We start from the raw sequence: 72,089 nt of genomic DNA, 5'->3' as shown, positions 1-72,089 counted from the left end.
GCTCTGCTGAATAAAGACATGAGCTACCTCAGGCCTTTGCTACTTCTGAATGCTAAAATTTTTATCAAAGGGAAAGACTGGTACCCATTCCTGTACTTCCTATATACAAGTTTGTCATGCAAACATTTGCATTTTATATTCAACTCTCTCTACAGTGACTTAGAGACCACTCATGTATTGCTCTACTTTTCATAACATGTAACATGTGCCTGGGATTGTCAATTTACCCAGAGAAGAGCCTCATTTTGGTTCATAGTTTCACAGGTTTCACAACATGCTTTTAGGCCTATGATGAGATATTAGAATCTCAAGGAATTTTCCTGAGTAAAGTCTTGAATGATTAGCTATTAACAACTGGAAGATGATTCCTCACTAAGGATATCTCTTAACATTTACACTCAGTACTCCAAACTAGGGACCAAGTCTTTAGTACATGGGTCTTTGCATGATGAGAGAGTCTACCATTAAAATTCTCATCCTGAAAGTGGGATAGCAGCCAGTAACTGCTGTCAAAACAGTGGTGGCAGCTTACCATTTCTGAACAAAACACCCAGTGAGTGCTAGCATCAGGGATGGGATCAGGGCAACTCTAATCTTGGTGTAGACTTGGGGGTTCTCCAGAGCCATCTGCATTATCTGCTTTGAATGTTAAAAGCCCAGGTGGTAAGTCTGCAGGACCCAAACAGTGGTGAGTTTCTAGACAATGAAGGGGCATGTGAACTCAACAAGATCTCTTGACATGACATTTCCATTCAAGAAAAGATGGGTCAGCAACACAGTGTACATATTTACCTCCCACTCTTCATCTGTGGAATTTCGTTGATACAGAGATTTAGTTGAGTGATCTGAGTGATATTATTACAATGTTTACAAAAGGAGCAGAGATCACTGTGACATTTTGGAGAAGAAAAGATTTTAGAAATTAGTTAAGGAATGTAAGGAAGATCACATTCATCACTGTCTTCAGGACACACGTTATTTTTATATGCAGAAGACAGCAGGAAGTCCAAGGTTAGGATCAACCCAATATATAGTAAAAGGCAGATGGACAGGTGCAAGGGTGACTTTATGAATTCCATAGAATTAGAAATGGAGCCAAATAGAAGGAAGGCTAAAGCATATTTCAGGTAAAACCGATGAGAAGAAATTCACATCTTTAGTATTCTGCAATGAGTATATTCTGCGATTTACGTTCAGATTAAAAAACAAAAACAAAAACTAGAATGATCAAAAGAACAACCCTAAAAATATCAAAATTTCCTTTCCACATATTCACGAGCATTCCCCAAAATGACTTGGTGGTAAATGTGATTCAGTATGTATTATACATAGACAAGATTTGAGTTGTCCATGTAACTGACTCCTAAATGTTCGTTTCTTATCTTAAAATTATAGTATTACAAAATCACAGTTTATTTTTAATTCCCCAGGTCTCATCAGAACTTCTTTTAGAAAGTTAACAACTTTAAAATAATTTTCTCAATATGCTAAAGGAGCTCATCTTTCTGAATCCATTCATTTTTTTGAAAAGCACATTATTATATGATCCAAACTTGCAGCAATTTGTACAAAGTTTCTAACACAACGTTATCTGTAAATGTGGGAACTTCTTAAATTCTTAACCATAAAACTATGAAGTAACATTATGAACTACATGCTTTATTCTGCATTTTATCAAAGTTTAAAACATGACAGCACACAGTAAATGTTGCAGACAGAAGGCATTACATGTGACACACCATAATGACAGAAAGAACAAGAAGGTTCTAGAAAGATTGATATTGAGCAAAGAGGCAACTACCCTCCTTCTGGCTAAGGGGTACAAAGAAGGTGAAAGACATGAGAGCCACCACCTAAGAGGGCTGCAGAACAAACATTCATAGTCCTCTGGAGAGAGTCTGGTTTCAGTTAGAGAGACAGGGAAGAAAACTAGCTAAGGATACAAAGGATTCTGAGTAACTGTGATTTCCAAAAACAAATCAAGGAAGTTCAAAAATTATGTAAGGGTGAAGTATGGTCCTGAGGAAGAAGGCTTACATATTTCCTGGAGTCTGTGAGATAAGGGATGATGTCACGGGCTCTGGTAGTAACAGAAATGCCATAATAGGACTAATTTCAATAGCCTTGAGAGATACAGTGAGGATGAAGCTTTAGTATGAGGAAGGGAGCTTGAGAAGAGAGGTTGGTGGTTATCTCACCAATCCAAAGATATACAGAGCTCTCCTTTACTGTGACTGAAAAATATATGAGGTCAGACTAAGGAACTTCTTGTTTTTATGTAGCTGTCCTTTTGAGTAAAAGCCCCAAATAAACCTGGTTTACTTTGGGATCAAGAACTCTGCTTTGACCACATAACAGTTATGAGAGCTAGAGACAAACAATATTCTTCATTAATAATTTTAGGAAGTACTGATAAATCTAATGCCATCTAGATCTTCAGAGTTTGAGGGCTTGAGAAAGCCAGGATGCAGTGTGTGACAGCTTCTAGGAAAAACTGTTTGATTTTGGGTTGAAAATGAGAAACGAAATTCCTTTAATGAAATGTGAAGAAATGGATTGTATTTCATGATCTCTTGAGGCACGGAAGCCTTTCTGTATCTTATGTGATCTGAGAAGACTGGATGAGGGTTAAAATAGTCCAGGCTTGTGATCACCAGAGTATTGATGGGCAGGAAGAAGACACATATGGTCAGCTCTGCAAGGAACTTTCAAGCATCAAAAGCAGAGCAAGCAAGTCTTCAGAGTAGCTTTGACATAAATTATCCCCTCTAACTTTTCAGACTAGATTTTAAATGTGTCTTTATAAATTTGCATATATAGTCTGTGAACAAATGGGATGTTTCATGTTTGAAATTAAATGAGAAGTAAGTTTTTTAAAAATAGATTAACTCTAAGGATTATCTTTGTTGTTCATGCACTTTGTAAATGTGAGGCAGGGCACACACACACACACACACACACACACACACACACACACACACACACAATCTAATTGCATGAAAATTCCAAAAATTGGACTTGGAAGAAATATAAAAGAAGTTGAAATGAATGCCCTCATGTCTCTCTTCTCTACATGATTTCTGAAGAGAGGGGCAGGTGGGGAAAAAAAAGTACAGATGGAGCCAAAACAGAGCACCTCTTATGCATAAAACCTGGGAGGAGGGTATAGCAAGTGTCTGAGAGCCACATGATTTCCGGTTGTTTCCCTCCAAAGTTCTGATGGCTTATTAGCCAGGAAGGGTAGTGCTGGCAAAATTTATCTGGTCACCAGACGATCTCTGGGGGAAGCCAATGACTTTCTTCTCGAAGGAAGAAAGAGAAGTGCTTCTGTTTTTCCCCAATAAAACGATCAAGATGTCATTGCTCCCAGATCAACTTCCAGAATCTAGGTTGTGGTCCATTAAAATGTGACTTCATTTGCTACTTTTAGAGGAGTCAAATATATCAAAACTCTGTGGCCAGAAAGAAACATTTCCTTAAATCTCATGATTCTGCTCTCTGTAGTATTGATTGAGGTCATGTACTGACCTTCTGGGAGACAGATTAATGAAGTCTCAAATAGATTTATTCACATGCCTTGTTTTGGAAGGGACTTTTGGAAGTTTGGGGTTCATTTCCACGTAGCTCCTGAGTCTTCATTATAGTACAATCAACAAGAAGGTAACTGGAAATCGAATACAGAGACTCAAGATTCCAAATACATAAGGCACAAATACTAGTCTTTAAGCATGGGACCAGAGAAGGGCATGATAGGGTGTGACTGTATTCTGTTTTCCAAAGCAGTGAAAGAGCTGAGAAAGGTTCACAGGAAGGAGGTATGTTGCATTTTGCATGTGATTTGTTCCCTGAAGGTTCTTGAACAGAAGGCTTGGTACCCAGGTGGTAGAGTCTTTGAAGAGGTGGAGACTAGAGGGAGTTCACGGGGCTGTATTGCTCCTGGATAGATCAAGTCTCTTTCAGGAGTGGTCCAACCATTCTGTGACTGGAGGATCAGGTTCTCAGATAATGACCTTTAGAATGGACAATAGAATTCCTCCGAATCCCTTCTATCCATATCACCCACTAAGAACTCAAATTGTCCTGCAATTGTGATGCTGTCTGTCACAAGCACCCCACCAGAGCACCTGAGTGGATCGCATAGCTGATACTGTGCTTTTGAACCTCTATGACTGAGAGCTAATGGAAAAACTTTCCAATTCACCCAGCTTCACACGTTTAGTTATAGCAGAGAAGATGGATAGAGACAAAAAACATACCCTATACTTCAAGAGAGGCATGCCCAAGAGCTACGGCATTCTTTACAGCCCCATAGTTATTACTTTCCACGACAACAGGACAATCAGGATAAGTTACAGGTGGTCATCATCTGAATTAGGTCCAGGCATAGATGAGGCCTTTTGGTTTCTTCATCATGGGGCCTCTGTGTCTGAGCAGCTGTGAGCTGTTTGTCTACCATCCTGCAGTAGGGAGACAGTGCTAAGAGCAGCAATAGAAACTCCAGTTCAAAAGTTTAGGGAATTAAAACACAACAGTAGCTAGGTACTAGTAATTCTGAAGTCTCAGGTTTGTAGCTGGAAGTTTTCCTGTGTACCTCCATGTTCTGCAGCTGCTCGAACCCAATTCAACACACAGAGGCTTATATTACTTACGAACTGTATGGTCTATGGCAGGCCTCTTGCTAGCTAGCTCTTATATCTTAGATTAACCCATTTCTATAAAGCTGCCTAGTGTGGTTACAGTCTGAGATGGGAATCCAGAGAGAGAGAGAGAAAGACAGAGAGAGAGACAGAGACAGAGAGAAGAGAGAGAGAGAGAGAGAGAGAGAGAGAGATACAGAGAGACAGAGACAGAGAGACACAGAGAGAGAACCTACTACCTGCCAGGAGAAGAAATAAAAAAAGCTGAAAGCTAAAGTCCAGCCACATGCTCTGGCTTGAGCCACTTCGGGCCTGAGCCAAGGGTCTGTAAACCCACAAGCAGTCTAGCTGCTTGCAGTTCTGGCCTCTTGCAGCTCTGGCCACGAGAGCTAGAGATCTGGCCACAAATTGCTCCAGCTGACTGTAGCCAGATTGCTTGTATCTCTGGCCTAGCCAGGGCCTGTAACCCCTGGACTGTAAGGCCATCAATGGTTTTTTAATGAATTCTTGCCACGTGGGTGCCAACTGTAGATGAATTTCTAAACAGTCTTATTAAGTAAGAAACACAGAGCCAAATACAGAGGTGAAAGCCATAGAGATCAGAGATCAGCTGACCTTAGCTCACCATGCTGCCATAAGTTCCCAAGAGAGCTACTTCCTGTCTAACCTGCGCCTTTATTGTCTTGCTGTTCTGCCCTCTCATTGACTCTTAGCCCAGCTACCTCTCTTTTTTGTCACTGCCTGTCTGTACAGGCCTCTAGGTCTCGATGGTTGGTACTGGGATTAAAGATGTGTATCACCACACTTGGCTGTTCCCTAGTGTGTCCTTGAACACACAGAGACTCTGCTTGCCATGTGAACATGTTAAGAGAGTGTGCTACCACTGTCTGATTTTGTGTATGGCTGGCTATGTCCTCTGATCTCCAGGCAAACTTTATTAACATACAAATAAAATACCACCACATTTCAGCACAAATAGAATATCACCACAAGAAATAACCCAAACCCATACTTTTTCTTATAATAACAATATTTTTAGGGAAATCTGAAATGTGGACATTTACTATGAACTAAGTTTTAGTTTGCAGTCTCAAAGACCCTTAAAAGTTTCATTCTCTGGGTCTTTGTACTGGACTTTAAGATCTTTGTCAAGTTGTATTGTTTCCATATGTGGGGAGGCTACATTATTTTAGTTCTGCTACTTCTGTTTTTTTTTTTTTTTTTAATTATTATAGAATCATTTTCACTTTGTCCAAGCCAGCTAAGGCTGCTATAACAAATTGCCATGCTTTGATCGTATTAAACAGCAAATGTCCTCTTTCCACAATTCTGAAGCCTCAGAAGTTTGAGATCCTGGTGATGGAAGACCTGGGATCCAGCGAGGGCCTGATGCCTTCTTGATGCATTCTTGTGTTCTCACTTAGTGAAGGGACAGGAGAAGAACCAGCTCAGGAAGGACAGAGACACTCATGAGGGCTCTACCTTCATAATATGTTCATTTCAAAATACCACCATACCAAAATTTGGGGGAATAGACCTTATCATAGTCATTTGGAGGAATACAAGCATTTAGTCCATACAAATCTTAAAACCTCCTGTCAACTCTATAGAAATGTTCCTCAGCTAACTTAATCAGTGCAAGCTATTGTTTCTGTTGCTCATATGCTGAGCCAACTAGAGAGAAAAAGTCACTCTTCTGTGCAGTTCAGAATCCTCCCCTACACTTTGAAATTCTGTAATGTTCATGAAATATTTTACTGAAGACACAAGTGTCATAAGCCCACCCGTAAGAGCTATATCAACTAGATTCTCTCTCTAGCAATATTTCCATTCTTAACGGAGATAATCTGTAATGAAAATTCTAGAGTGGACATTTCCTGGGTTCTGAATACCACAGTTCTATGGTGACCCAATAGTGAAGCACTTCTCCAGAACTGTGAGGCACTTAAGTCATTTTTAACTATGATGTGTCAATACTATTGAAGTGAGAACAATGAAAATTGAAAGGAACAGGAAAGGATAAGGTGGGATCCATGCATGTAAGGTGGAACTTCCATGTCCCAACTCCAGAGTTGGTGATGTAACACATTTCACAGCAGAGAACATGCAATTTTCATGAACACTGGGGCTCAGATTCATAGAAAGCATCTTTGCCTCTTTGCTGAAGTCTCATCCATTGGAAAATGGTGGGTTGTGAGCATATCTAAGTGTCTAGCAGTGGGCATTTACAACAGTCTGTGTAGACTCAGATGAAAGAACAGAGGAGTGGTGTGTAAGGTTGTTCCTCACACTGTCTTGAGAATTGGAAAAGAGAAGGAAACCAGTTTGCAAGGATAAATTCTGGTCCTTAAGACCTACTTCAATGCTGCCCCTGGAATTTATTCAAAGGAATAAAGAAATTGGATTGCAAAGAAAAAGAAATAAAGAGCAACTTTGCTTGTTCATTGTCCTTTAATAATACATGCAGATGAGTTTTGATAAAAATTGATCCATATTTGTCCTTTTAATCTTTAACATGTATTTAAAACTAACCTTACTGGCAGAAGTTTAAATAACATTGTTACAAGAGAGAAGCTTTAAAGGAAGTTAGCTAGCCTTCTAATAGTTCTGAAGATTTGTTGGCCCATGTTTTAAAACTTGGAAAACAAATTTAGAGTAAAATGGACAATTCAAAGTAATTATGTTTGAAGGTGTTTTTAAAGACTATGCTAAGTGGCTACTGAGTTTAAATACTTCACACCAATAAAATGGAACAAATATAAATACACATTTTAATCTTAGTAAAATGTGATTAGTTTGTTTTATGAAGTTGCAAAGATGGAATTTCATGAAATTGTCCATTAAGTAATGACTAGATTAATTAAAATAATGAAGTATTATTATAAAGCCAGATGTTCAATGCATAAGAATCAAAAGCACTGAAAAACACAAACAAGGGTTTACTTTGTGGTAGATGGGTTATTTTAACCAATAGCCTGGAGAATAACACAGGGTAGATTCTTTAGCTTATATCTCACAATGACATTAATTCTAAGTATTTTGCATATTTATTGTGAAGATGAAACAAAACACCAGAAGAAAAACTGGAAAAAGTCGTTTCTGTTAATAATGAAAATGCTTACTGAGAATGTCTCACAAGGCAACCACCAGCACAGCCTGAAATGCTGATGAACAGAAATCACAGTGTCCAGGTCAGAGACAGGCAGATGGAGGCAACAAGGGAGTACATCATCGACACGTACAAATGCCAGTGGGCACAACTTGTTCCAAGTGAAAGACTCTAAAAATAGTATCTGCAGAGGTCAACTTTCAGGTACATAAACACACAGGGGAGGCATTTATAGGTCATTATTTTCATGAAAAACCATCTCAGGTCTACGCTTCTGTTGGCCCCATACCACCTCCAGCTTCTGCCCCCAGAACAAGCTTCTTCCCCCTCTCTTACCACATCAAAAGAGAGCTGAGACAATTGCTTTGATCCATTGTTCTCAGGAAGTAATTGGGTCACATATGAACGAATTTGTCAGCGAACCATAGTGTACTTTTCTAAAAAAACAGTGGTGATAAACTCAGTGAATGTTTTCAAAGAACTGAAAGTGTTTTTACTGTTGCTTTTTAAAAGCTTTATGTGTGTGTGTGTGTGTGTGTGTGTGTGTGTGTGTGTGTGTGTTTAACTGGGGTTCTCTGCATGATATTTGCTAGGGGGTGACTTATAAGCAAATTAGCCATTGACATTGAACGAAATGACACCTTCTTTCCCAGCAACCATTAATTGCCAGTAGTTACTCAGGAAGATGTGTGGCATCATTATCTTTTCCCTCATCTATTATGAAATGATGACAGGCCCATATTGTGCTTATCTTGTGCAGGTAATACCAGTTTCTATAAGTGCATCAGTGAAATGGCTATGTCACGTCCAAAAGAGAGCTTTCACAGGAACCCATTCCATTTCCCTGTGTAAGATGAGTCCTTCCAGAATCACTATCTACCTGTTACAGAACAGAACCCAGGAGGAATTCCTTATCATACTATAGATGGCCCACAGGATAGATTCCACTGGAGAACTTTGAGTACCCTTCTACCCATCAGAGATGCCTGTTGATAGACTGTACATGACAGTGCCTGTGTAATTGCCCAAGAAGATGCTGACTGAAAAGTTAAGTGTCTGGTCATGAATTTCTTCTTTTCTTAAGGGTAGACCTGGGGAGGTCATTTCCCTATAGGATACCAAGCTTAGGTTTTGATCTTAAAGGCTAGGAAAAGTGTGTGTGTAGGGAACTGTTCATTTCGGCTAGGTTCTTCCCACTGGTAGGTACATGGGTCATTTCCACAAAGTCATGCTTCTTGTATACCAGCTGTCTTACATCACCTTTTGCTCTCTTTGGGCATGGTTGCTGTGTCAGAGTACCTGACAGGAATGACTTAAGGTGGGGAGGGACTTATATTGGCTCAGTTTAGAGGCTTAAATCGTATTGTGGAGAATACATTCTGGCTGCAGCAGGCAATTTTGTGAATTGGGGGATTGTGGCAGGATTTGTAGACGCTTTGGTGAATTGGGATATCAGGGAGGCTGGGCAATAAATAGGTCTCAGCTGTGTTCTTCAAAGAGTTATTCCTGTGACTAACCTGTGTTCGTTATGCTCTGTGACTCCATGCCTGAAAGTTCTACAAAATCCCCAAATAGCTCCACAGTTAGAGATGAAGTGTTCAATCAAATGATCCAGTCCGGGACATGTTACATGCAAACTAAAATATTTCATCCCTACCACCATAGGCTGATTGTCATTTCATAATGAAAAAAAAAATATATTCAGCCCAATTTAAGAGTGCCCATATTCTCAACAGCCCCAGTGCTGCTCAGAAGTTTAAAACACAGTCTTCTAAGATTCAAGGTAGAGTCTTAGCTGTGAGCTTCTGTAAAATCAAAGCTACAAAAAAAGCAACAACAACAACAAACTGATTTAATAAGTGCAAATAACAGAAAAACCAAAAGAAACCACAGAGAATAGGATGAGTAACAGCAGAAAGGTTTAGACATTTAAGTATACTTAGGTTGACAGAAACTTGCACAGACATGAAACTTGGAGTCACCTCCCCATGGTTGAGTGGACAGAGTGGGCAGCATGGGAACAGTTCAGATGTTATAGAGAAGCTGGTAAACATTCAGCATACCTCATTATTTGTGAGGGGTTTGACAATTTCCTCTCCTCCTCTCAGGATTCATTTTTTGAGGACCAGAGCCTCCCGAGGATTCCTATTGTTTTGTTCTGTTTACCTCTGCCATGCTGTAACTATCCTGAATCCCCACACCCCTGCATCCCATCTCTAGCTTTCCATCCTTGTCTGAAGACCATAGCTTCTTGAATGGTGTGAGGTCATCCATTTTTCAGCGATGTATCTTTGGTATCAATTTAGTGTTGGGAGGGCATTTATTCATTGATGACTGAGTCTCTTAATGATGATAATTATTAGCAGAAGACAGGGAATCTTAAACAAGATCACAGGGAAGAGTAGTGAGAAGCTGGAGGGTACGTCAGTTCACAAAATATCTGCTGTGTGAACATGTGGTCCTGAGTTGCGATCAATAGCACCCATGTACAAAGCTAGAAATGGCGGCAAGTCTTCAGAATCCTGGTCCTGTGAGGCAAAGTTGGGGTATCTTGGAAGTTTCCTGGCAAGCTAATCTTGCCAAATAGGTGAGCTCCAAGATCAATGAGATACCCTGTGTCTCAAGGTAATTTGTAAAGCTTAAGCAACTGAGGAAAATATGTGATGTTGCTCCAGGGCCTTGATATGCATGCACATGCACACCCCCCCACCACACGTCACACGTATGTGTGTCCAAGTGCAAATACAAATACACATTAAACGAAATTGAAGTGAGAACTTTCTATAATTGTTCCCAGGGTTCTGGATGGCAAACAGAACAATAAACAATGTATTTCTTCTGACTGTAAGCCAAGGTTAGAATACAGTTAAAATGTTGCTGTGGTAACTATTGTTTCTTATTATACAGAACTAAAACCCAAAACATTATAACTCTAATAAGTAAGTGGATGAGACTCATCAATATTGTTCAAATAATGAGTATTTTATTAAGCTTCCTAAGTAAGGGTGGGGGAATTGGAGGGAGACATGATAACATTTAATTGTGTATGTGTCAAAATGCCAAAAACAAAGAAAATCACTTAAATAGATGTTCTTTGAGCTATCTGTAGTAAAATATAATTTCTGAAGTAGTTTGATTTTGAGGAATCCCTTTGACCGAAATAAAGCCCGGGTTAGCAATTGTCTTTTTAGATAAGCAATAACTAAATGAACACAACTCTCCTCTCCAATGCTTTGCTCACATGTGTAGGAGCAGAGGCTGACTGTGGACAGTGGAAAGCACCAGGGCAGCTGCAATCAGCTCGGGAGTGGCCTTTTGCCAGCTCTTTACCTTGGGACGTGACTACACAGCAGTCCTCTGGCTCTTTCCTCCCAGGGACCAGCAGGAATAGGAAGCACATACACCAAACCACCAGAGTGGCAACTATAACCACAGCTCACCAGACCTCACAGTCTACCGCGAGGAATTTGCTTCAACTTTCCACATTTCAATAGACATGAAACCGAGAGAACTGTGTCACCTCTACTATATTTTCAGTGTGCTCACATGAAAATATAAGGGTCTAATTTTCATTTGGACGTTCGTTTGGCATCAGAAATATTTCAGTGTTAATGGAAGCATGACCAGGGACTGAAGTCAGGCACCAAAGCAAGGTCGCTGTGGAAAATTTTGAAGAACTTATCAGTATGAGAACACTAGCCAAAAGTGAGCAAAGAAGAAATATCTGGGGAGGATTTAGACTAGAAAGATTTAGAATGAAGTTTGTATTGCTAATGAGAGAACCTAGTGAGTATGTGTAATAGATAAGAAGGAAAATCTAGGTACAATATCGGAAATATTGTCAAGAGAGAAATCTTTAACCATTCATTAAGAAGCCGAGTATGTATTTACATATAATATTTTTAACCTGAACAATGTGTAACAATTTTCAGTATTTTTAAGCCATACACAATAACAAAAATCAATTGCAACAGCATTTTGTAATGTTTCAAAAATATGGCATGCAATTGCATTTAGTGGTGAAATATTGTAGGTGTCTTTTGCCTACACAGCTAGCCCATAGTACAATGTATTTCTTCTGCAGATTTGAGTGTGTGTTCGCCATTAATTTCTAGTCACACTTTTCCCTGTTATGCTGCCGATTGGTATATTAAAAATTAATTAAATAAATTATTGAATTGAGGATGTGTAAAGTGTCTAGTTTCATTTTTAGGTTATTAATTTCTTCTCGTATTTGAAGTCAATTTATGAGATTGAAGGACAAAAACTGGAAAAGAAATCCCTGTGAAGCTATTCTACTAACAGGTTCTTCGTCTAAATACATAGCACTTGGAAAATTGACAACTTAAAATTCTGGAGTTGTAGTAAATATTAGCACGCTTTCTAATCCTTAACGAAGAAAGACACCACAGTGAAAGCGACTTTGCTAGCATTCTGTGTGGCTGAAGGGCTGACTAGCTGAGAATTAATGCTGAGTTAATTTTCTGTCTCTAATGGAGGAGTTAAAGAACATTTCCCAGTTGGAACATGTACTGCTTCAACCTGACCTCCTCTCCTCCTCCTTCTTCTTCTCTCCCCCTACCCCTTGCCCCCCTCCCCCCAACAGGGTTTCTCTGTGTAGTTTTGGTGTCTGTCCTGGATCTCACTCTGTAGACCAGCCTGGCCTTGAACTCCCAGAGATCCGCCTGCCTCTGCCTCCTGAGTGCTGGGATTAAAGATGTTTGCACCACCACCGCCCAGCTTACACATGTCAATCTTAGTTGTGAAGAAGCATTCTTATACACAGCTCTGCTAATACGCCAATCACATTGGCCTAATTTACGTCCACAGTAAATTACACATCTAGAGAAAACCTGAAGACAATGAATTTAAAGATGTTATTATCTAATTTTCATAATAAATTTTACCTTGGCAATGACTCCAAATTGCCAAAATATGGGTTTAAAAGAAAAATAATGCTTTCACGTTTAAATATTGAAGAATGTAAAAACCCATTACAGTTCTATGCAGCTGAATTTAGGTTTTCATATGGATCAGATGGAAATAGACTTGTATTTGTCATAACCATCACTATTTTATAAACTTATTTTTGCCAAGAGTGAAAATTCAGTTATTTGTCTGGTGAAACATATTTTTATTCTTTTAAATAAATAATACTTATGAAAAAGTAAACAACATGCAAAAGTAACATCCATGTGTGATTTTTCTTATTGAACTGAGTAGATAAATCCAAGTGAGTTTGCCCAATTCTTTCAATTAGCTTTAATAAATACATGATTCTCATAATTTTGGTTAATGCTGAATAAAATTGACATACACCATACATTTTACATTTATCTTCTAAAATAAGTGAATTAAAAATATAGACCTGGAAATATAGGCACTAAATAGATGATGATACAATGTTGTTCTATACACATGCTCACCATGGCAATTCACACATTTGCAGTGTATTTCCACGCTTGATGGCAGAGGTGGACAGTGGATACTGACATCATCAACTGATTCTTTTTTTCACTACAAACTGTAAATGAGATGTAAAGAGTTATGTCAAATAAAATCATGAAAAGAGGGAATATCGTGTGGCATTCCCTTTAGGCATACGGCAGTTGTCTTTCCTTTGGCATTACAAGTCATGGTCATGGGAAATCAGCCCTGCTAGGGATGCTCAGTTACCACATTTAGGCATAAAAAGGACAGTATCAGTTTCAGAGGGAACTGACTACATATTCATTAGACCATGTTGTTTTAAAAGATTCCCATTAGCTCTCCCAGCAACCTACATCTTAGGCCAGCCCACTTGTGGTTGAAAGCCTTAGGCAAGACTCTAGGGAGAGCATCGCAGTTGGTTAACCCCCAAGGGTTCAGTGAGCGGCTTTCGAACTTGGACGCATTTCATCCTCAACTCTGAAAATAAGATGATGTAAAGTGTACCCTTCTTGACAATGGGCCAAAAATAACCTGGCAAATACAAAAGTAGTACATTATATTATTGTTTAAAGGCTGTTATCATTCAGGGCAAAAACTGAACAGCAAATCACAGAGTCATATTTTCACATGTGTTTAAAAAAAGACAAGATGGCCAAGAAATGGGTCATTCGGTACAACAGATTTTTTTTTTTTTTGAGAGAGAGAGAGAGAGAGAGAGAGAGAGAGAGAGAGAGAGAGAGAGAGAGTTGAGAGCAGGGCAGATATGTTTCACTGGTATTTCTTCTTCCTTTTACATTTCTGGTGTTTTTGGCTCCCTTCATTCCCTCTCTTGTCTTCTGAGCTACTGTCTGTGTCGCTGGCTTGCCTCTCCCTCTTTCGTGGGTTCCTCTGATAAACGTCAGGCTCACTTGGTTGCTGGGGAGTCCACTCATAGGAGCTGGGTCCAGCCTCAAGGCTTAAGGAGTGAGCTCCAGATGCACTGTTGGGGAGTGACGCTGTCATGTCATAGAAAGGAGGCTGCAACATTGGACAGTGTGTGTGCCAGTGCTGCAAAGAGAAGACACGCGTGAACACACACACAAAATGCAGAGGGGAAGGTACCAACTCACAGGCACTGGCAGACGCAATAGTGGGCCAAGCTGGACCTGGATACAGGGACTGTATTGTACAGGGGTTGTGGGCATTGCTTCATCTGGGTAACATGAAGCAGAAAGATTCAAGGTGCAACATAGTTTACTGCCACATTGATTAGCAGTGTCCAGAAGAAATAGTATGCAAAAATACATAGGTAACCTGTAAACACAATATAAAAGGAAAAATAAATAGATAAAACTATATTTATCCCAATACATATTCAGACTATTGTCATTTAACACCTTCACCAGTTAAGGAGTTTTTTTTGTTTTTTGTTTTGTTTTTTTTTTCCAGAGCTGGAATATTGTGCCCAGGACCTTGCTCTTGCTACGCAGGCACTTACCACCGAGGTACATCCCCAGGGAGATATTTTGCTTTTATTTTCTGGGGAGTAGGGGGGGGGTCCTTCTCAAATACTTAGTTTATCCTATTTGGAAGCTAAATCGTCATTGAAGTTATTTGATTTGATGTAGAGTTACATAAAATTTCTAACAGAAAAATTTATAACTACCATGTTCCATTTTCTTAAAATGTACATAGAAACTTCCCAATAAGTGGTACACGCACTGATTTTAAATTTGAATGAAAATTAAAAGCTTCTTAGGTGCAAATGAAGCCGAGAGTTTCCACGTTGTAAAAGGACATAGTTGTCACTTTGTAGGTAAAGAAATGCTGCTTGGGTTTTAACAAACTAGCTGAAATTTCCGACTGTTCTAATCAGAGGAGAGGATTAGCATGAGCCAATCTTCCCATGCAAGCTCAGCTGGACCAAGAGATAAAAGATCCTGGGAGACTTTAGAACCAGGTGAGGCTTCCTTGCTGATATGTATCTAGCCATAATTTAGGGAAGTTTTCTCCAGAAGTGAAAGCATCATTTTCCAGAAAATTCCCTGACTGCTTACTAATTGAAAATGGATGTTAAATCACACACACACACACACACACACACACACACACACACACACACACACAGTATTCATAACAGCCTCTGAATAAAAACAAACAAACAGAAACAAAACAAAGTCTCACACCTGTCACTAATAAACCTATGGTTTGTGGAGTAATATCCCGGAACTTAAATTATTTTACTTATTAAACACAGCGTTGTGAGGAAAATATTCTAGAATCCAAAACCACAATTAAGATTTCTAGGCCACAGCCAAACTGTGGAGACCTTTAAACCACAGCTCCTTCAAGTAACTGAGAACTTTCAAGGGGCTTTTTAGACAAAAATACTTAAATGTGATTGACGGCCACACATACGAACATCACACACTGTGAGAACATCTCCGTTCCTAAGAACGTCTTCGGCAATGGTCACTTCCTGGGGATGTGCCATTCAAGGGTTGCTTGGTTACTGCTGTCATCGCGATCACCTGCCTGCTACAGCTGAGCACTGAGGTCTTCTGCACAGGATTTCTCATGACCCTGTCTGAGCATGCGCTGGGCTATAGTCTGCACTGATGCCAGGTTCGGATTTCAACACCAAACGTCAAGGACTAAGTTGGATACTGAAACAAATGCATTTCACACGTACCGTTTTCTGAAAGAAAAAATATTCTTGAGGTACAGCAGCATTCGCAATTGGGAAAAAGTGCATGGGAAACGAGGATCTGCCCAGCATTTCATCGTTCCTTTGGAAAGAAGAGAAACAAAAACATCTTAAATTTCCAAGGTACAAAGGTCATTTTCTCATGAAAAAAAAAAAAAAATGACAGCCTTATGTAAGTAGAAGAGAAGAATTCTCTGGTAACCTTTGAGAATAAATGCTTGGAACATACACAAATAATGTATTATTTCACTGATGATGTAATGACATAGTATTACATTAATTTCTTAGTTATAAAGTACCTGAATCTACAATATTTAGAATCACATCTGGCTTTCTATAAGGAACACCTTAGATTATGTTATATTTGATAAAAGGAAACACTCTGATATGAACATAACAAAGCAAATGCCTTGCACTCACTAAGAGAACATCAGTTCTCTATACATAGAAAAGCAATGTGGAATTTTTATCACTTTAATTTTAAAGCTATCTTTACAATTTAAGTAAAATGTTAAGTGCCTAGACTGCTGCTTTGATATACTTGTTGATGTCTGATAAATTAAGATAATAAAGTCCATATTTATTAAAAAAACATGCATCTGATTACCTGAAGCTGTGTGAGTTTATCTTAACACAGCTCTCAAAACTTTGGCTAGCTGGTTCAGAAGAGCGAGAACTACCTTTAATGAGACAGAATTAAAGAAAATAAAATAGAAAAGAAACATTATTTCATGACACAATTATTTGGAGTTTGAACATTCTAGCATTAGGTCAAAAAGTCATCCAAAACCCCAAATCTGGTGGTTCTGAATGATAGCTCAGCATTTGAGAGACTGAGGCAGAAGGATCCAGAGTTTTAGGTTAGTTTGAGATGTATATAGTGAGACGCTGTTTAATAAAAACCAAAGACAAATATAAAGCCCTACCTTTTTAGCATTCAAAATTCTGTCCTAGTTAGGGCATATGCACATAAAACTTGTATCTAGATTTACAATTATAGATTTTATACAGGATTATAAATGACTGAATGAAAACTGAACTGTATCCAAAAGCCATGGACAGATATGAAGATTATTATACAGGCATGGGACTATGTGAGATATGCAATGTTTTATTGCATATTACTATAAACTAAAAATGGCACACTATTCACTGACACTTGCTCATAAAATATAAGAGTTCCTTAAGCATTATGTACAAAAGCCAATTCAACATAACACACCCAAGCTTATTCTACCAATTGGTAGAGGTGTGTGTGTGTGTGTGTGTTGGGGGGCAGCAAAGAGAAAGGCAGAGACCACTTTCCTTTTGCAAAAGGACATGGTTTTTGTTACTCTTGATTTTAGTAGATCAATGGTAACAGAAATACACCAATAAGTCCTGAGGAGGCCCTAGAGTTACTTAGATGGCCTCTATCAGTTTTTTCTAAGCCTGCAACATTCTCTTTCCTTCTCATTTATAGATGGCTAGTTTACGGTGTGTGTAACAGATGTCATTAACTTTAAATTCAGGCCCTAGCAATGTTCATAGAACAGTTTCCCAAGAAAGACTAATTTGGAAGGACTTTCTTTGAGAAATAATAGGTACTTGAGCAGTGTCAACAAGGTAAAACAGCCTTGCTATATAAAATTTAGTTATTTGTTTTTAATTCATGTAGATTTTGAAGTTGCTGGCAACCTTTATAGTTACTTCTTGGTTGGTTCTGAAATAGAATTTAAAAAGTTTTAATATTGAGGAGATAAGTTTGGTTTGGTAATATGGTAGGCAATATCAATTAATTATACATTAAGCATTAGATATGTATCCCCCCCCCAAAAAAAAAACCCAATAGTGATGCCAGAGACACTTTTTATTGTCCTATACTATATAGAAAACAAAATGATTAGGCCCCTGAGAATAGGCCCAACAAGAAAGCACATTCTGAAGATTGATGGGTGACAGAACTTACCAGATACTGCAAAAAATTAATAGGCATGATTGAGACACTTTTTTATTGTCCTACATCAGATGTTCTCAACCTGTGGGTCAAGACCCCTTTGAGAGGTTACATATCAGATATCCTGGATATCAGATATTTACATTACAAGTCATAACAGGAGCAACACTACAGTTATGAAACAGTAATGAAATAATTTTATACTTGGGGGGTCATCACAAATTGAGGAACTGTATTCAAGGGTCACAGCATTTGGATGGTTGAGAATCACTGTCCTATACTATATAGAAAACAAAATGATTAAGCCCCAGAGCACTGCAACAACAAAACACACTTTGAAGATTGGTCAGAGACAGAACTTACCAAACCGATATTGCACATTAATTGGTCTTCCATACAAACGAATTCCATTCAGCAAAGCTATGGCATAAGACACAGATTCAGGATGCTTGAAGCAGACAAAACCAAAGGACTTCGGCTTTCCATCTCTATCTTTGCAAAGAGTCACTTTAGTTAGTGGCCCAGCCTGTAAGAAACTAAAATTATTTTCTCATAAATCCAAAGATTTTGTTTTTACACTAAGATAAATTAAATAAATTCAAGTTTGACTACAATAAAGAACAGTCACAAATAGCTCCACATATAATGCATCTTCCCAATAAACAACCAGCTACTTACTTATGCAACCTTTGTACCTTATCAAAACATTTATGAAAAGGAACTTACAGGGAATAGTTAAAATATTACAAAGAAAGAAAAACTATCTTTATTTTTGGCTTTACAAATCAACTTAGAGAATATTTGAACATCAGATTAAGATAGGACTACGTCTATCTTAAAGTAAATTGTAATGAGAAAAATCATGTTGGTTGAGTTGGTTGCTGTCAAAATGTACAGCAACATGACAAGGTGGACTCATTTTTTTTTTATAAGAAACTGCCAAAGGTCTAGGGTGTTGGCTCAGCTGGTAAACGTGCTGCCACTTAAGTGTGAAGACTTGAGTTTGAGTCAGCAGAATGTAAATGCACAAGCTAGAGGACAAGCCAGCCTGGGGTTTACAACAGAAAACATGTCTCAAACAAAGGAGAAACTTAAGGAACAACTTAAGTGTTCTCTGACCGCCACATTCATGGACATGAATGCTTGTAAACACATACACATGTGTGTGCGCTCACATGTACACATACCTGCACATACTACAGTGTTTCTAAGAGAAACTAAATCTATTGTGCATTTTGATTTAGTAACACTGCTTCATAAATATGCTCAAAGGAAATCTATCTGATTATGTTTAAGATCTGGTAGAATAGGTAAGCTATTCATAAGAGTGAACAATTTGAAAAGTAGCAACTAGAAATATTATTCCATGGTGAATTCTTAAAACAACACAAAGTACCACAAATTTTAAGTTTCAGGATGTGTAGCTACATAAACTGTAGTGGGTAATACAAAGTAAAGAAACAAAGCTAACTATTAGAGAACAGTGTTAATCACACCTGAGGAAAAACAATTATATCAATTAATTTCCTCCATCATTGGAGGATATGTTCACAAGACCGGAGAGGACTTAGAGCTGTATACTTTAATAATTATTTTTCTCTGCAGAGTTGGGTAAACGTACACATAGTTGCCTTTTATCCATAAGAAGGTACTGCCATGCTTACATGGCTGTAACCTGGATTTCAGTCTTTCTTCTCTGAATGCCTTCCCCGGGGATTATTAGCTCATGCTTCCTCTCTCTGAACTGGAGGAAGTTAGGGAACCGATTTCCCCCTGGCTGCCTCTCTAGGTAGACAGCTTCCTGAGATGCTGTGTCGTGGAACTTCACATGCAATGCATCTGAAACCGCAATCAATCTTTCTCCTACTCTAAATCCCTAATATTTCCTGGTTAAAAGAACAAAGATATATTTGAATTTAAAAAGGATATTGAGAAATTTGAAATAGATGATAAAATATTCATAAAGGAATTATTCTGTGTTCTAGTTTCTATTTTCCTCTACTAATATTACAGTACGCAGGAGCATACGAAGACAAGATTTACTTATAAACCTAAGCCCAAACTCCTTATTTCCTGAGTGCTGGCAGCTGAGCCTAGAAGCTTGTGAATGCAAGGCAAATGCTAATCACTGACCCACGTTCCCAGTTCCACTGTAATATTTTTAAAGGTAAAATTTAACTGGCTTTCTGAAATCAGTAAGTACATGACTTTCTTTTAAAGTCAGAAGGAGACATTTTCAGGGCAGCTGAAATGGGGTTTTGCTCCTTGCTCCTGTTTCTGATGTTACGTCTTTCAAATGATTCATTTTGCCCAGATTCTCCATGGGCAAAGTGAAAACATAGGTTTACTGCTCGACCCATTAAACGGGGTCGAAATTTTAATCAAAGGGGAAAAGGAAGTCATAAAAGAAGTAAGGAGCTCCTCTATATTGCCTTTTCTATGCACTCAACTGCTGCGGACCTAGTTCTTCCTGACTAGATAGCTCAGGTGCTAGAGGATTCGCAATCCCACAAACCATCAGTCCTCACTGTCTCCCTTGGAGGCTCAAGAGGAAAGCTTTCCGGAGAGCTAAACTCACTCCTTTCCCCACAGTGATTTCCAAACCTTATTTGGTCTTAAAATAATGATGTTTTCAGAGGGAAAACTTTAAAATGGCAATGGATAAAGATAAAAGTCTTAAATATATAATTTTTAAATGATAAAAATGTTAATGTTTAAAAGGAGATCTCTCTATGGGTAGCAAAGGTGTGCTTTACTTGAGTTTAGAGACAAAGTAAGTACTTTAAATATTATTTAAAACAACAACAAAAAAATCCTTCCATGGCTAAGTATCCAAACTTCATTCTCCAAATGCATCTCTGTTATTGTGTCCCTAAGAATTTTCCCTTCTTTGAAAGTTCAAGTCACTCTTGATTTCTTTTTATTATTCTATTAGTAATAATAGTTATTGTTGGTATTATTACCGGTAACAATAGTCTTGCTAGCAGCAGCCAACAGCACTGGCTGTAGCTGTTTTATTGAGCTAAGTTTATTTCTGGCATTCCTATTACATTTCAGACAATATTACTCCCATTTGACTTTATAGGGCACCACATACTGAGACTCAAATATTGACTGACCCCCCCCCCCCCACCCCGTCACACTGTTGACCTCAGCGCTGTTATTATCAACAGCTTTTGCATACTATTTACCTGTCTGTTTTGCAGATTGGCATAAATCATGGGAAACAGTTTGGACGTCCCCCGTTAAAGCCTCCTGTCTGGCACTGGAGTTTGCTCCATCATTCTGAGTCATTAACCAACTAGATGAGGAGCTGAAGACGCCCCTCTCTGGCAAGTGCGTTTACCAATTCTCTCAAAGCTCCCTAAGGTCCTCCGAGGATGAAATACACTAAGTAGCATGACCAGGGAACCCAGCAGTTAGTCACGGTGAATCGATTGCCTAGCTTTTCAGAAATCACTTGTAGGATTCTAGAATAAACTGCTCTCCCCATCACACGGCTTGGGAGAAAGGGTAATGGGCAGGGACGGGTACCATTTTTTTTTTTCCAGGTTGGACATAAGGGTGCTTACTATCCCAGGAGGACAGTGACGGGGTTGTATTGTGTTCCCGCAGCACCTCCAGGGCCCGCAGAGGCTCGGGGAGCTCTCACTAGGGGCTGGCAGGCTGCAGGGCAGGGCTGGGAGGTCGTTGCCCACCCGGGGGCTGCAGAGGAGGAGGGCAGAGAAGCCACTCATCTCCGATCGAGCACTCGTGGGCGCCCAAGTGAAGGAAGGGGAGACCCGAGCTCCGGTGGGGCGGGGTCCCGAGGCTCCACCGCCGCCGCCCGGCCTTCCCCGCGGACGGTACCTGAAGGAACAGCTCGTAAAGAATCTCTTCCCGTACTCGGGCCTCTAAATTGCCCACAAACACGGTCCTGTCAGCCTCCTCCTGAGCCGGGAACATCCCTGCGGTCCCCGCAGCCGGGGAAGGTGTGTGTGTGTGTGTGGGGGGGAGGGATGGAGGCAATGCCGAGGCCCCGCCCCCTCGCTCCGCTTTCCTGCGCGGCCCCGAGAGGGCAGCGGAGCCGGAGCCCGGCGCGCGCCCGAGGGCGGGGCGGCCACGCCCACACGCCCCCCGCCCCGGGCGGGAACCGCCCACCACCCCGCCAGCCCCGCCCCCATCTGGCTAGAGACTCCGCGACTGGCCTGAGGGCTTCACAGGCACACTGGGCACACAGTGGCTCTCTCTGTCTCTTCCTGAACAAGATTAAAGATTAATTTTAGGTTCTTTCAAGCTATATTTGCAATAAAATGACTAGAAAGGTGATTTAAGATGGCCTCACTTCACTGTAGATCTGCTTAGAGGAATGTGAAAAGTGGAATTGCCTCTCAAGAGTAAATGGGTAGATCACTAAACACGGTAACCTTGTTACTGTTAAAGTACAATCTAAAGAAACATCTACTTGCATAGATATTGATAGCAGAGAGAGCTAAATTTAACATTTATTTATCCTTTAGGTGATCCCAAGACAGGTCTTTGAAAAATATTATGTGGGCTCTCAAAGGCCACTGAACTCATGAACACACCGTGTATCAATGAATCATTGGAAATGACTACCGAGGACCCTGAAAATCGTCCTGGAAAGATCATTCAGTAATCAGATCACAACTTGCTCTTTAGTTGGTAATGTGATGGGAATTCATGAGACCTGCTTCTGCTTGGTTGATTGATCAGAAAACTCTTTTCTAAAGAAAAGGAAATAGTTGAGAAACTCTTACAGAAATGTTCAACATCCTTAGCCATAGGGACATGCAAATTAAAACTACTTTGAGATTTCATCTTAACACAGACAAAAGGGCCAAGATCAACCAGACAAATGACAGAACATGCTGACAAAGATGTGGGTAAAGGGGAACACTTACCCGTTGCTTGTGAGAGTCCAAACTGTCTTAGCCACTATGGAAATCAGTGCGGCAATTTCTTAGGGAGATCTTCCTCAAGATCCAGCTATCCTCCTAGGAATATACCCTAAGTACTCTACATCCAACTATGACATCCTCCATGTTCATTGCTGCTCTATTCATAATGGATAGAAATTGTAAACAGTCTAGGTGTGCATCAACTGATGAATAGATAATGAAAATGTGGCACATTTATAAAACAGATATTATTCAGCTGCTAAAGGTGAAATTAGGAAGTTTCCAGCTAAATAAATTGAACTAGAAACAATCATCCTGAGTGAGATAACACACACACACACACACACACACACACATAAATAAAAACAACAAAAATCCCTAAAGACACACACACACACACACACACACACACACCACCACCACCACCACCACCACCACCACTACCACCACCACCAACAACAACCAATGTTTCCTATTGTGTGTTTTCTCTCATATATGGATGTTAGTTTTCAAGCTATCAATATGTATGCTACAATCTGAATAATCACAGAGACATATACTTAGTATGGAGCCAGGAGGAACAGAGAATATTCCAAGGTAAGAAAAATAGAATATGGTGTTATCACGAGAGAAAGGAGAAACCAGAATGGGAGTGCTAAATGGGGAAGGAGGGAAGAGCAGAGTGAAGAGGAAGTATCGGAATGCTGAAAGTATCTGAAAAATCTGTAGGAACCTACTACTGAAGAACCTTCCAAAATATATACATACATATATGAAAGAAATTTATATAGAGTCCCCAATTAATAGGAGAGATAATACTCTAACTAGACATCTTCTGCCACCAAGTAAAACTCTCAGGTCCAGGGATGCATTACAGTTTGTTGAGTCATTGGCCACGGGGATCTATCTCTACCTGTCATCCCAAATAGCTTTTGCCAAGGCTATTGGTTGTTCTTCACAGCTTGATGGTTAGATCCTATTGCTGAAGACAACATTTACCTCATCAAACACACAGAGGTTGAGCTGGTTCTCCGTTGGAAGCTTCACCCTTCCGGAATAGCATTGGTGGTGCTGGAACTTACTCTGTAGAGTACAGAAAAAGGTAATCATCAATATTACCCAACTATAAACCCTGGGACCTATCACAGTGAACTGCCCACAGATATACTGGTACAAGAGTGGCACAAATGTTGTGGGAGCAACCAACCACTTTTTGATTGGATTTTAGGTCCACTCAAATGGGACTCATTCCTGACACGACTAAAGTGGCCAAGAACCCGATTGGATAGCTTATAGACCTACTTTTATTTTGCAACTACCTGACCCTGAATGACATACTGTTATACCCATACATCAGTGCCTCACTCGGTCTTCACCAGAGAAACTTTTTCTTCCAGTAGATGGGAATTAACACAGAGAGCCACAACTGGACAATGTGCAGAGAGTTAAGTGACTTGACAGCAGTCAGTCCTAAATTGGGTGTCTTCAAAAGCCCCTCCCATTGAGGCTCAAGATCAATGAGCGAGAAAGAATTGTAAGAGCCAAAGATGGTGGAAGGCTCCAAGCCAACAGCAGCATCTATATACCATAGGACTGACAAACACAGGAAATCACAGAGACTGTGGCAGCATACAAAGGAGCTGCACAGGCCTGAGATAGATGGGATCCCAGCACTGAGAGGGGGAAGTTGACATGGCCCTATACCTAACCAAGAAGCAATTTGTGAATAGTACATGCTAGCAAAGGGAAATTAAGTTTTCTCCAATGTAGTTGTTGCTGGTATATCAAACACACTCCAGGGCAGCCCCATGCCCAAGGGTAATTGTCCAACACAAAACAAACTCCCTGTTTGTGGGCTTTTTCTTTTGTTTTAGCATTTTTTTTGTCATACTTGTTTTTTAAATTTATTTTTTAGTTTTTGTTGATATATATGTATGCATACATACACACACACACACACACACACACACACACATATATATATATATATATATATATATATATATATATATAGAGAGAGAGAGAGAGAGAGAGAGAGAGAGAGAGAGAGACAGACAGAGAGCATGAAGTGAAGTCGGGTGGGTAGGGAGCTGGAGAAGATCTGGGAGGACTTGGAGGAAGAGAAAATATTATCAAACTATATTGCATAACACCATTTTACAAAATGACACATTTTAGGGAAACGTCATTTCTCCTCTAACTATGACACATTTAGTTGTGTGAGTTGGGCAAATAACTTGACTTTGGAATTCAGATTGTTTCTAAGGAATGAATTGGACTAAATGAATTATTTCATCCAGTATTTATTTTTTGAATTGCTTCTTAGATGTCCACAATTGTTTTTGTCCCAGGAACAAAGGTCACTATAGAGATCTGGATAGTTAGAGAGACAGGCTTTATCTAGATAATGCAGTTTCCAATAGCTTTAGTAGTTCCCTTGTTACTGCTCTAGTCTATATATATATGGTCTTTCTTTCTTTCTTTCCTTCTCTCTCTCTCTCTCTCTTTCCTTTATTCTCAAAATAAATACAGTACAGCAAGAGGTTAAGAGAAGTAAGTGCATGATTAAATGAATGAGCACTTGAAACCTTCTAGTCTGTGTAGATTTCTTACATATTTGTACTTATTTACTTCATAAATCTAATCCGAACCAAGATCTTTTCTCCTTAACATTTATAAATATTCAGTGTTTACATATAACTGTGAATATTATAAAACTTCGTATTTCCAAATAACTAGCGGTGGTATTATATCATTATATGAAATGGGTGCTGTTCTTTGTATACATATGTGAATGTTCTTAGTATTTTAATAGGCCCTATTCTTTTTTGGTTCTATATACATTGTAATTTTTTATAGTTTTAAAGTTCTTATTCACCATTCTGAGATTAAGCTCATGCACTCATATATTTACTCAGACTTAGATCTCAACAGGTAATTTTTTTCATGTAAGTACATTGTATTTTCTAACTCATGTTGAATGAATGACTCTAGGAAATGCCAAATAGAGTTTGATCTCAGTGTTTATTAGCCCCATTAGTAACATATGACGTTTTAATGAGAGCACATGAAGTACTCTTTAAAGAATTATAGTCTTTACCAGAATGTTTTATACTTCTAATTGCATGAACATATCCAAATATAAATATGAATACATATGAATTTTTGTGTATATACATATACAGATTTAGACAAACAAACAGCTAGTTGTTAGGTAGTTAGGTAGATAGATGGTAGATATATTGATAGATGATAGATACACAAATGTCTAATTTCACTCTAGCACCTCAGCCCAGAAAGTGTGTTCTGCTGGGGATTTTCTCTATTGTGAAATTCAGAATAGCTGACTGCCCCACATATGTAGTAGCATAATTCTCTTGTTATTCTTTCAAGCCTTCCTTATTGTGAACTGCTATTGTATGATTAAACATAAGCACCCTAGTGTAACACAAATCTTAAAAGGTTTTATTAATAAAAACAAACCAGGAGCCAGGTATTGGGGTGAATGCTGAAAGATCAGAGAGACAGAATAAGTCACATCCAACCTCACCTTGCCAACTTCTTAGCCGATTGTGTGTCCTTAAACTGGAAGCCCCTGAGTCCTCATCCAGATGGTCTTTGCCTCCAAAATGCTAGGACTAAAAGGTGTATGTGCCACCATTTTTCTGGCCTCTATGTCTGTCTAGTGGCTGTTCTGTTCTCTGACTCCAGATAAGTTTATTAGGGTGCACAATATATTGAGGGGACATAATATCACCATATTTCCCTTTTTTGTCTAAATAATAAAAGCAGCTTATAACTAATATAAGCTAAAGTATATACAATAAGTATATACAATATATATATAGCAATAATTACATTAACAATGTCCAGTCCATTAACATTAGACAGCTTCAGACAAAAAAACTCCATTATTTATCCTATTTTGGTGAGTATAATACAAAATTGTATACAATATACAAAAATCCAATCCAATGTAAGATATTCAAAATAAGTAGTTTCTTTTTTAAAATAAATTTAATAATCTACCTTTTTATCATATCCATATTCTCTCTTTTTTCTTTTCTGAGTAGATTCAAAAATCTACCTTTTATCTTATCATTTTCATATCTTCTCTTTTTCTTTTTAGAGTAGATTCAATAATCTGTCTTTTTATCTATTATTTATATATCTTCTTTTCAGAGTAGATTCAATGATCTACCTCATATCTATATCCTCTTTTTTCGTTTTCTTTTTTTTTTAAACAAAAACCCTGAATCTAATCTCCTTATTTAGTTTTTTCCTGACCATTAACAATTAACAACTTGTAACCACCAATTGTAAACAATGACAATATCCATAACTCAAATGACCAATAAACACCCACCGCACCTCTTGGGAATGTGGGCATTATTTTCTTAAAATTACTTCCTGCTTTCTGGGGGTGAAGACATCTTTAGTGGATCCTGAAAATAAAAATTTTGGGTTAATTGTCCAGTCGTGGGAGAGGTAGCTGTATTATTTGTTGTCCAGTCTCTGCATAATGCAATAGTGCAGGGCTTATCTCAAGTCCTTGCTTGAATAGTCTATGAGGCTGGATCATCTCAGCTAGCCATCTCAAAATTGTCCTGAGTAGTTTGTGGGCTAAAGCATATCTTTGGGTGGTGTTAATCGACTTAATAGTTTCATCATAGTCCATGTGAAATTGTCAATTGTTGTGGAGTCCCATCATCCTTTTGTAGATTTCAAAGTTGCTGTTAGGCATAGCCATGGTTCCCTGCAGACTTTTTTCTTCTCTTTTTGCCTCTACTGTGGTTTGGAGCAATCACAGTCTGATAAATGTCTCCCTCTTGGAACCACAAACTGACCTTTGCCTATGCTTTCTTATAACATGATGATCCTGGCAATTGTTCTCTGAACAAGCAGCGGTAAACCCTTCATCACAGGTAGCAATTGCCATCACCACCAACATGATGAGAAGCCGCCTGTAGCTCAGAGCAGAAGTCATCACCTCCATGGTCCTGCTGACACTGTTTGTGGCCCAGCCCCAGACACATCTTTTCCTCAGCAAGCCTCCCAGGCTGGCCTCCAACTGGGGATCCTCCTGCTTCTGTCTCCTTTAGTAAATCCTACCAGCATGCACCACCACAACCGGCCATATGTAGCTTGGGCATGAGCTGGGGCCTGCAAGGCAACAGGCAAGTAGCTTTTTTTTTGTAAATTCATACCCAACAAGTTGGGCGCCAGATGTAGCATGAATCTTAAAAGGTCTTATTAACAAAAACAAACCCAGAGCCAGGTATTGGGGTGAACTCTGAAAGATCAGAGAGACAGAACAAGCCACAGCTAACATCTCTCCAACTTCTCAGCTGATCTTGTTTTCTCAAACTGGAAGCCTCTGAGTCCTCGTCCGAATGGATCTCAGCTGAACTGCTGCTAAAAGCATAAAAGCTAAAAAAGCTTCTAGGTCCTGGTCCTCATGCCTTAATATACCTTTCTGCTTCCTGCCATAACTTCCTGGGATTAAAGGCATGTGTCTTTCCCAAGAAAGATATGAGATATCAAGTGTTAAAGGTGTGTGTCACCATGCCTGGTTGTTTCCAGTGTGGAAACACTGGAACTTTGAATTCACAGAGATCTGGATGGATATCTGCCCCAAGAAGGTAGGATTAAAGGGGTGTGTGTCACCATTTTCTGGCCTCTGTGTCTATCTAGTGGCTGTTCTGTTCTCTGACCCCAGATAAGTTTATTAGGTTACACAATATATTGGGGGGAGGACACAATATCACCACACCCTTGTCAGACCCTGACACCCCTGTGACTATATAATGTATACTTGTTAAAAAGGTACCTCTTGAAAAAAGAAGCATCTCTACAGTGCATCTTCAACAACTAAGTCTATGGATATCAGACAGCACTTAGTAATAGTTGTATAAATGAATGCACAGATGAATGAATTAATGAATGGAAAAACTTGATAATGGAAGTTTTCTACAACTATGAATAATGATATGTACATTATTTAATCTTCACAGTACACATAATTAGAGAAATTCTTTCTTGTTAGACATTTATAGTTTCCATTTGGGGGCTACTGTAATGATGCTGAGATGAACACTTTGTTCTCATAATTTTATGCATGTGTGATTTTTTTATGGCATGGAAAGAACTTGCAGTTCTGTAGCAATTGCTGCGTCAGATGCTAACTTTTTTTTTTTTAATTCTTTTTATGTTTTTAACAGTATCTTGTCACTGTCTGGCCTCAAACTTGAAATGTAGCCATGGGTGATCTTAAACTTCTTTTGTTCCCATCTGCTCCTCCTAATTGCAAGGTTTACAGTGGACCACAGTTATATGCATTTGTGTGGTATTGGGGATCAAATCTAGAGTCTGGCACATGCCAGGAACATACTCTAATAACAGAACTACCTCCCAGCCTTTGTTAAATATTTTAAACAGAATTTATATAAATTAAATAAAAGTTTCTCCCAAAATACATTCTGAAAAATCGATCTACTAACTAAATATTACCTAGCCATTATAATTACTGTTCAAGAGCTTAGAAGCATGCCTGCTGCACAGAGATCCACTAACATACATGTTTGTAAATATGATCAACCCAACTTGCTTTGTGACATTGCTTATTTTGTACATTTATCTGCAAGGTTCCCTCTCTCATATTGTATGTCTGAGTAGGAATAAAATAAATACACAGATATTACTAAAACCTATTGGCATATTTCATATTACATTATCATTTGTTGATGTTTTACTAGGCATTAATAGCTTAATGTTCTCGTGTTGAAAGCAAGAAAATTATATGATAATGAAGAGATGTCATTTTATAGTTTGAAACTGCTAAATACTGTACTATCAGAAACCCAAAACTCATATGATGGAGTCAGAATGATAATAATGAAAATATTATTATAAGTTAGTTTCATTTTTACAAGAACAAAAATAAAAGTGTAAATTCAGGCTGTGGTGGTACACATCTTTAATCCCAGCACTCTCAAGGCAGAGGTAGGTAGAACTCTGAGTTAGATATCAGCCTGGTCTTTATAGCTAGTTCCAGGACAGCCAAGACTACACAGAGGAAAAAAGTCTCAAGAAGTCTTTAGGAAAGGGTTTTCTTCTAGTCTATTAAGTAAAATCTTTTTTTTTTTTTTTTTTTTTTTTTTTTTAGCTGAGGATTGAACCCAGGGCCTTGTGCTTGCTAGGGTTCTACCTACTGAGCTAAATCCCCAACCCCAAGTAAAATCTTTTTAAAACAGTGTTTTCCATGTACTGCATGACACTGTGTTCCCTCCTTCCCAAATAACATGGCTATTCACTTTACTTTTTTTCTTTTTGAGATGTACAGCTATTAATAGCTGAGTGCGGTGGGGGTGTCTACATTCTTTTCTTGTCACAAAACAAAATATAGTGAATTCATTCCTAAAAACAGTCTCAATAAAGCTCCTAAAGGTCAAACACTTCAAATTAATGAGAGCTTATCAGCAGTCAGGTGTTCCAATTTCAAAGTAAGTATCCTATGTTTGGGGATTTCTAAAGCATATCTCGGGACTTCAGATTAGTGTCTGTTAATCGATGTAAATCAAACAGTCCATTTTTACTGTATCATTGAAGCTTTCCCAAGGCATGTGTTTTCAAACAAGAATTTTGTTCTGAAGTTGTGATCTGTGTATGTAGAACAGCTACTGCTTATTCTTGCTTTCTCAACATTCTTTCTGGGGGAAGAAATAAGAGGAAAACTAAAACAAGCATGTGAAGAGAAAACCAGTAAAAATTTTTAAATGTTTGTCATATTAAAAACAAAAATATTTTCCTTTTAAAATTTTGTCTCCAAGAGACAAGCTAGACTCTAACATTTAAAGTAGCCACTATGTTTTAGATGCATAATGACATACACATGAAAAGCTGAACAGCTTCATGGGTGTGGATTTTGTTATTAATTTGTACCTCAGTGAAGAACTTAGTTTGTAATCAAAATGATGATAAAACAAAACATTCCCCAACTTTCTATTTCTGGCCTTTCTAGTAACACATTTTTTTAAAGTATGCTTTCCATAAACATATCCTCCCATGCCACTTCTGAAATCCTGAGGTTAAGGAGTAAAGACATCTGCAATTAGGTTTCCCATTCCCTTAAATCCTACTTATGTAGCTGAACATTTGTGAGTTATTACAGGCTTTGGCTTAAACATGATCTCCTAACACAAGCCAGTAGGAGACAGCCCACTCCCTCACCTTTTGCAGATGGGGGAGGAGCAAAAGTCGCTTTTATAGGAAAGCTCGCCAGACAGAGACCATCCTATCCACCAAGAACCTTAATGAATTACAGAATTTCTTTTTGGTGAATCCCAGTGTTTCTTTTACAGTTTCTGATTCCAAATGAGAATACATATTTTCCTGTGTTTGATGTGCTGGATAAGATTTGGTAAGATGTTTGTTAATCACTTATCATTAAAATGCCTGTAAAGTAGTTAATATGATTTGTGTTCTGTTATTGTAGTGTGAAAAATTTGCTGATTATGGTTTTTATACCAAACCAGATTGTTTTTAAAGAGGGTTATGTTTTTGCACTTATATAGATGTGCATGTGTTTGCTAAACTGGAGCTTATGTTGTATTCATTTGTCAGAAGATTAGAAGCTAGAGAACAAATATTCAAAGATGGAATAAGTAGAAACATTGAAGATAAAAAGTAATTAAGTTCAAGGTTTGAAAATTATGAGTTACTATAAATCTTGCTTTCATGTTTGAAGAAAATTGTTAAATAGGCAATTTACCAGTTGCAAAGGAAAATTATCAATACAGAAGGACTTCTCTTTCTCTGGTTTCACATAATAAAAGTTCCAAATGGTCTAATGGTTGTAAGCAAGAACTCTTGATAATGGTAATAAAGCTTACTAATGTTAGTAATGTGACTTTCTGCTTTACGGATGAATGTCTTGTTCTAGCCTGGAGGAGAATGACTTGTTGGTTATGGCTGAACAAGCCATCCTACTTTCTGTAAATGAAAACAGTAGCAAATTAAGAAGTCTGGATGAATAATAGCCCTTTGGTGGAATTTTGTGAAAGATTATTTTTATGTCTTAAAATAGCTTTTATAAATTCATGACTATGCACTCTAAAAACCATAATACACCAAGTAGATGAATATTTTTCTTTTACTTTCAGTTGAACATTTGAACTAATCACATCTTTGGGAAGCATTTGAGAGTCTAGGCAATAGTACATAGTTTATATTGTAAATTTTACTCACTGGGATGTCCTTTTAAACAGACATTTTAAGTTTGTGATTCGTGGTATCAGCATCTTTACTTGAAAGCTTGAGAAATTTGAACTCTATGGCACCAGACTTAGTTGTCCTCTAATATCATAGTTCATAGTTATTTTGATATCAGAATTAGCACGCTTTGGCACAGACTTTCAGAAACTATTATTTTGACTAAGAATTAGCCAGTTTCCTAAGTTTTCAACAGGGAAAATGGAGTTATAATTGTTAAATATTTTTATTTCTATCAAAAGTTTAGCTCATTTGTGATGATTACTAAAATAGAATATTAAAACTTGTAGATATTAACAACAGACAGGAAATAAACAATTAAAGACTTATAATTTAAAAGATCTTTTGTTAACACATGTAGACTTAAGTTTCTTTCATTTAAAAACAATCTCCAAACAATTAAGATATTTTGCTGGATTTTCAGTAGCCTATTCCTTTGAATTATCTTCCATTCTGCTTGTATACAGTTTGCCCTTCTTTGCTAGAGATTCTGTTCTATGCTATCTATAGTTTGTCTCTCTTGTCAGCACTGAACATCGTTGATAAGGTCTGCTCTCTACAAAAGAAAAAATATTCCAGGAAATTAAAATGAGTAAAACATTTAAAAAGTATTTATAGACTACAAGACAAGTAAAAAGGTAGCTAAACAGATTGTACAAAGGAATTTATCTACATGTGTATTCAAATTACATGCACGTGTATTTTTATTGTAGTCACTAATGGCTCAATTTGCAGTTTTGAGTTGTTTTTGTTCTAAGCACAGGAAAATATTGTTGTTTCTGTAGTAAGGATAGGAAAATATTTCTGTAAAGGGCTAGATAATAAATAGTTGAAGTTTTGTGGATCATAGAGTCAATGGTGTGTCTTTTCAGCTCTGCTATCTGATTTTGAATGAAACTTTAGGCTCAGTTTAAACAGAGCAGTGTGGGTCTGTTCATAAAGCTTCAAGCATATGTTTGTAACTATCCAACAAAGCCTGATGAGTTCATTATTGGGAATACAAATGAAGACAATGTCTACTTCTATTCAGGTATCATTCAGTAGGGAGGGGTAGGATCCTCTAACCCATGCATATCTGTTGATGGCTCAGTCCAGGACAGGCTCATGGCAGACTGAATCATCTGTGGTGACAGCAGGGTTATGTTGGTTGTGGCATGCCCAGAAGACAGTATTTCAAACTTATTCTCCCTGTCTTCTGGTCTTATTTCTTCCCACTCATTTTTCCTTAATGTTTCCTGAATAATAAGGAGATAACAAATGTCCTATTTAGTCCCAAGCACTCAACCATCACTTATTCTAAGTACTAGGAGCAGTACTTTTGATTGAGATTGTGAGTAGCATTAGTTTATAGGCATAAATGTAGGCGTTTAGAATGTAGCTTGTCAATTTTGCCAAACAGCTGTAATAGCATCTCATCTAGGGCCCAGGGTCTCTTTGTGTGTCGATTTTTTGGCTGGGTTTACATTACAGACATTAATTCCTTCTTTCACAATGGGTCTCAAATCCATTCAGAGAGAGCAGTCATTTACCCACCCCACCCCCAATAGACCTGCTGCTCTTTCACCAAGTGTGTTTTTTTTCGGGTGGGTTGGTATTGTTCAACAGGTTCACAGTGGGGTCAACCATGTTGATGGCTTGTCTTCTGCAGCAGCTGGTTAGCATCACCTGTCACTATGAAACTGAGTCAGCAGGGAGAAAATTTCCATAGAACTAGCTGAATCTCTCTGTATCTTCCAGCCGCTGGCCTATGGTGTCTTTAACAATAGGATCTTATCAACTAGATCTGGTGGACAACCAAGAGAAGTGGCAAAAGCCTGGGGTACTGGGATCCCCCGGATCTCTTGGCCAATAACTAACAAGGAACTATGCCATATCTGGCATTGGGATTTTGAGAGCAGTATTACTAGGCCTTCTATGCTAACCCCCTCTCCCTTCTGAAATTCTTTCTGTCACTCTCTGTCTCTGTCTGTCTGTCTCTCTTTTTCTCTCTCTCATCAGCTTTCTCCCTCTCACTGATTTTAAGGTATTTTTTGGAATTAAAAACGGAAATCTTGTGATACCCTGAATCGAGGACTTGTCTAATTTTCTATATTCTCTCTCACCTACATTCTTATTAGTGAAAGTTGGATGTGTCATAGGACAAGGATGACTTATGCTGTTAGCTTTCTATGAAATTCTGCTTTATAACATTCAAAGTTAAATTAATACCTGTTTTCACAATCACCTTCAGTATTTTAAATGAATTTCTATTGAACCTGACATTTTTACTTAAGAATTCTCCTGCTCAGAATAACATCAGGCCTGGGGAGATAGTTCAGTGGGTAATGACCCATACTTTGAAAGCATGAGGACCTGAATTAGAAACCCCAGTAGCCATGAAAAAGTTCAGTATAACTGTGTCTTATAACACCGACATTAAGGACCAAAGACAAGTGGACATTTAGAGTTCCTTTGACTGTCAATTTAGTTAAAATGACAAATGACTAGCTTTTGGGTTAGTGAGCTATCCTGTTTCAAGGCAGTCAAGTTGAGCGTGATAGAGGAAGACACTTGCTGCCTTGTTACAGTCTTCTCATGCACGCATTGTGCATGCAACACACACACACACACACACACACACACAAACATACACACATATACACACACACACATGCATACATACACACATACACACACATGCATACATACACACACAAACACATACACACACATACACACATACTTACACACACACACATACACACACATACACACACAAGCACACACACACAAACACACACACACACACACACACACACACACACACACACACCCATCATCAATAAATGTAACATAAACATTTGTGACTAGTATCTTTCAGGAAAGGCATAAGATTGTTAGTCCCCAATCATTTCCATTTAAAGTCTCACTTTGTACACTTTCGTCTGTCTGATTAATTGTCTCAGAAGGAAAAGTTGAAGTCACTGCTACTCTGTTTGTAACCTGAATTTTCTGTCTTAATTTTTTTAGGGTATTTAAATTTGCCATCGAAAACCAAGAGAGTTCATAAAAATCTTGGTGAGTCTGATTGAGTGAATTTTGGTGAGTTTGTTGAGTTTGCAGATCAGGCCATGCAACTCTGTCCTCAGTTAATGAAGCAGTCCTCTGCTCTTCCTACACCAAAGGACTCTCTCTCCACAAGGAACTGCGACACATGTTAATTTGCCCAAGTTTTCTCCAACCTTTATCTTCATCTTCGTCATAATTTTAACACCTCCCCACTTCACGTGTTCCTGCAGAGGGAGATTTCCATATTTTATATGATTTTACAATTTGAATATTTATTATGCAGTTGTATTTTCCTTTAACTGTAGCTTTAATTATCCTATTCTTTACCTGATCCCATTTTTTTTAATAACTTCTAAAGTTTGTCTCAATAACTTCTTTCTCTTGCTTTTGAAATGACATTGTTTTCTCCTATTCTGAATAAGAACATTGTAAAAAAAATAGTAATTAATACTACACCTGGCGATAGATAATTCATTTTTCTGATGAAAGATGTAGGTCCTTCCTTCTTATTTACATCAGAGGGATCTTCCCATTAAAGGCACAGTCTATCATGGCTTGTAACCAAGCAGCTTTGTGGATTATTTGATTATTTCACACTTGTCCAAACTTGGTGATAAATGAGGTGGATGTGTATGACTCATATAATTTGTTCAGCATAGCACGTTTACAGCCACCATGGGTCTATATGCTCCTCCTTACTTCCTCTTTTTGCTCTGGTGCTTGCTATATATGCAGGATCAAAGCTCTTCTAACTACACATCCAGGGTTAATCTGAGAATATTGTGCAAGTGTTACAGCTTCTTAATTGGCTTCTTTCCTCTAAATTGTTGTGGCATGAATGCATCTGTACTTTCAAAATTATAATTACCATAAGCATTGTATATTATGTGCAATATTAAAACAATATTTGTTACTCTTTTGTTTTCTTGTGCTCAATTTTTAATTTTGAATCACTGAGGTTCAAGTTTACTGATGCTTTTAAAGTATCTGACAAGTGCTGAAAAATTTATTTCCTAAACAGAATTACCAAATTGATGTTCTAGAAGTAGTACAAACCTATGCTCTCATAAAAAATCTTTTATGCTTATGCTTGTTCAATAATTCACAATTCTGGAAAACTATGAAAAGCTAAAATAAATCAGCCATATTTCACTGCCTTACAGAGATCACTGCGGTTGAAAATTTTCAGCTAGTTCCCTTTCTGGCCTTTGTTCTAGGTTGGGTAGATTAATAGATTTTATCATTTCATTCTCTCAGCATTCAATATATGTATTTTGTAAGTCTACACTCATCAATATTTGAACAATTTCTCTCCTCTTTCTCTGTCTTCTTTTTCTCTCCTCTTTCTCTTTCTCTTCTCAGGTTCTTGCTATCTCACCAAGGCTAAGCTTCATTTGAAGGTGCTTTTCTACCTCATGCTTTCAAATTGCTGGTATATGCCCAAGAAGGAATTTTTCACTATTTTAAGTTTATAAGCAAAATGACACCATATTATTTTGGTTTGTGTTAATATAGGTAATGTTGAGCTCAACAGTTTCTAATTTTTAATAAGTAAGTACACTTCTGTAAAGCTTTTGTGAAAAATTCACAATCAATTAATCTACTGTTAAGGTTGACCTTCCCATGTGATGAGTAACAGCAGCAATTTTAGTCTGACATATTCTATTTTAGAAGAATGTTTATAATTTTTGGCTTATCACATTTGTTCATATTTGTCATTATTTTTATTACTGCTAGTTTAGGAAGTCTTTTTGCTTGACCCATGTACAGTTTTAGCACTGTAGTTTTTCAGTAAATCATGTTAAAGTGCTAATGAAATAGAATTCTCCTGCTCAGTTGTATAATATTATACCAATAAAACTGCAATCTTATCCTAATGCTCAGTTTGACTTTTTTTCTTTACAGAGACTAAGAAAACATGTCTTGAATTCTCAAAATTAAATGCAATGAATTCCTTAAAAGATTTATTTTTCCCCAAACTAAAGATAATTCTGATGTTGTACTCAAGGGACAATCTAAACTGTGCAGAACCACTGTTTGAGGCTAATAACTCTCTTAATGTCCGTTTCAACCCGTCAAAGAAAACTGTCTGGATTATTCATGGATACAGACCCCTGGGCTCCATCCCAGCATGGCTTCATAAGTTTACTAAGGTGTTATTGAAACACGAAGATGTGAATCTCATTGTTGTAGACTGGAACCAGGGTGCTACAACATTAATTTACAATAGAGCCGTCAAAAACACCAGAATAGTTGCTAAGTATTTGAGTGAGTCAATTCAAAATCTTTTGGTAAGTTTGAAAAATTTGATGTATACATGCTACATAGTATATGGTTTGTTATGTGACACCATGAAATTAAGCGTTTTTTTCCATAAGCATTTGTAACCTTGCCATAGACATAGTGATCTTTTTAGCCTTGCTTTGTCTACCCTAAATAATTTTATATGATTTTTAAATGTGAAAAATGTTTCATATTAGACTATTAAAAATGTAAAGCCCTTTCAAACTTGAATTCAAAGCCTGAATTCAGGCTGCATTAGTGATCTTATGTGGGGAGTGGACAATGCTATAATTTCAGTACATTGTTTTAGTCATCTTTTCTAAGAGCTGGCTGATATGTTTGTTGTTAGTCAAATGGCAATTGGTAAACATAAAAGAAAACTGTTTGGAAAGTGGTCTATTCCCAACTCTAAATATAGTTCTCAGTTTCCTCCAGCTCTGCTGCCTTTGAGCTGGATCAATCAGATTCCTGGCTGGTTTCAGGTCATCTGTTTGGTGCATAATTCTTGTTTACTATGCCAACTTTTCGGGTAGTTCATCCCTGTCCTGAGAACTGGTGGTGACAGTAAGATTTTCAGAGAAAGAAACATCGTGTTTAATTTATTTGGGTGTTCTTGGTTTTGAAATCTGAATTTTTGTTCCAACAAATGCACCCACACTTGGAGTCAGACTGGAGGGGAGTCAAAGCTAGAGTCTGGCACCTCTCATCTGTGTGACTTTGAGCAATCACTTCACCTCTCTGCCAAGTTTCTTTGTTTCAACATGCAAAGTAATAAAATTCTATTGTCTGTTGCATGAATTGTAAATTCATATAGAAACATACATTATACACATGTAAATGTGCATATGCTTAATCAAGACATGACATTTACTTCTCTATGAATAAAATCATTTTTCATTATTATTTTTGAAACTACAGTTTTAAAAACATTGTGACCTAAGAGAGAAGTAGAGGAAATAAATGACACAGAGGAAACTGACAGTGTGTAAAACTGAATAATTGACTTTTTTCCTGAATTATGATTGTCTCTAACTGATAAACAAAAACTTCATAATGTGGAAAGCATGAGTTAAGTAGATAATTTAAGGAAAATCGTAGGATTTTGCTTGCAAAGGATTTATAGGAGCCAGGAGAATAGTAGCCATAGCTTTATGTTTGGAGAAATACTCCTTCAGCTTTGGGGACATTGCTTTGAGGGATTTGAAGAACAGAATTGCTTTGCATTAGGAAAGTCCCTCTCTGGCTCTCCAACAATGGTGAAAGTTCAACATCATTTTATTAGACTTCAGACATCACTGTGTAGTCTGGACCATTAACAATTCCTTTCAGCTCCCTGGAAGTCTTCTGGAAAAACCACACACTCAGTGAGCTCACAAAGCTAACTACCTGAGGCAAACAGATGTTCATAAACTGACCTTAGATTCTTTTTCTGTACTATGTAACCTGCAATCCTGGAACCCACCTGAAGTCTAAAACACTTCATCTTAGCATTTCAAAATAAGAGTGACTTTTATACTTTTACTGGTTTTGCTAGGAGGCATTATTGTACTCAGAAAGGAAAACAGAAGACTAGCATCTATTTTGTAATCAAACTGACCCAGGCTTGTATCTTAGTCAGTTTGAGCCACTATGATAAACACTGTAAACTGACTCTGTACACAAAGACATTCATACCTCACAGTTGTGTAGTCTAAGAGGCATAAGAGCAAGGGCCTGGTGGAGTCTGGGTCTGTTAAGCATCAGGTTCTGATTCATAGTTGCTATCTTTTTACAGTACTTTTGCACTATGGAAGAACCAAATAAGCTTCTTTGAGTGTCCTTTATTAGGACATTAGCTCCATTCTTGAAGGCTCCAACTTTGTAATATCATCACCTTCTCTATGACCCACTCCCTACTCAGACCATAACATTAAAGGTTAGAAACTTTAGCACATTAATTTTCAGTAGCACAAACATTCAGATTTCCGCGACTTAAAACATATTTTGTAGCTTTATACATGACTTTAATTTGTGAGCCTATTTCCTTAGTAAAATGGATATTCACTGAATGATATTTAGTTAATATTTAATAGGTGCCAGGCAGAGTTTTAAGTAATAGGATGGATATAAATAACTCAAATGGCAAACAGGAATATTAAATATGAAACTTACAAAGCACATGTTGAGGTACTCAGAAACAAAATAAGCAGCCAATCTTGCCTCTTACTACTATTTGATTATTAAATGCCTTGATAACTAAATATTATTTTATTGATCTCATTTTATATTATGGATGATTAAAATTTAAATTCACAGGTAAAGTTTAATGATGTTACTGGAAATGAATAGGGGAAAATCAGATATTTCATGATGCAAGCTGAACAAAGCTTTATCTTTTCAGTGTTATAAGTCCCCTTCCTTATGTCCCAGAAATATATGAACTCAGAATCAATAATGAATTTCAGAGAATGTCAATGTATTAGGAATGATTTGTGATTACTCAAGTTAAAATTATTACATTGTATTTTCAATTACAGAACCATGGAGTATCTCTTGACAATTTTCATCTCATAGGCATGAGCTTAGGGGCTCATATTAGTGGTTTTGTAGGAAAACTATTTAATGGTCAACTTGGAAGAATTACAGGTAAAGCTATTTTTTTTCCCTTGTGTAAAATTATCATTTTAGATGCTAGGTGGCAGTGTCGCATGCCTTTAATCCCAGCACCCAGGAGGCATAGCCAGGCAGATCTCTGTGAGTTCGAGGCCAGCCTGGTCTACAGAGTAAGATACAGGACAGGCACCAAAACTGCACAGAAAAACCCTGTCTCGAAAAACCAAAAAAAAAAAAAAAATCATTTTAGCACATTATACCCACTAGAGTTTATTCTACTTAAAACCTGAAGGCATAGCTACAAACTATATTCAAATATTACTTTTTCCTAAATTGTTAATTTTTCCTTAGTGATTATGATGTACAAGAAAAGCAAGTATTGAGTTTGGTAGCTTTATCTAAATGTCAAAGATTACCTGGAAAAGTTTGGTCCATTCTGTTAAAAAAAATTATTTATTTATTAGCTGAAAATAGTAACTGCATAATTCATTCTCACAAGCACTGTTGAATTTTAATTTTAATTCACTGGTGCATTCAACCAATCAGTAGTTGCTATTCAAGTCTGAGGCATCCTAATTTTCGTGTTCACTCAGATTCACACAGTGAACTGAACTGTAGTTAAAGGCAGCAACCACACGATGCTCACACAGATTTCCATCCTTTTTCTATGTCAAGTTTATTAAGAATTATCCATACCCATATCACTAGAATGTTTATAATTCCAATTAGTTGTAAAGGATAGCATTATCTTAATACAGTTTCATAAAAGAAAGGAGAGGTTGAAGTTGCTCATACTGATGCAGGTTCTCACCTACCTGTTGTTTTGATGCCACAGACCCATGAAAGTCTAAAAGACCAAAATTATAGATTTCTTACATTCAAAAAATTTAGAGGCAGAGAGAGGTGGGGTATTCTGTAAAGCAGGCTAAAATAAAATAAGGGCAATATAAGAGTGTGAAATGAATAATAGCTAAAATAACATTAACTTATAAATTAACGTGGGTTAAAGGAAAACTTGTGGAAGTCAGTTTTTTATTTTTTCCTTCTGCTACGTGGGTCTGGAAAACTGGATGTCTCTTCCTCAATGGACTGAATTTTATTCCAATCCTTTTGCTATCAGGAAGTTATGATCTTAGGACTTCAATTTAAAATTCATTCTACAGAATAATATCCATATTTCATGGAATTTATAACATTTTTTCCTTAAGGATTTGTAGGAAACTCTTGGAGAAGTGAATGCTAAGAAAATAATAAATTCATTCCATTCATTACCCTAAATAGTATTGGTATCTAAAAAAGTACTTTAGACCTATAGACAGATATAGGATGAGGCCAATAAGGAGAATAATTCGAGAGAGGTACAGATGGTATTCATTAGCTCTTTTCCTCAATCAGGAGGGAATCTCAGTTACTATGAAATATGAAGTTTCATAGCTTACTCCATCTGCCCCATAGATAAAAATGCTAAAATTATCTTAACAATGTTCCGTTGAGATATTTCTCCTGTTTTTGAACCACCTTTGACAGTTGTCAATAAATATTTAAATAATGAAGGCACTTGTCACTTGTCAAATTTAATGACTTTAGATATGTTGGGACATGCTTAAACTAAAATTATAGCCACTTATATTTATAATTGACAATACCGTGAGTGTAAAATATAACGAAGTAGTAAAATGTTATTAGATTGACAGTTCGTTCCTCTTCTACATTTCAGGCCTTGACCCAGCTGGACCAAGATTTTCTGGAAAACCATCAGATAGCAGATTAGATTACACAGATGCAAAGTTTGTAGATGTCATCCATACCGATTCCAATGGTAAAATAATAAGTTTGAATGAGTTTTGTGTTTGAAAGCAAAGTGTGGAATGTAGATCTGATCTCGGGGAAGAGGTTGTAAAATGAGGAAGAGCTGTGGATAAAATGTTTGGAGTTTAAAGAGTTATTTATTTATTTTTTTGCGTGTTGTTTGTTTGTTTTTGCATTGACTTCTGGTGATATTTGCCTTGTGTTTATTTATTATTTCCTTTTTAGGTTTCAAGAAGCATCTTGTCATTGTAAAATATTGAAATTTCATTTTAAAATAATTGTCTTTATTTTATTGGCAGTCACTGACTTAATAATATTTCTTGCCATGCTCAATGCTGCTATTTAGTTTGTTGTTCATTTTCCTCTTGTGATATATACCAACTGGAGTTAGCACACCATTAAAACCACAGATTATGAGTAGAGGACACTTTCTCTATTGACTGTAATTGTCTTTACAATGCTCTCTAACATAGTGTTGGTACCATTGGTTAGAAAATGCTGGACAAATCCACTAGAATAATTACTGAGACTGTCCTGAGGCTTTTTTTTTTTTTATTGGATGAATAAGTTTATAAGTTAGAGGGGGAGGGGCAGGGCAGTGCCTGACTTTGATGTCTTTTTGGATTAAAACCTGGTGATATTAACATCGACTAAACTCTTTGTCCACCCCACCGAGTCTCTTGGTTCCTCATCAAACTCATTTCAATGTTATTTTCTGTGTGTATGTTATAAAGCCATGTTTATGGTTGCACTACTTACAATAATAAGGAAATAGAAACAGTCTATCCATGAATGGATAAACACTTATGGAAATTTATATAGCCATAAAAAATGAAATCATGACATTTTACAGAAAAATGGGTGAAAAGGGAAAGTGTTAATGTTAAGCAAGATAAGCCAAACACAGACAAATATCTGCTTTCTTTTGTTTCTCTAACCTAGTTTTAAAATTACACATGTGGGGCCTGCAGAGATTGCTCTCTGGTTAAGATCATGCACTCATCTTGCAGAGAATCAGGGTTTGATTCCCAGCACTGATATCAGGTTTTTCACAAGTGCCCCATAATTCCAGCTTCACGGGGTATCAGACACTTCTCACCTTGACAGACACCATGCAGACAAACTCACATAGGAATCATTAAAAACAATAAAAATAAATCCTTAAAGTTATGCTTTTGTATATATGTATATGTATTTATATGTGTGTGTGTGCAAGTGTGTACATTCTCATACTACAAAGGAGGTTATAGAAGGGGATAGAGGTACATTAAGGCAGAGGTGGAGGGGTAAAATAGTGACAGTTATAAATATGTGTGAAGAAAGGAGAAAAAGCAACTATTTAGAAGAAAGAGAGCTTTTGGGAGGGAGCAGACCATCAGGGAGGTCACTTTGAGAGGGAAACAAATGAGAACAAATATTATGAGATAAAATGTTTGAAAGCCATAAAACACCATTACTTTTGTCTGATAACCTAAAAATAATTAATAAGAGAAGTTAATTTCAAAAACTTAAAAGGCTCTGTCTGCTATACATATATTCCATAAACCAAAAGAGTTAATGATCTAACTTTAACAAACTGACTTCCTACCACGTGATAGTAGCATGACTGCCTTAAGGACCACTCTTTAAATTGTTCCACACAATAGAAGCAGAAAGTATATTACCAAACTCCTTCTATGAGGCTATAATTACCCTGATTCCTAAACCAAACAAAGATGCAACAAAGAAAGAGAACTACAGACCGATCTCCCTCATGAACATTGATGCAAAAATACTCAATAAAATACTGGCAAACAGACTCCAAGAACACATCAAAACAATTATCCACCATGATCATATAGGCTTCATCCCAGGGATGCAAGGGTGGTTCAACATACAAAAGTCCATCAATGTAATACACCATATAAACAAACTCAAAGGGAAAAAAAAAACACATGATCATCTCACTAGATGCAGAAAAGGCATTTGACAAAATCCAACAACACCCCTTCATGATAAAGGTCTTGGAGCGATCAGGAATACAGGGAACATACCTAAACATAAGAAAGGCAATCTACAGCAAGCCAACAGCCAACATCAAATTAAATGGAGAGAAACTCAAAGCAATACCACTAAAATCAGGAACAAGGCAAGGCTGTCCCCTCTCCCCCTACTTATTCAATATAGTACTTGAAGTTCTAGCCAGAGCTATAAGACAACATAAGGAGATTAAGGGGATACAAATTGGAAAGGAAGAAGTCAAGCTTTCCCTATTTGCAGATGACATGATACTATACATGAGTGACCCCAAAAATTCAACCAAGGAACTGATACAGCTAATGAAAATCTTCAGCAACATAGAAGGACCGTTTTGAGTTCATAATAAATACCTGTTGTTTCTTCCTCATGGCTGAGTAGCCCTCTTGTTTTTATCTTAAGTCTTTGGCATGTGGGAGATATGTTCCAACAGGTGCTTCTTGGTTTTTAACTTTCATGCTTACTGAGGCACACAGAGATGTCAGAAGTTCCTTCAATAGCCGACTTTCTTCTAGGGCACTGGAATTCCTAATGCTCTGAACCTTTCACTACAGTTCTTCATGTTGTGGTGACCCCCCCCCCAACTGTAAAATTATCTTTGTTGCTACTTCATAACTGTAAATTTGCTACTATTACAATCTTAATGCAAATATCTGATATGCAGGATATCTGATATGCAACCCCCAAAAGGATCATGACCCCATGGGTTGAGAACCACTGTTTGAGGGTTATATTTAGAACACTAGAATTCTTTGTTTAAATCAAACAAGTGAGTACGTAATGGGGCTGAAAAAGGAATTCTCCACTGCTACAATAAAATCACACTTGCTTCTATGAATTATAAGGGTTTGTAGTAAAATAATTTAAACTGGCCTTCATCTTTATACATTGAACACCCTTTTGCCTGCTTCTGACACTGTGCATGCCTAGCAGCTTCATGGCCTTCTGCTGTATCATCATGACACGTTACTGGATTCTCTTGGATGCTCTTTGTAAATTGAGTTGCTGTATCTTGATCCATACTTAGACACTAATATTTATCTGAAGAATGCACTAACGTAAAATTGCTTGTACCTTACGCTAAAGTATTTCCATCTTATCTGGCAGCAAGATTTCATATGTAAGTATAGTCCCAAGTTTTCTGAGATGTATATCCTTTCTCAGGTTCTTCTGGGTTATAGACTGCAATACTGGTAATGAATTCTCCAGAGCCCCGGTTTGTAGATAAATTATAGCCATATGGCCTCATGCCACCCTAACTCAAATTATCCCCATCAAGGCAGCAAGCTTTGTAGGCTTTGCCACTGAGTAAATCTCACATCAACAAGCCTAAGGCATCATCAGCCAAAGTGGAAGTAAACATCACAATGACCTGAGAGGCTGCATGTGACCTGACAGTTTTTCCTCTTGTGGTGACCATTACCCATCCTATCTTAGCCACTTTCTTTGCAGCTATCCCACAGACTCACTGTCTCCCATCCTTCGCTTATTCATTTCAGTTGTCAAACTTCTAAACTGCTCCGTGAGAAATTCTCTAGCCACACTACATTAAATATGTTTCTATTTTTAATTTTCGCTTTAAAAAATATGCAAGGACTACCCTTGCCGGGTGTTTTTTTTTTTTTTTATCCTTTCCATTGCATTTATTACTCTCTGATATAGTTCTTTTACTTTCCCTTATTTTTTTTTCTCTACCACACACCATTTCTACTACAAAGATTTTTGCCCTTCCTCCCCCAAAGTGTCATGATTGGCCCACAGTAAACAGGTGGATAATAAACGTGTGAAATGATTAACACATGATTTTCGTGAGAGTAAATTTGAGAACATGGTGCCAGAAAACTGCTATTTAAAAAATTTGCATCTGTGGTTCATACTTGTAGTCTTAGAATGCAAGAGGCTGAAGAAAGAAGATCGCCCTGTGTTTGAGGCCAGGCTTAGGTTACATAGTGAGTTCCAGGGTAGTTTGGGACATTTTTATATCTATATCTCAAAAGAAGGGAAAGAAGAGGAGATGGAGAAGGGTACAAAGGAGGGAGGGGAAGATGGAGGAGAGAGACAGAGGCAACAGTAGCTGGAGACAGAAGAAACTAACAAAGATAAAACTTAGCATTTATCATTGACTGGAAACTTCTGAAGAGTGAGTTTAATGGACGTTAGCAGATTATATAATATACATTTGCTCAAACAACTTTTTATGTCTTACAATTTTATGGGTGCTTTCCCCTTAGGTTTAGGCATTCTAGAGCCATTGGGACACATAGATTTTTACCCAAATGGAGGAAGAAAACAGCCAGGTTGTCCTACAACACTATTTTCAGGTATATTGAAAGTATTTTCATCCTTTTTTCTTTTATTGAAAGTAGACTTTTCACATAATATATTCTGATTACAGTATTCATGATTCAAAATGATCTGAGAAAATAATTCACCATTTTGCTTTCTTAATCTGTGGTTAATATTTTGATATCATATTTTTTTTTTTTTTTTTTGTGGAGCTGAAGATTGAACCCAGGGCCTTGCGCTTGCTAGGCAAGCACTCCACCACTGAGCTAAATCCCCAACCCCTGATATCGTAATTTTTGCTAATGACATAAAAGAGTTTTTGGCAAGAGGTAATTTCAGTTGATACCACTCAATATACAAATGTTACTAGGGTACCCAACATTTGGTCATGGATAAGACCTGTTTTGTGTGTTTGCAACAATTTTAGTTCATCATTTTCAGCATGAAGAGGATTTTTAAGTCTTCTACAGGTACAGAATTAGAGGGAAAGATATCTACTAGTAAACATTGTAGCCATGTGCTTTCGGAGACTGTTAAATTTAAACAGCTATACTTTATGGCACATTACTTTATGAAAATGTCTTGTTAATTTCATGAAAAAGTCATGCCCAATTTAAGATTTTAATGGGACTTTTTAATAGGTTGAGATGTAACTGTATTGTGGTCAATGCTTTGTATATAGGAGAAAAAGAATTTAATACAACTTAAATGGTCAGTTTTTCTCTAATTCACTTAAACTTGGTTCTGTGTTTTTACGGTTGTTTTGCTTGTTTTTCTCACCCTTAAGGAGTTAACTACATAAAATGTGACCATCAGAGAGCAGTTCACTTGTTTATTGCAGCGTTTGAAACAAATTGCAATTTTGTTTCATTTCCCTGTGCTTCGTACAAAGAGTATGAGAATGGTTTATGTGTGGACTGTAGGAGCCTTTACGGAGACACTTGTCCTAGGCTGGGTAAGGGAACTTGGTATGTTTATTACAATTCCTTTTGAAGATGAGTAACATCATTGTGGTAGTATTTCAGGCTGGAGGCTTTTACTAGGAAATCTTAGGCACAAGTGAAGAGGTGTGCATCATAGCTAACTTCGCATTTGCTCTCAGCAGGAAGTCAACAATTACATGGGATTCATACTTTCTATATCAGTAAAACTTAACAAGGTCAGTTACATTGGCAGCTTTTGAAAAGGAAAGTCTGCCAATGGAAAATAAAAAAGAAGAGTCCACAAGAAGAAGGGATTAATTAGAGGAGGCAACGAGGACATGGAGTGTATAGTCAAAGTATATTATGTACATATTCTATATAGGGATAAAGTGTGAAAGAATAAATGAGAAAATAATATGTGTTCAAGGAAAAAAAAAGAGTTGACCTTCAAAGAGTTCCAGACACTGTTCAGTATTTTACAAAGAAAATGCCAGGTATCAGCATGGTATAAATATATCAATATCACAGAAGGGTTTCCCAGAAATATTCACAAAGAGAAAGGTTCTCTAGGAATGGGAGATGACTAAGAGGACCAAAATGAACCCAATACACCAAGCTTTACTTAGCAGTACTGGCTGTAAATGGAGCTTCGCCATATAAAGCATTATCCATCCAGGATTTGTAAAATCCACTTTCCATAGATTTCTGCTGTCCACAAGAAATAATCCGGGAATTTATTTGTCTTATATCTCTAGAAAGGATTGTTTTTCTGGTGGAATTGTTTTTTCATCTGTGATTCAAGTTAACTATAAGATTGCTTGAGAGCATAAGATTGAGCTAGAGCTAAAAATTCAGAAATTTAAATTAAGTATTCTGTCTACTATATTAAAATTAAAAAGGTTTGAGGTAGAAATAAACAGGAACTTGAATATATTTAATATGTTACTAATTTCATATTCTGTATGCACCTATATTAAAATACACTCAATACATAGGATTTATATATATATGTATTATTTATATGTTTATGATATCATGGCATAATACAATGTTGTATAGGTAGAAAAATTTGGGGGCTTCATTCATGGAGATAAACTGCATTTTCAAATTTTGTGTAAATCACTTATTCTGGTGAATTTACTAAAAACAGTTATGCATGGACATCTGAATTTATAATATGCTATAAAAACTGATTCAAATGGATCACAGTCATACAGATTATGTCAAGCACTAATAAGACTTTCAGAGAGTGGAGTGACTTTTGTGAATCTTGGCTATAAGAATTATTTGAAAATTAATGTAAAGTACCTTACATGCTTTCAAGGTGCTTTTCGTCTATTTTGACAGTGTACCTTGATATTTAGTGATATTTAGAGATTTTTAGATACTTAATGATTTGAAGAGTCTGTGTGCTACTTGATGGAATTCAATTCCACTGTCTATTTCTCAAATTTTAGGTAATCAAGCTCAGCTATGGAAAGAAGGTTTAAAGGAAAGAGTGGAAGGATGGCCTCTCAGGACCACTGCGTTTTTGGATACTAGTGCCCAAAATTCATTCTGTAGTAAGTTGTTCACATTTTAAATAAATGAACCATTATTTACAAGCATATGTTATTTCAGAATAACCAAAACCATGGTTATAATTAAGCTTTAAAGATGAATTTATCTTGGTTTCTAAACCTGTAAAGTGAAGAATTAAGTTACTTACTCCTAAGTACAACAGTTAGATAAGTATAAGAAGCCAGGAAATACCAATCAGCGGGAAGGAGAACAGAAAGACATTCCCAAATAATTTTAGAATCAACAGGGTTAGCTCCCTTTAGTTCCAAGCCTTGGTTAGCCATGATTTCTGCACTCACATCTCCATATTTGTGATGTTCTCCTCCTCTTCATACTTCTCCAGCTACTTCCTTCAACCTTTCTCCTCCAACTACTCCTTGCATCAAATATTCATTTATATTTCATAATTTCAGCTTTCTATACATACATCTTAACGTCACTCTCTCTCACTTCTTCCTTTCACTGTTGATTTCTTTATTGCTAAAATAAGGCCTACTGAATTACTCAGTAGTAATTTTGGCCAGTTATTTCTAAAGCGAGTTTAAAAAAGTGTGTGTGTGTGTGTGTGTGTGTGTGTGTGTGTGTGTGTGTGTGTGTATGTGTGTGTGTTAGGGAAATAAAGGTGAACATGGTTGATATGGGGGGAGTTGGGGTATGAGGATGAATACAGTCAGAATGTAGTTTTTGAAATTCTCAAAAAATTAAAAAAATATTTTGGGAATAACCCAACAAGAAGCAGAATGCATTCTCCATTGATAAAATTATTTGGTCTGAAAATTTTGCCTGCATATAAAATATGAGACTCTACTACATAAGTCACGTGTGCTTTTATGTATTTTTTTTTTTGTCCTGTGTGGTAAAACAAAGTTTGAAATATGAAATGATTAACGTTCTGTATTTTTATTTTGTAGCCTATTATTTTGTTCTCAGTATAGTTGCTTTAAATGAAACCATGAGGGATGGCTCAATTTCATTTAGTTTATTAAACAGCCTTCAGAGATTTGAACACCCTAGGCTCTACGTGTAAGTACCAGTTACCATCTACTTTTTCCAGAAATTCAATGTCTACTTATTTGCTTATCTATGAATGGTTCAGTAGATAACTCACAGTGAATTTTCTAAATGGAGAGGCTTAATATTAGTAGCATTTTGCATAACATGTTCTACTATTTTATTCTTTGGGAAGATATTGAATTGTCATAGATAGGATGCATTTTACAATTCATGGCCACAAATGTTAGAGGAATGGAAGAAGCCATTTTTTTTGTCTTGGTTTTGACTCTTAATTCCAGTATTCCCCTTAACCATCTTGCTTTCTCACTTTCTCCAGTTTTTATAGGATATGATTTTCACAGTGCTGTAAATAAAAACATAATGCCACCAGTCAAAGATAGAGTAACACAAATTTAACATTTAAAGAATTCTGAATCATCATAAAGCTCAAAAATATTTGTTGAAGTATCTTTTTCCTCAATTCCAAATGACTATTTACATGTGTATGATTGGATATGCACGTTTCCAAAGCTCCTTAATCTTCAAACCCATTCTCAGCTCAAGTTTGCTAAATATCTGTTTATCTCTTAGATAAATTCTTAAAATAAAAAAAATTGTTTTAAGCAAAAGAATGACATAAAGGTGCATATTTTCAGTGAAATTGCCTTTTCCAATGTGCTGGTTTCAACATTTAGAACTCTTTTATGTCTGGTGATTAAATAAATAATAAACTTATTTAACTATTAATAGGCCATACTTTGGCTTCAACTTTAGCCTGTTCTTGGTGACTTTTGAGTTGCAGAAGCCACAGTTGTTATCTCCAGTACTTACTGTTGTCGCAGCTGAAGTAATTATAATACATGAACTGGACAATAGACTAAATATAATGTGTGGTGAGTCTTGGATCTGGACATTTAGTCAGCTGTCAACTATGAGAGAGGAAAACCTCTCTGACTAGAAGCAAGTTTGGCTGTCAAAAGTGGTAGCAACGTCCTTAATGTTACAATGCTATTAATATTTATTAAAAATCTGCAATGGCACAAAAATACAATATATAGCCATATCACATAGTAAAGATGATATGTAACATAGAAAAAACATTTCAAATCTTAGAAGCCATGAAGAAGATCATAAGGAAAAAGTTCATGTTGACAAAATACTGAAAGTCTTCCTAGTGAAGTAAAACTAAGAGATTCCAACATGGATGGTAGGATCCTTCTCAGAAATGAAATACTGGGTCAACATCAGGCAAGCAAAAATTGACACAAGGTTGGGGATTTAGCCCAGCGGTAGAGCGCTTGCCTAGCAAGTGCAAGGCCCTGGGTTCGATCCTCAGCTTAAAAAAACTGACACAAATATTTTAATGTTGCATACTATAAATATTTTTAATTAGTAAGAATCATTGCAGATAAATTAGTGATGACATGAAAATAGTAGTGTAAAAGTAATTTTTTCCTCCTTTTTTTAAACCTCTTTTAAGTCACTCAAAGAAGATATAGAACATATCATATAAGAATTTTAATCTAAATTTCTTACTTTTATATAGGTCCATAATTCATTAAGAGAACTTTTCAACACCTTTTCACCCAAGTTTGGGCATTGTTTATATATTATATGTTATAATACTAAATGCAATTGAGTAAATAGTTCATTAATATAAATTTCTTAAATTGTAAAAAGGTTTTGCATTTATTATACAGACATATATAGTCTGTCAAGTATTTTTATAAGAAATATACTGTTAGCTTTTAAATTAATTCACTTACCTAGCTCATTACTTATGACTAAACATATTCAGATGTTTTAAGGACATCTGGGCACTCAAAAATAAAATAGTGTTATTGTTCAGAAGGAAATCACAAAACACTGGTGGAGGCTAATGTATAATTGAATCTCAGTAGTGAGTTTCATGATAGATTACCACTTAATGCTCAGTCAGAAGTCAGAAGAGGAATAAGCACATTTGAAAGTAATGCAATCCCATAAGCAAGCTGGGAAAAGTTGCTTTCCCAGGCCCAGATAAAACAGAGTGACTGAACTAATAAATACCACATAGACCAACATTCTAATGCAGTTGCTTCAATTTTTCCAGTAGTAGAAATTTGTTCTCCTTTATTTTGCAAACAGTTAAAATCTTTGAAATAGTGATGAATTCCACTCATAATGGATTCAATATATAAAGGGATAAAGTTATGAGAACATGTATACTTATTACAATATAGGCACCTAAGCTTGGCTGTTTATTTTTTTCTATTAGAGTTACTTGGCATTTGAACTTCTGTTAAAATACTAGAAGAGTCAAAGAATTGAAACAGGAATATTTGCTTTTCATACACAATGCACAATATTATACAGAGAGAAATTAATGTCACTTATAACCATAGCATGTATGGATACTGAACTTGACCTTTACATTATACTCACTCTTCTTCCTCCTCCTGATCCTCCTTCTTGACCCTTTCCTCCTCCTCTTCCTTCCCCCTCATCCCCACTTTTCTTATATAGGAACTGTGCATTGTATGCTTTGTTTTGTTTTTTGTTAGTAAAGTGGGACTTCACTGGAAATGTGTTGGCTCCTGATTTTCATATATATTGTATTGGTGTCATCATTTTTTTCAAAGTCACTAAAGTGCACTCAGTTACTGTAGTATAATTTGAAATGCAATATTTTATAAATTTAGAGTTTTATTTGTTTATTTTTACTACATTGATTGAGCATATTTTTATGTGTGGCGGGAGAGAGAGTGTACATGCTATAGCATGCATGTGGCGGTCAGAGGACAAGTCTTGGGTACTGACTCTCTGCTTCATTCATGTGGCTTCTAGGAATGAAACTCAGACTTTCAGGTTTGGTAGCCTTTACCCACTAAGCTATATCATCCACCCTCAGTGTAGTCTTTTAAATAAGGAATATGAGTATTGGATGTTCATATTAGAGCAGTCCATTGGGTGAATTATGGTGACATTAAAAGAAATTTTGAGTCTTCAGAAATGGCTATTGTGTATTTCAGTGACAGATGATGGGAACTAGACAAATTCCATGGGATAAAGACAAAGACCAAGAGAGGTCCTAAGGCTTCCAAATCTATGTGTGATGGGCTTTTATGATTTATCTGCAGTGTGAAATTGAGAAAAGTAAACCAATCTAGAATAACTTAAAATTTTGCGTTGTGGACCCTAAAAATTTTTAAAATTCCCTTCCACACCAAACCATTATATGTGAAATAGAGGGTTCTATGGAAAGTTTCCAATTTAATCATCCGATAAATGTTTTGAGAGAGTACACTGGCATGAAAGCAGCCCATGATAGACAGGTGTGTATGTATATTAGATCTGTCTTTAAAACGTTTCAGACTAGTGCAGCAGATAAACTTTAAATTAACGATAAAAACCAAAATTACGATATTCCTCATTCCTCCGGACAGTTTTAAATGATTGTTTACACTGAGGCAGTCAGAGACGCGGAGAGAGGAAGGGAGATGAGAGAGAAAAGTGAGGATAGAGGAGCCGAGAAGGTGATCGAGACGAGACGAGACGAGACGGGACGGGACGGGACGGGACGGGACGAGAGAAGGAGAGGAGAAGCCCTTGCTTGGTATTGAGGAAATAAGAGTTGGAACCACAAGGGGACACATGAATTTTTAGGTGACATATTCCTATCTCTGTGTGTTGCAGGAACTCTGAGAAATCTGGGTATGCTCTTTGAAACACATTAGCAATACACACAATACGTTTATACTCTGGGCGGGGGAGTGGGTAACCTTGCCAGGGTGAGAACAGCGATGAACTTTGAAGGGAATAGTGGCATCCTTGGTGAGGCTAACTTCTGTGGAGAATAAAAGGATAGTGGGGTGAAGAGAAGTCAAGCTTGGTAGGAAATGTTGGGGACCCCATGGGGCTGCTGTTTTGTTCTCTGTTCTAGATAAACCCTTGCCTGTGCTCTACCACATTCTGATGCAAAACACTTTTTCAATGAAAATTTCCATATTCTTTCCTTTTTTTCTCCTTCCTTCCTTTTCTCCTTCCCATTCACTTCTTTCTTCTGACCCAAATCTTGTGGTTCCTCTGGTCCAACTTGCTCCTACCCTTAATTTTGGCTACTGAGAGATGACAACAGAGAGCTCTTGTATTTGGACAAGTCTATAATGATGATAATCATTTTATAAACTCGTATTTCTGGCACACAGAGATGAAGAATTGTGAGAAGGAGTAATAAACAGAATTTACAACTATGGTTTTATACAGCACATAATTAACTGTGAATTCTAGAAAGCAGTTTTATTATCTGAACTTCAGTTTTCTTACCTTAAAATGGCCATTCTTATAACATCCTAAACAGGAAGCTGCTGGCTAAATAAGGTCCAAGTGTATGCTTGAAGCACTGTTACTTGATACACTGAGAGTGGTCAGAAAATTATGCTTATAAGATATTACTTTTACTTTTCATTTTAAATCTCAGCACTTTACTGATATTTTCTTTAAGGAAAATGTTATAAAATGTGTTGAAGAATGACATTTTTTTACTTGAACTCCTAGTCAACTGAAAGAATTGTGATGACGGAAGAATGCTCCACAAAGTCAAATACAGGGTAAACAACCCTAGACAAAGTATGCTCTCCACATGCTGATATGGGAATGCATCTCCTCACTGTTATTTTATTCTGTCTTGTCTGACCTCTTTCCTATAAAATTGTCCTCTGTGTTTCTTTAGTATTACACTGATTTAGAAAAAAATATTTAAATTTATTAATATACTGAGAATATCAAGTTTTTCTATTTAGGAAGAGCAAACCATTTGATAATCTTCAAGAAGTCAAGATCCTTGCTCGGTTCATAAGGGATATTGTGAACATTTCATGCATATATGTAACATACTTGCATTCCTCCAATTCCTGCTGTTCCACATGCCAATACAGATTCCAGAGTCTTGTGTTAAAGTCACTTACATACCCAGAAAGGTAGGAAATATAAATTTTTATTACAACATTTTGTCTTAACATTAAAAATGTTCTTTAAGTTTTGGCTAAGAATTTATGTGTGTAAATGTTGGTTAATTTTATTATATAAGAATCTCAAAATATTTTTTTGAGCTGAGGCTCGAACCCAGGGCCTTGCGCTTGCTAGGCAAGCACTCTACCACTGATCTAAAACCCCAGCCCCTCAAAATATTTTTAAAAGTGCATAAATGTATTTTTTGTCTTGAGTGATACTTATGCTAGTTTAGGATCACATTATCTGAGTTAAAAAAAAAAAAACAAAAAAACCCACAGAAACCCACACAATAATTTCATAAGGTATTGTTAAGGTGGGGAATTGATATAATATATCCCTTAAAGGCTTATCAATATTTTCTTTGTTTGTTTGTTAGTTGGTTGGTGTGTTTTTAGCTCAAAAACAGTTTTCTTAGCGTTTAAGAAAAACAGAACAGGACATGGAAGCTATAAATCTCAGCAGCTCAATGAGGATCAAGTGTGAGACTCAGTGGAAAAGGAAAGAGAAAGCAGGCTCTTTATGTTAGGGTGGACCACAAGTGGGATTCCTAATCCCACTGAAAAAGTCAGCCATTGCCCTATGCAACTGTGACTCCAGTGTTGGATGAAGAGACACCGGGGAATCATGGAGCTTGCTGACAGCCAGACTAGAAAACACAGTAATCTCTAGGTTCAGTAAGACAACATATCACAAGGAAAGAAGGTAGAAAATGACAAGAAAAGATATTAATATCATGTTCTAGCCTTTGCATGTGCATGCATAGGTAAATGCATCACACATACACACATGCATACATGCCTATCCCATGCATAGGTACATATACATGTGCATACATGCATATCTCACATGTATCCCGCCCATATCTACATAATAAAAGGAGTGGTTTGCATATTGATTGTAATCACTTTAGATTGTTGTAATATTTCTACTTTCATTTACTTTTTATACATATAAAAATGAATTCCTAATTATCTTCTATAAAAGTGCAGTAAGAAGATAATATTTGTAGAAAGTAAAAACAAAAGCAATATATAATATTTTTTTTTGTGTGTAATGATATAGAATGCTTGTGTATGAGTATATGAGTGCATGGTGCACATGCATATGTGTGTGTTGAGGCAAGAGGTCAACTTTAGGTATCATTCTTCACTCACATTTTGTTGAAGACAGTGTCTATCACTGGCATCACATCAATGACTTCCAGGGATCTGCCCCTCTCCACCCCTCCATTGTTGAAATTATAAGAGTGTTCCATTGTGCCAGCCTTTTTATGTGAGTGCTAGGGATCCAATTCAAGATCGCCATACTTGTGTTACTCACTGACGGAGCTGTTTTCCCAATCTGAAAACATGCATTTCGATGAGTTCTACATCCACAGAGAAGTGTTGGGAAATTAATTTAAATGCAAATCATCTTACAGATTTCAGTATGACACTACACATACATTCAATAATCAGTAAAATGCTATCGTAGTGACAAAAGGCAGTTTTCACGGTCCCTGTGGTTGAGATGTATGCAAATATGAAAACCAATCGATCCAAGAACATTTACTGCCGTCATTCCTTCCAAACGTGTGGTTGGAGCAGGGCGTCACAGCTCAGAGCACAAAGTTTTAAGCTTTCATCTATATATGGTTTGGTATTTATTTATTTTTATAATAAGAACATTTTCTGTTAATTAATAAATAGAACAATTGATTAATTCCATTAATTAAGAAATAGGACAAAGCCACTTACATATGACCCAGTGCATAAAACACACAGGTATGGGATTTTCTTTTCCAAAACCTAAAGTGTGGATGGGTTATGATTATTTACTAGATTCATAAAATTTGGATGCAATTCTTTTGATTCCAAAAAATAAAAATCTGAAATACATCTTCTGGATATTTAATGAAGCTCTTAACATCATCTTCTGGACAGAGATAGAAATGCAAACTGATGACTGGATGAAAGTATGATTTATGTTTAATTACCTAGATAATTGCCATAACCATCTATTAGCGTTCCTCTTCACATATGTCCACACGGATAATATACAGTCAGCGAGAATTCAGACTGTTGGAGATGTGAATTATAAAGGATATGATGTCTTGTGATTCACCTTGGCCTGCACACCATTGATGAGTAATTATATCTCCAGAAGTAGTTTGATAGAGACCAGTCAGAGCCTCTGCCTAGCCACTCCAAGTAAATCAAATTTTAGACTTGAGGGACTAAGAGAAATACACATGAGAGGTGAGACCTTAGATGACTTCCAGAAAACTCCTTGACTGAAGCCACTTTAAAAATGTAATACGAAATATTTCTGTTGGTGTGTATTTGCATGGATTTTATTAAGTGTAGAATTATAGTTAAAACCACAAGTAATATTTAGAATTCACCAAAGTTTATTGATTATATGCTTTGCTTTTCAACTGCGCACTGACCTCACCTGCTGTGGCTGGCTCATATTTTTCTGGATATTATACACACGGGATTCTAGGTCATTGTATATGTGGAATTTTGCACTTAGCTGTTGCCTATATCAGTGAAAGTTATGGATGAATATTATATTATTATAAAAGTATTACATAATATGCTCATCCAATCACCACTTAAAAGACATGGGTTTGCAGTTTTTGTTTTCTGTGAGCAAACCTGTACTTGTATACAGCTTTTTATGTGACTGTAAAATGTCATTTGTCTTGGACAGATACCTAGAAGTAGGGTTGCTTGGTCATATGATGTGTCTTAAACTTTATATGAAACAGTCAAAGTACTTTTCAAAGTAACTACATATTTTGCATTTTGACCAGCATTATATATTTATTGCTCTTCTGACAAGTGTACTTTTACATTTGTCTTAGTTACTTTGTGATAAACACCATGACAAAAGCCCCTTATAAAAAAAATGCATTTCAGTGTGGCTTGCACTTTCAAGGGGATAGGAGTCTATCAACATAATGCCAGGGAGCACAGCAGAAGGTAAGCAGGCATGATACTAAACATCTGAGAGTTCACATTCTTATCCACAGCTGGAAACAGAGAACATATGTGGGATGGAGGGAGACTTTAGAAATCCAATACTCCTTCCCCAACAAAGCCACACCCCCCAATCCTTGCCAAACTGACACAAAGAGTGACTAAGTATTTAAAGGCCTGAGACTTATGGGTGCATCTCATTCAAACCACCACAACCAGGTTGGGTTTTGGTTTTGTTGTTATTGCTGCATGGTTGGTCTCTTGATTTTCACTTCTGGTTTTTTTAATAGGTAGGCAAATATAGCTTGTTACTTTGCATTTCTCAGATGGTGATGATGAGGTCATCTCTGCTCTTGAACTTAGCCATTTACACATTTCACGAAATAAGTTTGATGACCATGCAGGTTAATTCAAGCATTGCCTTTTTGTTTCCTATTTGTCCTGTTGGTTCCTTGCTCATTTTATTTCATCATTTTTCTTTTGGATAAATTGAGGAGTTATATAATTTCATTGCTTCTTTATGTGGATTTGAGAATGGTTTCTTTGATGTTTATATTATAGTATTTAGTTTGTAGCAATCTACCTTCAAGTGACTTTTTAACACTTTACAAGGAAGAATATTACAGTACACTGCTTTTACTTTTCAATGATACTTTTTGTGCTGTTGTTGGCAAACATTTTCATTTCAAATGTCCATAAATTCTACAAGAAACTGTGCCATTTTGGCTTAAACATTTAATCTATGAAAGAGAACAATAATTAAGAGACATGTTGTGGTTTTTTTTTGTTTGTGTGTGTGTGTGTGTAGTATATGTGTGTATATGTACATCTTCAAATGGGGATGATGTGTTTGTTCATGTTATGTGTACATGTGTGTGAATGTGTCTTATAAAGGCTAGAGATAGAATAAGAAGTTTTCCTTAGTCCCTTCTGATATTTTTTGAGACAAGGTCTTTCATTGGATCTAGAGCTCATAGATTCTACCACACAGATCTAACAGTGATTTGTAGGAATGGGCCACCTCACAGTGCACCCCCAATAATGGGGTTACAGACTTATACTATAGTACTTGGCTTTTACATGGGTGTGAAACTTTAAACTTGCCACTGTCATTTTTTTTTTTTTTTTTTTTTTTTTTTTTATATCTGGCATGGTGTGAATGGGAGTTGGGTGATTCCCCAATGCCTTTAATGTAGTGTGATTATTTTATGGAGTTATCCAGTTTATTATTAAGAGGAATCCCTCTTAAGCTGTACTATTTAATTGAAATAATGATTTATACAATAATAATGTTAGTTTAAATAGAATTTAGATGATTAAGGAGTTCTAACAAATATAGTAAGGGATTATGATAGTGGTTAGTTTAGTGAAAAAATTAATATAGGTAAAGGTAAGAAATAGTGTTGCCCCTATAGGAACAAGGAAGTGTCACACAGACAGGACTTCTGAGTTTCTCTTGAGGAGCCATACAGACTGTGATTTAGGTTAATGATTAAGGAAAACAACTGAGTCCCAGAAATTAAGCTAGCTCACATTCTTTTAATCTTAATGTTGGGAGGTGTGTTCATGGGTTTCAGTGTGTATCATAGCTAAAACAAAGCTTTGAATAATGGCTTAAGGTTAGGTGAAGATGTTTTTGTTAATGTCTTTGAGGTAGAAAATCTTGGGAAACAATTTAAAGTCTAGAAAGACACACTTTTAATAGTTGAGTGGGGGACTCAGTGAGGTTAGGGAACAAAACCAATGGCAGCCTGGCTATTGCTGCCTGACGTACCTTTCTTGCTAGGATGGGTTGGTGATCAAAGGCGATGATTAATTCCTTGCACCTATTTCTGCCCTCAATTTCCTGATATAAAAAAACAAAACAAAACAACTTTTGATTGGTGGTTATTCACCATGATGATTAGAGTAGAGATGACTGTTTTTCATATATAAAAGTTTAGATTTGTGATTCTCTTAAGATTTTTTTATAAGATTACTTTTTGAGAAAATGATAAAGTGATTGATCTTTTCTTTGTAACTGAAAAATGCAGCCTGCCAGTAAAAGAACTCATTGAGAAAAATACCTTGCTTGCTTACACACTATTAATTTATAACAAGTTGCTTGGACATGAATGTATGTGGGTTCTTGGGGATCATTTGTTTTTCATCTGTAATACATACAATGTTTGATCATGTAACAGAAATGGGCAACATGTTTTTTACTTATAGTCATTGTAATTATTCATTTAAAATTAGAATTCAACTACACTGTAATATTTATATTGCTTGAAAGGTTTTTCTGGGTCTGTTGTGAGATGTTCTGTATGTCAAATGTGTTGCTCTGATTGGTTAATCAATAAAACATTGATTGGCCAGTAGCCAGGCAGGAAGTATAGGCAGGACAAGCAGAGAAGAAAATTCTGGGAAGTGGAAGGCTGAGGCATAGAAACACTGTCAACCCCTGCCATGACAAGGGAGATGTAAGGTACCAGTAATATAAGCCATGAGCCACGTGGCAACTTATAGATTAATAGAAATGGTTTAATTTAAGATAGAAGAACTAAACAGCAAGAAACATGCATGGCCATACAGTTTGTAAGCAATGTAAAACTCTGTATATTTACTTGGTTGTGGGCCAGGCAGGAAAACTCTAACTACAAAGAAAAACTCTAGCTACATGGGTCATATAAACTGTGAGAGAAAAACTAAGGAAGTGAGAAGGAAGGTATCATAAAGTAATGTAGAAGGAAGTCATCAGGAAAGACACAAAGAAGTGAAACATCAGGGTAGAAGAACAGAACAAAAAAGAATAGTAGAGTAGAACAAGCAACAAAAAGAATAATAAGAGGAAGAACTAAGCTTTGGCCCTCAGAAAAGTCCTTGTGTGTCTGTCTGTCCAATAGTTCAACTATTCTGCACCTCCTCTTCAGTTTCTCTGGCCTGCTGAAAGCTTGCCTTTCATCAGCACCGTAAGTGAGATCCTGACATGTTTGACATGTTGGAGGTGTGTGTGTGTGTGTGTGTGTGTGTGTGTGTGTGTGTTTCCTTTTTTCAATAGCTCCAGAGAATTAAGTTTTGTTCAACTAACTGGGCGCAGGGAATTCAGTTTTACTTCCTCAGATAAAAAAGTCAATTGAGTCTACCAACTCCATGACTCTCCTTCAATTCCTCAGCTAGTATGGCATAATGAAAGCTGCCTCTGCCAGCATCTGACCATTTTTATTGTAGCTGAGTATTATCAATTCACAATTATTTGTCCAAATGTGCAAATGAAAGTTGCAAGCAGCCTTCAGTATTTCAAATTGCAAGCACTGTCGTATTCTCTATTAATTTCCATAATGATCGGTGTTTATATTTTATATGCAAACATAAACTTTATGTCTTATAAAAATCAAGAAATTCAAACAAAATCTGCTCTTAAGTATCTTACAACATTGATAGATGTAGTGGTTCTTGCCTGTGGTCACTGAATATAGAGGACCATAGTAGAAGGTTTAAAGTGAGCTAAAGGCCAACCTGAGCTATGTAACAACGCATGGTTTAAACAAACGAACAGACAGACAGACAGACAGACAGACAAACACCAATCAGTAGTATTTCCACCAGGCTAGGTGATTGGAAGACATGTGACTCTGGATCCTGTCACATAAAGGTCAACTGATCTTTGTGGTTGATCTGACTTCCCTTGACTTAATAACCGTTGATGATTTCTTTTTTTTTTTTAAAAAAGGTTTATTTCTACCATGTTTTATTTTTCTCCTTCCTTTTTTTATTTTCAAGTTTTTCCAAACATTAACAGGAAAATAAACACCCAGACAAGATGCTTAACTAACCACAGTGGCTTAATCTATTAGTTTTCTCAAGCACTGTATACATGTTCTCATTAAAATGTATAGTATGTTACATGGTGTTATTTCAATTTTAATAAATGGTAAAATAGGAAGAAAAGAATTTAGATAAAATATGTCTTATATGTCACTCTTTCTCCTTGGTAGTAGTCGTGATGGAAGAGGTATTATAGCTACTTTAAAGTTGAATTCAGGAAGGTACTGATTTCAATAGTACTGTCTAGCCTATACAGTGTTAATAACCTGTGACATAGCAGAGACAGAAATGGAAAGACAGAGTACTTTCCATCGAATAAGCATTCTATGTCATCCGTACACAGATAGGACAAGTGGATTCAGTTCCATGGGATTGTTACAACTCCCTTCTTTTGGAAAGCTAGGTAGTTACAGATTTAGACTATTCTAAGATTTACATGAAAAGAAAAGAAAATGTGCTACTTTACAAATAATGGTTTCCCTCTTTTCTTTTCTTTCAAAGACCACCATTTTGTAAATATAATTTTGTACTTAAAGAAAGAACGAAGACAGAACTTCTACCAGAAGCCTGTAAAACACAGATGGTGTGAGAGCCTTCTTTTATCCGGTTTAAAACTGTGGACCAAATAATTTCTCAACTCAACAATGTAACCGCCATTGTTTCAGAATGAACCATTTAAAATGTAATTCAGGTGTATCTATCATTTCTTATTTTGGATTCTTCAAAATAATATGCATTTGATAAAAAGTATTCTGAATATATTCTAAAGCTGTTTGTTTCTCCTTATCTGCTTCCTGTATACCTTTTAACATTGAGTGTTTATTAATAATAAGTGAATATGTTAAAAACTTATTTTTCTAAATGGAAATGACAAGTTTAGTGCTTTAATGTGGAACAAAAATCAATATCATTGTTCCTCTCTATTGTAAAAAAAAAAGAATGATTTTTTAATTTGAAAATTTATTGTTTAGTGAAATAAGTTGGATTAATATGAACCTTGTGAATATGAATAAATTTTTATGTGCTGCAAACAAGAATGTTGTGCTATTGTACTCAATAAATTAATAATTAGTGGACCTATGATGCTTAAGATGAAATCCTAAGTCCTTAATTTAATGATATGACCTTGAGTAGATTAATTTAATTCATTGTGTTTCTAAGTCCTCTATGAAATGTATGTGAAATTTACCCAGCAAAACTTTGAATGGGGTCTGTTCACCATGATGATAAAAATAAATAGGCTTATAGCTAACAGTTACCTGGATCATTGTGCTGTTGGAACACATTAACCCATCTAATTGTATAAAACCTCATGAAACTTGTCTTATTACATAACTGAGGAAGAGACTCCAGTATAAAGGTGCATGACTCAAATTTGATCGGAGATGTCTGGATACCTGTCAATCATCTTGTTAATGTCTTTCATCAACTTACGTTAGTAATGTGAGGAGGTAGATTAATTACCACTATAATTTGGAATACAATCTAAATGTCCTTGACATTCTCCATCTTACCTGTTTAATCAAGACACTTCTCTGCCATAGCGCTTTCTTACCTGTGAATCTGTCTATACCTCTATTGTTTGTTATATGCTTCTGAACCAGAAGGCCAAGTAGAGTCCATACCTATGCTCTTCATTCTTTGTTTTTTTATATATATATATTATTGTTTTAGTGCTTGCAGATGACCATCTTCTTGATATATATCCACAAGGTCTTCTATGTATGTGAATACTTACTGTCCCTTTCTGTTTCAAAATGTCTACTTAGTGTAGTAAAAGTTTAACAGCCAGACTGGAGGTGTAGCCCACCCAAAGTGTCTTGTTTTAACATAATCACATCTCTGAAGTTGGATGTAGTTAAGTTTATTTTAAAATTAAAATTTTATAAGTGTTTGTGCATGCGTGTGTGTGTGTGTGTGTGTTTTCCTGTGTATATTGATTCATGTGTCGATGCCAGTACACACACAAAAATGTACACGTGTGTGTAGAAGCCAGAGAACCAACTCAAGTGTCAGTTTCACGAGTGTTGTTTATGCCCTTTGAAATAAGAACTCGTGTTGTCCTGTATCTTATGAGTTAGTCTAGGCTGGCTAGTCAGGGAACCCCTATAATACTCCTTTCTTTGCCCTCCCACCAAAACTAAGATTATTAGCATGGAAAACCATGTCTGGCATTTTGTTTGAAAGATTATTTATTTAGTTTAGTTTAGTTATGTATATGCATGTGTTTGAGTGCAGATTTGTGAATATGAGTAGATTTGTATGAAGAGTCAATAAGAGGGTCTCAGATTGACAGGAAATGAAGTTATAGGTGGTTTTGAGCTTCCCAGACATCGGTACTAGGACCTGGACTCAGGTCTTCTGAAAGACCACTGACTCCTCTTAACTGCTGAGACATTTCATCATCTCCATTTCTGTCATTTTTATACAGGCTTTGGGAACTGCATTCAGGAACAGGCACGCACTTTCTTGACTGGGCCATTTCCCCAGACAGTGATTAATTTTCTGGCCAAATTATATATCCAACTGAATGCATTGTTACCTATAATATTCATGTGATTTTGTGAAGTTTTTGCTGATATATTAAAATTATCAATAACAACTTGAGAAAAGGGGAGGGGGGCTGAGATCCCAATAGCTTCTTCAATACTGACCCCCCAAGGGCCTATCTTCTCTCGGGTAAGCCCATTTCCTAAAGATTCTAAAACCTCCCAATACCTTCACCATATAATCCTTCATCTAGCTGACACTTGAGATGAAATTATAGCACTATCATGTCAATCTATGCATTAAAATCTTTACTTGCAATAGCTCATGTTCCTTTACAAATTCTCTAAAAGCAATAATTTTTAATATCCTCAGTTATGGGGTTAAGAATCAAAGACATAAGAATTGAATAATGGACAATATGAGAAAGACTTTTTGGTGTGATTTGGTTGGTATATAATGAGTAATCAGTGAGAATTATGTAAATCTGTGAATGAATAAATGTATGAATGTATGAATGAGAAGTCAAATCCTCTGCAGAAGCACAGACCAATGGGGGGAGCTCGGCTCCCCCAAAGTGTGATGTGGCTCATGTATATTAAGCCAAATGACACAGAATTTGCTGAATGTGACCATCTTGACAAACTCACAGAAACACATGCTGTTGCTCTGGGGCATGCTTTTAAGTTTTTTAGATGAAGATATTCCTAAACATTACATAAAATAGCCCCAAGACAAATAAATACAATTTGTTTTTCAGGTGGCATAAGCAACATCAGTGAAGAACATTGGGGGATAGTTTTGAGACTGAGGACTTCTAAACATGAAGAGCATTTTCCTTAATATTTTATTGTCTTGTGAATATGACATACTTGAAAAATGAAAGAAAGTCTGAAAGGTGAACAGCTGGTAATACAGATGGTGTTGATGAATTGAATTTGGATTTCTGTACCATGGCTTACATTTCTGGAATGCTAGGCTCTTGGCTCAGAGTATAATTTTGTCTCATAGGGACATGGAAGATTGTTTTTGCATACAGGCTAAAAGTGCTTTAAATGGAACACAAGATTACAGAAAATGTTTGAAGATTAAATTCAAAGGCACCATTCACTCAGACCATTTGCCCTGTTCTGCACACACTTCCAGGTTTCTTCCCTCAATCCTTATCAACAACAATCTGTACTTAGCTCAGATTCACCCACATACCACCTCCCCCTTGGGCCTTTGCTTGGCCGTTCCCATTAATTTATTTGCTCCAAGCACACTCCCACTTTTGCCTTTGTCTCTACTGTTAACCAGAAATGTGGTCCTCTGTGTGATAGCATGGCTCTTGTGAATCTCTGCACACTTGTCTTCCATCATCAGAATGTGATTGGGAATGCATATATCTTTCAGGGTCTCAATGAATAATTTGATTATTTCAATTATTCAGCAACCTGTGCCAAATTAAATAAATGAAGCAGTAACATTTTCAAGTTTCTATCTTTTAAGTGGGGAGGAGTGGGCAGCAATCATTATTATTCAGACTGTCTGGAACAAAATGTTACAGGTAGACCTGCTTGAAGATCAGAGGGTTCTTAAGAGATCATTTGAGAGTCTCTAGGTTTTAAACTCTTCTAAAATAGGACTTCAGTATTACAAAATTTTACCCAAGACAAATAGAGTATTTAATAAGTTCAATTAAAAAATAATTGAAATACATTCTCCTAACTATATGAGTATTAAACGTTCATTAACATCTGAACAGATAAAATAGTAATCACTTTTATGCCTTTCCTTAATAATATTTTAGGAAAATTAAACATTTGCTGACAAGCAAACAGCATCCACAACAATAAAGATTCTAAAGTCATTATACTTTACGAAATGAATGTGTCATTAGTTTCAAGAGTGTTTGTCATAGAGATTTTAAAGAAAAATACATTATTTCATTTAAAACTTTATTTCTCAGAACTTTCATCAAAACTAGCACTTTATATTTGTTGGTTTAAACATATTTTCAGTTTCTGCATGAAACAAAAATATTATTTGGAAGTTTTACCACTGTTGTGATGATACAGTACATAGATGCTATATTCACCTCAGCATCCCTTCCCATTGAACAAGTCAAGAATACTCCAGAAGATTGCTTTCAAAATTATTTCATAATATAGAAAAAGGTAATCACAATATCCTAAGCTCTAAATAGAAATGCCCATAATCAAAGACAATTCTTTATTTGTACATTCTACATAGTACCTAGCTATATGACAGATGCCAAGTATTTTTTTCTTATTTTCCAAACCTGTAGGCTCCCTCTTCATTACAAAGATGGTGTCCATTCCTGTACAGAAGTTTTCCAATTCCTGAGTCAACCCTCTTTGTCATTTATTGCTCTTACTGACAGTACTATCAGGATTCTGTCCAGAAACTCTTTCTTGTTCCAATGAGTTCAAGTGTATTCCCCACTTTCTCCTCTAACAGATTCAGGACATCAGATTTTGTGTTAAATACCTTAATCCAGTTTCAGGGTGAGTTTTGTGCAGGGTGAGAGATATGGATAGTTTATTTCTCATACATGTAGTTATCCATTTGAACCAGCATCTGTAGTTAGAGTTTTCCTGCCTGGCCCAGTCAGGACAAATCTCTCTTACCCGCCAGTCCCACAGTCGCTCAGACCCAACCAAGAAAGCATACAGAAACTTACATTGTTTAGAAACTGTATGGCCGTGGCAGGCTCTTGTTATCTACTTCTTTTATCTTAAATCAACTCATTTCTGTTAATCTATACTTTGCCACATGGCTCGTGGCTTACCGGTGTCCTTACATGTTGCTTTTCATGGCGGCGGCTGGCGGTGTCTCCAGTCTTCTACTTCCCAGAATTCTCTTCTCTCTTGTCCCGCCTATACTTCCTGCCTGGCCACTGGCCAATCAGAACTTTATTTATACAGAGCGATATCCACAGCACTTCCCCTTTTCTTTTTTTTTAAAGGAAGGTTTTAACTTTTACATAGTATAATTACATATAACAAAACAATTATCTAGCAAGAATTACAGTTACAATATTAAAGAAGATATCCTATCTATCTTATATTTGTGAGTCTAAGGTTTTATATCTAACTTATCTTGTATCATAACTGAGAAAATTATAACTATCTAGTCTTTAACCACATCAAAGACCTCAGAAGGATATAATATTACCTGAGAACCGGGAGAAGGATGTAAGCATTTTTCAGGAGTCTTGCAAGAGTAGACAGAGACAGCTGGCAGCCTGGACAGTCACCTAATGTTCTTTTGTAAAGCTGGGGCATCTGTCTTCAGCCCACAGGGCTAGAGTCTCTTGGTCACTTCTCTCAGTGTCCTGTAGAATGTCTGGCTGTTTCCTCTGCGAAGCAGGAACCTGAAGGACCATTTGTCAAGCAAAGTTTACTGGTTACCTTTTTATGGGTCCTGCATGTCCAGTCGATCAAGCAGTCCAGGAAAGAACAGTTTCTAGCCCAAATGGCTATTTTTGCCAAGGTGAAGATAAGATATGAAGTGTTTTCAATGCCCATCTTCCTCTCTGAAGCAAATCGGTGCTGCCAGGAGCAGACATGTCTCATTGTCCAGAAAGTCTAAATTTTAAAAATATTTTAAATGCCATATTCTGTAGGTCTTTGAAGTATTTGAAGATTACCTATCTATCTGAAATATCTCTGTGTATACCTAGAAGACTTAACTAACATGGCTACGAGTATGATTATCATAGATGACTAATTATCAATCTATTTTTAATTATCCAATTAAATGAGCTATATAAACATAATACCTTAAACAAGAGTAGAAATATACACACAATATAACAAAATTAACTAAGTTTGTATCAATAGACTAAAATCTAAACCAATGTAAAACATTTTAAACAAGTTGTTGCTCTTTAGAAGTAAGTTCCTTAATCTACCCTTTTATCCTATTATATCTATATCATATCCCCTCTTTTTCTTTAGAAAGAGATCACATTTACAATCAACCTGTTTAAAATAAAAATATTGGTTTTTCTCTGTCCCACACCAGAGAGCTCTTCTGATTTGGGACACAAGAATCTTTTAACCATTTCTTTTAGCAATATGTCTGGGTTTAGAGAAGGAGTGAGCCAATTCCATCTCCAAAGCCAGCTTGATAATTTTGGGAATGTGGGCGTAGTTTTTCTTATTACTTCCTGCTGGAGGGGGGTGCTATATCTTATGGGGATACAAAGAAAATTTTAGGATTATAGAGTAGTCCATTAGGGTGAACCTCTGAGCCAGTTGCCTTGAAACCATTCTGGATGTCAGATCATCTGGGCCATGGTGTCATTGGAGACCTTTCAGGTGGTCTTGGCTGATCAAACCTGATATATCTTAATCTGGAACAAATCCACAGCCTCTGGCTTTTTGTGGAAACAAAAACAGAGACTCTTTTTCAAAGCAACATATCCTTATATCCAAATTTTGAAGTCAAGGTACCTTTAAAATTTACATACTTGTTTAACTCAACAGTTTTTACGATCAAATCTTTTTCTGTAGTTAAAAATCCCAAAGACAAGATAAACCAGATTTTCTGTGTAATATCCATCTTTGTAAGACTGAAACGCTGCTGTGGCTGTTGGCTCCACCCACGTCAGCTTCCCAACATGGTGGTGGTACAGTTTACCGCCAGCTCTGGGTCTAGAAGCAGTTCTATCAAAGCAGTATATAGTCCAGAAACTTTTTTTTTTTAACTCGCAAAGGCTAAATCCACCATGCAGCAGAGTAAAGTGCTGCTTGTAGACTCTTCATTCCAGCCACACTGCAGGTCAGACGCACATGCCAGGAACCCGCCATAGTAGCTCAAACTGGCAGGCTGCTGTTAACTTGAGAGAGACAGTTAGGAAGCTGTTTTTAGCTCTGTTTTAATTTTTTTTTCTCAGGTTTTAGGTGGAAACTCTTGCCCCATGTTGGGCGCCATTTGTAGTTAGAGTTTTCCTACCTGGCCCACTGAGGACAAATCTCTCTTACCTGCCAGTCCCACAGTCGCTCAGACCCAACCAAGAAAGCACACAGAAACTTACATTGTTTAGAAACTGTATGGCCATGGCAGGCTCTTGTTATCTACTTCTTTTATCTTAAATTAACTCATTTCTGTTAGTCTATACTTTGCCACATGGCTCGTGGCTTACCGGTGTCCTTACATGTTGCTTTTCATGGCGGCGGCTGGCGGTGTCTCCAGTCTTCTACTTCCCAGAATTCTCTTCTCTCTTGTCCCGCCTATACTTCCTGCCTGGCCACTGGCCAATCAGAACTTTATTTATACAGAGCGATATCCACAGCAAGCATCATTTGGTTAAGATTCGGTGTTTTTTTCTGGTGTATTATTTTGAACTCTATCAGAAATTAGGTGGCTGTAGGAGCATGGCTATTGTCTGGATCCTCAATTCTGTCCCATTGATAACTGTCCATTTTAATGAGACGATCATGCTGCTTTTGTGATTTTGCACAGCACTTTAAATCTCAATGAGGAATTGCATTGGGATTTTGATGGGGACTGCATTGAATCTGTAGATTGACTTTGGTGGTGTCTTAGAGTTTCCATTGTTGTGAAGAGACACCTTGACCACTGCAACTCTAAGTTCACTATTATCATGGTGGGAATGTGGTAGCACACAGGCAGACATGGTGCTGCTGGCTATGTCTTGGCTTGCAGGCAACGGGAACTAAACTGAGACACTAGATGATATCCTGAGCATAGGAAAGCTCAAAGCCCACCTCCACAGTGATACACTTCCTCAAAAAAAGCCACACCTACTAATAGTGTCACTTCCTATGTGATTATGGGGGCCAATTACTTTCAAGCTACCACAGGTAAGTTGACTGTTTTCAGACTATTGATTGTTCTAATATATATGTGCCTTGGAGATACTTCTGTCACTAGTATCTTCTATTTCTAAATTCAGTCTCTTGACATTTTTATTGTACAGATCTTTCACCTCCTTCATTAGATTTATTTCAAGATTTTGCTTTGGAGTCTGCTGTGAGCCAGATAGCTTCCTTAGTTGAATTCTCAGTATGTTGTCACCCTTAACCACCAAATAAGTGCACATTCAAACTATATTGAGATTATATCTTTCCTCAGTCAGAATAGCCGCAACCAAAAAAGAAAAAACAAAACAAAACAAAACAAAACAAAAAACCAAAACAGACAACTAATGCCAGCATGAATGTGGAGAAAGAGAAATATTTATCCACTTTTAGTAGGCATGAAAACTGGATAGCAATTATGTAAATCAGTGTGAATGTTCTTTAAAAATCTATAAATAGGTCCTGCAAATGATCCAGTTGTACAACTCTTGGACATATTCCCAATATACTACTATAGAAATACTTGCTTATATACTTATAGAAATACTTGCAATATACTACCATAGAAATACATGCTCACTCAGGTTAATTGCTGCTTTTCTCAGAATAGCCAGAAAATACAAACAACTAGAATGTATTACTTGATGAATACATAATGAAAATGTGGTAGGGTTTAAAATAGAAATCCAGATGATATAAAGGGGCTTCTCCGATGATTGATGCAATCATCTGTATGTTTAAAGATAATAATTAACATAGGCTAAAGTTTACTAATATGGCCATGGAACAGAATAATAGCATTAATTTTGAATGCAATTGGCCCCCATAATCTCATACTCACAATAGAATATTATTCAGCTGTAAAGAAAAACAAAATTATGAAATGCCCAGGTAAATGGGTGGAGTATGAAATAATCCTTCTAAGAGAGGTAACCAGACCTTAAAAGGAAGAGCATGACAAATACTACATATTACCTACTATATTTGGATGCTAGATTTGAAACTTTGTGTGTGTTTAAACTGGAATACCACCCAAAATGGGAGAGAACTAGTGAGTGGCTACAGGGATGAATTTCAAGGGAATTGTGATATAATATAGTTGACATGAAGGAGGAAAGAGAAATTATAGTATAGGAGGGGTTGAGAATGGAAGAGCAGAGTAGAGGGAGTGTGTGAAGGTATAATTATCAGTGGTGACCTTTGAAACTTCTATTGGTATCTAGTACTATAGAAAATTTCTAACTTGCTTACCTATACATATCTAAGGCATGGTTTTAATTTAGTCATTGTATACTAGGGACCAATACCTTTCCCAGATACCACAGGCTATTAAATAAAATTCTCTGGCCCAGATACAGGTATAAAGTTGATGGGCAGTGGGTTCTCACTGATCCCCACATATTATGGGATATTGCCATTGCTCTTGGTTACATTCCAGATCTTGATGTTAAGGTCCTATTGCCAAGGAAACCAAATCATAGAATATGGTGAAGTCAGGCAGGCACTGATCTGGAACTTCATCCCTACAGGCTAGATTTCTTAGTACTAGAAAATTCTGTTCATGTAAACATGGGAGAAAAGTGCTCAGTAATCAGGTCAAGCTGGGAACAATGTGAGCTACAGAAATGACTAGTTTAGTTTGCCCATTGGTGTAATAGTGGCATGGATAGTGTAGGAATAACCAACCACTTTTTTAATCCACAAGCTGAAACTCATGTCTGTCTGGTACTCCAAACCCTTAACTACTACATCATAGGCCCAGGGAGAAAAAAATGCTATTATTCTGTTACATGGCCATATTATTAAGCTTTAGCCTATGTTAGTTATTGCAGGACACCATGGGAGTACACAGTAGGTCACAACTAGTATTTAACAGGTTGACCTACCAGACCCACTGGATGTGGAGGCCCCATCTGGCAAGGCTGTGGAGTCACTGACTGGTTGTTTGTTTGTAATTTTCTCCTGTGCCACTTCATTTCTTCCCTAATAACAGCTATGGGTATTTTATCCACTGCTTGTGTGTTTATCTCATGAAAATATTCCATCTTTTGGCACATATACTACTGTGGATGGTCAGGAAGATGATTTCTGCTAAAGCTGTATAATTCTAATAATACTAGAAAGTTCTTCATAACTGACACAGGAAAGCAACAGCATTTTCAATCACTAGGGCAGCTAATTTTAGATTTCAGAACAAATTCAAAATAGACTGTGGCTGCATCCCTGCTGAGCTACTTTTGACCAGGCTTCAGAGAGTAACACTTAGCCCCAATCCATCCTTTGTTTAATGATACCTTTTGTTTTTCCTACTGCCCTATAGAAATCTTGTCTGAGAGTCTCCTAAGGATCAAAGGCTTATGCAAAGCTTGGTTCAGGAAACCTGGAAAATGGTGGTACCTGATGAGTCGAGGAATTTGCACTTGGCATTGTATTTTGGGCAGCTCCTTTCAGGTTGTTCTGAGCATCTGGAAACCTAGTGGATAAACTGTAAATTTTGAGAAAAATATAATGCCCTGGGTAAAGGGTG

General features: G+C 36.8%; 2 protein-coding genes across 4 annotated transcripts; one reads left to right on the top strand and one right to left on the bottom strand.

The window, feature by feature from the left end:
- Positions 1-12,993: 12,993 nt before the first annotated feature.
- On the bottom strand, positions 12,994-21,879 carry Rbm11 (RNA binding motif protein 11). Of its 3 annotated transcripts, none has more exons than XM_036203690.1 (6): positions 21,648-21,701; positions 20,990-21,188; positions 18,162-18,334; positions 16,470-16,542; positions 15,848-15,944; positions 12,994-14,223 (listed from the first exon to the last, which is right to left on the bottom strand). In XM_036203690.1, exons 2-6 carry the CDS (start codon positions 21,010-21,012, stop codon positions 13,945-13,947), a joined length of 645 nt encoding a protein of 214 aa, XP_036059583.1. In that variant the 5' UTR covers positions 21,013-21,188; positions 21,648-21,701; the 3' UTR covers positions 12,994-13,944. The 3 variants fall into 3 exon arrangements, with proteins under 3 accessions (XP_036059583.1, XP_036059584.1, XP_036059582.1); XM_036203691.1 differs by having other exon boundaries at positions 18,162-18,324; XM_036203689.1 differs by lacking the exon at positions 20,990-21,188 and having other exon boundaries at positions 18,162-18,324; positions 21,648-21,879.
- Positions 21,880-31,072: 9,193 nt separating this feature from the next.
- Lipi (lipase I) lies at positions 31,073-61,830 on the top strand. Its single transcript, XM_036203444.1, has 11 exons — positions 31,073-31,118; positions 34,979-35,026; positions 36,923-37,308; positions 39,817-39,925; positions 41,610-41,711; positions 45,949-46,038; positions 46,791-46,958; positions 48,384-48,488; positions 49,398-49,509; positions 54,261-54,437; positions 61,743-61,830. Exons 1-11 carry the CDS (start codon positions 31,073-31,075, stop codon positions 61,828-61,830), a joined length of 1,431 nt encoding a protein of 476 aa, XP_036059337.1.
- Positions 61,831-72,089: the final 10,259 nt, after the last annotated feature.

This window comes from Onychomys torridus, chromosome 12 (assembly GCF_903995425.1).
Source record: "Onychomys torridus chromosome 12, mOncTor1.1, whole genome shotgun sequence".
NCBI classification, from domain to species: domain Eukaryota; kingdom Metazoa; phylum Chordata; class Mammalia; order Rodentia; family Cricetidae; genus Onychomys; species Onychomys torridus.
This window is presented reverse-complemented; position numbering and strand designations above follow the sequence as displayed.

Bases quoted from the DNA above. Each gene is read 5' to 3' on its own strand.
- Rbm11 (XM_036203689.1), bottom strand. From the start codon at position 21,743: ATGTTCCCGGCTCAGGAGGAGGCTGACAGGACCGTGTTTGTGGGCAAT. The intron at 16,543-18,161 runs GTAAGTTCTGTC...GTCTCATTAAAG, and splicing joins TAATGTGCAATATCGGTTTG to GTAGTTCTCGCTCTTCTGAA. The intron at 15,945-16,469 runs GTAATCAGATGC...TTCTTTCCAAAG, and splicing joins ATAAACTCACACAGCTTCAG to GAACGATGAAATGCTGGGCA.
- Lipi (XM_036203444.1), top strand. From the start codon at position 31,073: ATGAGAATACATATTTTCCTGTGTTTGATGTGCTGGATAAGATTTG. The intron at 48,489-49,397 runs GTAAGTTGTTCA...TTTATTTTGTAG, and splicing joins TGCCCAAAATTCATTCTGTA to CCTATTATTTTGTTCTCAGT. The intron at 54,438-61,742 runs GTAGGAAATATA...TTTCTTTCAAAG, and splicing joins TCACTTACATACCCAGAAAG to ACCACCATTTTGTAAATATA.